Below are 72,089 nucleotides of genomic sequence, written 5' to 3' on the forward strand. Positions count from 1 at the left end.
ACTACTATTTTCATATATTATAGAATTGTAAAATATATGTGTTTTATAAATCCTAACCAACTGTATATTGACAATATGTTTTAGATGTGTTAAGTAGTTTCAATTATGTTGAAGTATCAATGATGTTTATAAGAAATGATGTGTGGCTGAAAATTGTGATTTGAACTGATTTGAAGGATTTGATTGTGAGATGTTGTTGGGATTTAAATTATGGAAATATTGATAGAAGAATTGATGAGTTAAATTGTTTATGGATTTATATTGTAAGCATGTGTTAAAGGCATAATTTAAGAAATGAAATGTATTGTTTTAAGGCATAGGCATATGAACGTTAAATGTGCATCGAAGTGCGGTTTATAGCCCACAGGAAACTATACTTGGGTTAATTCCCATGAGGCTTGGATTAATTTCCATGAGGCTTGGATTAATTTCCATGAGGAACTTGGGTTAATTCCCATGAGGCTTGGATTAATTTCCATGAGGAACTTGGGTTAATTCCCATGAGGCATGGATTAATTTCCATGAGGAAACTTGCATGAGCATGTATAGCATTGTTTTTATGAGTGATGTTTTTATACTATGAGTAGTTTTGCTAGACGTATTAGTATGCATAAGAGTCTCAGTGGAAAAGAGCTTATGTATATTTTTATCGGATAGTTGCATGATTTAAATGCTATTGTTTTTCTAAGTCTTACTGAATCAAATGTATTATAGTAGGTGAGGATGTATGTAGTTGTATCCAATAATGAAACTTCTACGTATAAGTCTCAGCTGCATAGTACACTTTAAATGTTTTATATTAGTCGGTGTTTGCTATATCAGCTATGGGGGTTTTCAAACAAAAGCTTATAAAATTGGTGGCTGTTATAGTGTACGCATGACTAAAAAGGAAAAGTTGGTTGGTTCTTTGCGAAAACTCAGTGAATAGTATACCTCTGAGGTCTTAGTGTAATTATTTATGCTAAGATTGTGGACTCATAATTCCACCTATACGGATGTGGCAAACCCCCACAACCGTATAAAGGATGTCCCTTTGGTTGCAGGTACTCCAGAGTTAGATGACAATCCAGTAGCGTTATATCTGGGATATTACGACTGAGGCACACCGCGAAAGTTGTAATGGGTTGGACTATGGTGTCCACTCTTTTGGTATATTTTGTATATGGCTTGTGATGTGGGTGTCACGTATTCTTTTGTTATATGATGTAATGATGTTAAGCCTTAAACAGATAGACATGTATGGCTCTTTTGTAAAATCAACAGGTTATGTTTTAGTTGTACTTTTCCGCTGAAATTATGATGGTATCATTATGTTTTCCGCTATTAGATATAACTCTAATTATCATGTACATGTTATGGGGCATGTGCCATGTGTTGGCTGAGCGACAAATAGTCGTGCTACTGTGACAACTTGTTTTATGTTTGTATTTAAAAAAAAAAAAAACGGGTCGTCACAATTGCCATCATAAAAAACTAGATCTCCGATGTCGACTTCTTCTATTGTCTCATCTTCAATTAAGAGATTCTTGAATGTTCTATTGGCAGGTTTTCTGCAATCTATCGCTTGATGATCGGGCTCCCTGTATCTGAAATAGCAAAGTTGGAGTTGGAACTCTAGCCTTTCATAGGTTGAGGATTAGGAAGAGGCTACTGAGGATGAATTGTAATTTTTTATTTTTAATGAAATCCTTATGATTGCGATTTTTGATATAAATGTGTGTATAGACTCAATTTTGGATAGTTAAAGATTTTAGATTAGCTTATAAGATATAATATAAATAGACTATTTTATGATTAAAAAAAGATAATATGTGATTTATTACAAATATAAAGTTGATGATGTTAAGTTTTATAAGTTTATAAATAAAATTAATTTAAAAAATTAACATGAATGATAAAATAATAATAATAATAATAATAATAATAATAATAATAATAATAATAATAATAATAATAATAATTAAGTAACTTAATATTAGTCTGGATTTATTAGAAAATATCAACAATTAAGATATTTACTTTACATAAAAAAAAATGGATAAGTTAATTAAACAGTTTGTGAAGAAGGTCGAACTCGTTTGAAAAATAAATGACCTAAGTTCGAACAGATTATCTAGTTTGGTGATAAGTTTGAGCTCGACTTATGTTAAAAAAAATTAAATTAGATAATCTTAAACATTCAATACTCAAGTCAAATCAGTTCAACTAAATGGTAAAATCAAGTGGTCTATTTGTAGATACGGATACCATTATGTTATTGTGAGAATATGGTAAAATCTAACTTGAAAAATATAGATGACTTCTAATTAACCGTGTGTGTGTGCACAAAGTGTAACAAAATATTGTAAATGTGGAATTTAAAGAACACATATATTTTGTTAACGAAGTGGAAACTCAATTAATAGAAAAACCACTCCGAGGCAGCCAAACCCAAGAACTCCACTATTCAGATGACAAATCTAGTACAAAGACAATAACACTCACATACCCACATGCAACGATCGTATCTTGCACTCTAACACGTAATCCAATGTGAACGCCTCCCAACCAAATCACCTACTTTAAGGGGTCTTCAATGGATTCTTTTACCTTAGGGTTCCTCTCTAAGATAGACTTCAACACGAGCACAGTAACAGCACACCGACAACGTCTAGAGAGCTAGTAGATCTTCAAAATCTCCCTAAACACCTCATAAGCTTTAAGGAATTCAATACCGAATTCTATAAAATTACAAGCCTAAGAGCCTCTATTTATAGGCTTACACGTCCTAATTCAATTCTGAAAAGGATTTCCATAGCGCACCTCTGGACGGCTGACAGTCTAATCCAAATACAATGCTGAAATCTAAATCCTTTTTGAACTCTGATTGACGAGCGTCCGGACAGTGTTGCCGAGCGTCCGAACGGTTGCATTGCTGAGCTGTTCAGAAGCTTCTAGGACTGAAGGGCCTCCGGACGCTTCACTGAACCATCCGAACGGCTGCAAGGGAACCGACTTTTGTTGAGTTGGAAATTGCGCAGAATCTTCCTGGAATTGTGAACTTGCCTTCTAGATGCTTGTGACACTGAAACTTGTCATAATTAGGTGCTTTCCTTGTTAGAGAATTGCACTCTGAGAAACTAAAGATTCTGAAATATATGACTTCCCTCTTTAGCAGCATTCTTTCAAGATAGTGATTTTGTCAACAGAATGTAGCCAAAACTAACATAACTGATCAAGTGAGCCCACATTGCTAATTTATAAATTATCAAGTATTGAGAAGGTGGCATTGGACCCAATATTCACAAATTAATGAGAACAAAAAAGTCAATCATACCGTTACTAATTTGATTCTTCATGACATATAGGTTCTTATCCTTTTTCATGATATGAGAAGCTAGGGTAATCAATGTCTAATACTCATAATTCCGTGAATTATCAACTCTAAAGAAAATTGAATCGGATTGTTTTTTTTTTGGGCTAAAAGAAAGGAATATATACCAACCTTTTTTTTTTTTTGTGAGGAAAATGTAATACCAACTTGCTTGTAGTGGGTAAAGTTCTGAACTTCAATGGACGTATATCACTCCGCATGGGGTGACCTGAGTCAAAAAGGTAGGTCTCACTGTCTCAGGCCCTTCACCCATAGTTTAGGATTGGCTGTGGTTTTGGATTTGGGGTCAAAGCATGTATTTGAAGTCGGGACTCTGTGTTGGATTTGGATTCATAATAATTATATGTTTGAATTGCTAAGATTTGGATAAATAATATTGTAAGAGAGTTGATCATATAATATTGTAACCCATTTGCCCGAATAAATTTTAGATTGTTCGGCCACCTTCACGACATGTAGATCTCATATAAGCTCTCTCACATTACCTGATCAAATTGCTAGCAATTAGAACAAATAATTTCCATGAATCCAGAGGTGTTTAACCTTCGGTAACACACCAACTTTTTTCACTAATTTTTTTATTAGTCTCTTGGGAAGGTCACACTTCTTATTGGAATAATATTTTATCAAGCACATTGATAAATTACGTGATCCCCATATTTCATTATGATCCTTAAATATCAATACGATTAGAAATTAAAAAAACTCACCCCACTTCAAAAATGTTAAAAATGATCTTGACAAAATATATATTAATCTAAGAAAAGTTTACTGATTATTGTTATATCACTACAAAAATCCATGGAATTTGCCACGTGCATTTTGACACGTGTACGGACACTGTACACGTGTCAAACAGGTTGCCACGCGTGCGACGCGTGTCAGATGTAGATGTCACTAACTGTGCATTTTGACACGTGTATTGAAATACACGTGTCTGACAGTTAGACACGTGTATTTTGGACACGTGTATTCAAATACTCGTGTCTAACTGGACACGTGTATTAAATACACGTGTCTATTTTATTTTTTTAAAAAAAAAAATTTCAAATTGTATTTTTTAATTTAATTCTTTAATTATATTTTTAATTTAAATTAAAAATACAATTAAATAATTTAATTAAAAATTTAATTAAATTAAAAAATACAATTTGAATTTTTTTTTTTAATTTAGTTTTGATTATTGTCTTTTTAAATTTGTTTGGGTTAATTAATTTTTTTTTCTCTTTTAAACGCAATATTTAAAAAAATATTGCGTTTAAAAATTAAAAAAAAATACAAATTACACAAATCAATAATTAATAACGTATTTGTTAAATATGCAAATCTTTACAAACAAAAAATAATTACACAATAATTACACAAAATAATTACACAAAATATCTACAAATCCGAAGGGCGTCCCTACGAAGCACAAGGTACTGTCCCAAGCGTGTTATCGCCAACCGGCGATTGCTGCGCAAGGGATGGTGTAGCGGGCGAAGGTGTAGCGACAGGGGAGTGCTGGCTCAGCCGTCGTCCAACTGGCGACAACGTACCAACCGTTGTCGAATTACCTGCAAATAATATAGACAATTAAAGTATATAATATTACTTGCAAAATTAAAGGGGTAATGAAAACAAATTGAAATTAATTTTGTCCTATACACAATATAAATCATACCTGCAGATGCACTACTAACAGACGACGTACTACCTACGTGTGCAGGTGAAGACTGAGCACCAAGATATGGTGCTAATACTCCCATGGAGGACATGAAGACCTCGAACTGTCGCATGCGCTGCTCCATAGCGTCGAACTGTTGCATGCACTGCTCCAACGCGTCATTCCTCTCTCGCTTAGCCCGTAACTCCGCTTGGATTTCTTCCATTTTCCGGGCGTGTTCGGCCCAATCTCGAGACGTGCCCTCAGATGGTCCCCCCTGTGAGCGAGGCCTGTATGAGAAACATGTCCCCCGAACAGGTGTAACGTTCGACCCAACCTGCCGAACCCTCCCCGCGTACTCAGGCCTCCCAACCGCCTGTTCGTACGCGTCGTTTCGTGCCCAACGCACCGTGTCTGATGAGACGCTCTGCGTGGCGGCTTGATCACTGGATGAACTCTGCGTCATCCTCTCATGTACGTCGTCAACATGAAAAACTCATATACTGAATAATGACATATCACACATAATTTAAAAATATTAGTAAATTAGATCAGTAGCATACGCATAGGACCCGTGTACGTTCATTCACGTAAGTGCCGTCCTTCCTTGTGTGGGTCTTCACGAACGACGCGGCGCGAGTGGGGGGGCGTGCCGATGTACATGTCTGTCATCATCCAGTTGAAATATATAACAAACAGAGAGCGATAAAATAGTGTAAAGAAAAAGAAATACAATTACCAACAAATATTAAAAACATAAACATATATTTTTACACACCTCCTCGTGATTAAATCTGGCATAACTTTTGGATCTCGTACAATGGGGAAGGTCATTCTGCTCCCGCAGCCTCTTCATCCGTTCAGAGGTCACCTACGCATTGAACGCGGAAATAGAAATGTTTGCATTGACACACTTAAAGTAGTAATAAAATTAAATGAATTGTTATTAAAAAACCACAACATTTTCTTGTCATACAATTAAAAGCCTACATACCCTTTTATGCTCAGTGCACCAATCGCTCAGCAGGAACTCTACATCTGCTGCGTCATACTGCGCAAAAAAATTGTCCGGGACTCTCTCACGGATAATCTCGGGTGTGTCACCGTCTTGGATATGTAGCTTGGTTTTGAACCTCGACTTCCACGAGCGGTGCTTCCGACCTATATCATTCCACGCTTCTTGTTGTGCCTTGCGCTTGTCTATTGATACAGGTAGATAGAACTCCTCCTGCACATTCAATTTCAGCATTATAGGTTTAAATACTTCAAGAAAAACTTAATTTTAAGTTTAATTCAAATAAATAAATAAATTAGATTTTTAAAACATACCATCAGCGCGTCCCACATTGCCTGCTTAATCTACTTATCTACCCTCGCCCATTCGTCCCGCATATGTATGTAGGACCCGCTCCTGATAAGCCTTCCCTCAGCCCGCCTAAAACGGTTGCAGGCTCATCCAACAGGTTGTAGAGCAGCATTGTACTGCAACACAACCTTCTTCCCCCTCGGGAGCCCCCGGTTTCTCTCTGGGTCCCTAATCACCTCATAATATATGGTTCCATCTGGATTGTACCCTAATGAAAAAAATATACAACATTTAATTGGTTAACACATTAAAACATAATTATATCAAGAAATTGTGCATAAAATTTATTTTTCATTCAAACTTAATATTTATTTTTGGTAACATAATATGAGTTGTAAGGATGTCTAAATATGTACTTACCCATCAACCGAATCTGCTCAATCTCTATATGCTGGGTCGCTGGGTCGCCTGCGACCTCCTCGCCAACCCCTCCCGCTGGTGGAGGCTGCTGATCATCATCTGAATGCATATCCTGGGGGCTATCGGGGGCCAACTGATCTGTACCCAACATCTCAACGTCCTCCTCATGGGTACTCTAGCTCCCCCCTAGATCTGGCATCTGACTCTCACCGGAAAGTGGCACCTGGCTCTCACCAGATAAAGGCATCTGGCTCTCACCAGGCCCCGGGACTTGACTCGCTGTCGCTGCTGGCATCTGTCTCAACCCCATAATCTGGCCCTGCATCGCTGCCTGTGCTGGCACATGTCCCAACCCCACAGCCGGCATCTGCATCTCCCCGGTCTATGACAGAGGAAATCTATCATCCTGCATCTCACTATCAGGGTTACATGTCATAGGTCCAGTATATGTAAACGGAAAGTATGGCGCATAACCCTGTGGCCCCATCCCCTCTCGCACCCACCATCGAGCCACGTTACCCAGTGGGGTGAACCCTATCTGAGATAATGTTGGGAGCTCCGACAATGGAGAACTGCAACATCCAGTTGTGCTAGTCTGCCCGTGATCTGACGTGGGCACGGCCATCGTACCCGGCAACAATGGTCTATAAGCGGCACCTGGGTGGTGTGGCCACGCCGCAGTATATAATGTCGTCGAATCTGTGGGCGTTGTCACGGGGGGCACTGGTGGGCGAGGTGCCCGATATGCTTGAGGGGGTCTCTGGTCCATCGATACCTGCGAACAAATGTAGACAAATTAATTAAAATTTGTATTTTATATATTTTTAATGAATATGCAAACTATACAACGAAATTTATGCAAATAAAAAAAATTTGTATTGAGTTCAAGCGAATTGTACGAACAATAAATATATCAGTCATTGTATCACGGGAGCTTCGATCGGATCAATGTCGGGCCGGTCGTACTCGAATTCGTCATTCGTATCAGGTAGGTCATTAGTGGCTAGTACGAGCGGTACGCACTCATGGTAGGTTGTACCTGCCTCATTACTCCCTTCCCCCTGACCAACGTCGTACACGTTGCGTGGTTTGGTCCTAACTGCGCAAACCCAATTTGGGTTCCTTCCATCTTCGACGTAGAATACTTGATCTACCTGAGATGTAAGCACGTACGGCTCGTCCTTCATCAGTTCTCCCATGTGGACGAGGTGATTGAAGTTGACAAACACTAGGCCATACTCGTCTATTGTGAATCCTCTGTCCATCGTGGGGTCTGCCCAATTACACTTAAATAGGACGTACGTAGTCCTGTCATAGTACTCGACCTCAACTATATCGGTTAACTGCCCGTAGTACGTTTCGCCTTCAACGGTTGGAATACATACGCCACTGTTCTGCGTCCTCCTTCCCACATCATGGGCAAGTGTGCGGAACAATTTCCCATTTACCACGTACCTGTTGTACTTGACCGCTGTCTCCTTTAGCCCTCTACAACGCATAACCAAGTTGTGGCCCAATTCCTCTCTACGTTGATCGTCCAGACCATCGACCTATGTTATAATTACAAATATTAAACATCACATTGGTTAATTACATTGAACCCCGCATAAATTTATTATTATCTCAAAATTACCACTATTTCCTTATATATACACGGTACCATTCGCAGAACTGCTCATGATGTAGTGCTTCAATAAGAGCCTCCGTAATGCGAGCCCTAGTGCATGATCGCCTAAGCGTGTCTTTGTGCATCCTATATTTAGCGTATACAATTATGTAATAATTGTTATTAATTATTTTATTCGAATTCTGTTAAATATAAACACTACTTACATCCGCAAATTGTGAAACTCTTCAGAGTTGAACACAATATAACGATGAATCTGGTGCATTGTCAACCGGTTCAGGGTAACTCACGTGCCCGCCCCCTTGGATCCATCAGGATTTCTCTGAAGTCTGTTTTGGAATGTTGGTGCGTTATTCAGATACCTTGAACAGAACGTTACCAGCTCGGTCGCTATGTACCCCTCTGCAATGCATCCCTCTGCAATGCACCCCTCAGGAGCCGCTTTATTGCGCACATTAGACTTGAAACTCCCAAGACTCCTGGTGTACACACATACACGACATTTGGATTGTCGTCAATTAGGGTTACAATTAAATCAAAATATATATGTACATATTACGTCGAATTTTACCTCTCTACCGGGTACATCCACCTATACTGCACGGGTCCACCGAGTCTACACTTGCGCACAAGATGCACGACCAAGTGGACCACGCTAGTAAAAAACCCTGGAGGAAATACCTGTTCTAGCTTGCACAAAGTTATAAAAACATCACCCTGCAGTCGGTCCATATCTTCTTGTGATAGCTTGGTTGAGCATATGCCTTTAAAAAATGCTGAAATCTCCACAAGAGGTCTAACAACTTTATCTGGCAATGACTTACGCAATGCAATTGGGAGAAGCTGTTGCATCAGTATGTGGCTATCATGGCTCTTCAACCCGAAAATTGTGCGGTCCTTGAGCCGAACACATCGTGAAATGTTCGAGGCGTATTCGTCCGGGACCCTCACATTTTGAAGAACCTTCAGAAAATTTTCTTTGTCCTCCCTAAACATCGTGTGACAAGCAGCAGGGAATATACGTCTTGCCATTTGCGGCCGTGAACGGATGCAACTTAGGTCTCAACCCCATTTCCTGCAAGTCCAGCCGAGCTGCCAGGTTGTCCTTCATTTTCCATTTGATATCCAAAATAGTGTCAAGTATATTGTCCATGACATTTTTCTCTATGTGCATAACATCAAGATTGTGCCGAAGCAAATTGTCTTTCCAATACGGCAATCTGAAAAAAATACTTTTCTTTTTCCATATAACATCGGAACTCCCTGCACCCTTCTTCCGCTTCTTCCGTTTCTTCTTCTTACCCGCGATCTCATCCCCAAACGCAACTCCGTCCAACAGTTGGAGGATCTCGTCTCCGTATGGCACAATCTGCGCGCTGTCAAATTCTTCAGTACCGTCAAATGTTCTTCTGTTCAGCCGCCACAGATGTTCAGTTGGCAAGTATCTCTTGTGCCCCATATAACAAAATTTGCATCCGTTCTTTAAGTGTTTAGAACGTGTCGAGTGCATACAGCAAGGACATGCCTTCACACCCCTGTTAGGCCAACCAGATAAATCTGCATACGCTGGCAAGTCGTTTATTGTCCACATCAACTGGGATCGCATATTAAAATTTTCCTTCATTGAAGCATCGAATGTTCGTACACCTACATTCCATAGTTCCAGCAACTCATCAATCAATGACTGAAGGTAAACATCAATATCCATACCTGGTAAGCTCGGTCCAGGGATAACCAGTGACAGGATGAACGACGTCTGTTTCATGCACATCCAAGGTGGCAAATTGTGCGGCACAAGCATTACGGGCCATGTGCTGTGGGATGTGCTCATGTTCCCAAAAGTATTAAATCCATCTGCTGTCAAACCAAGCCGGACGTTCCTACTCTCTGCCATAAAATCTGGATGTAAAAGGTCAAACGATCTCCATGCCTCACCGTCGGCCGGGTGCCTCAATACGTCATCCCTAGTGCGGCCTTTTACATGCCATCTCATATGGGGCGCAATATGCTCAGACATGAATAACCTCTGTAACCGTGGGATGAGTGGAAACCACCTCAAAATCTTCATCGGACGTTTTTTTCTCGCTGATATGACCTCACCATCCTCATCTATATGTGTATCAGCCCTCCACTTAGATTCTCCACATATGGTACATGAATCTAATTCTTTATTGTCTTTCCAGAATAACATACAGTCATTACGATACGCCGGAATCTTCTCATGCCCTAGACCCATGACACTTACGAACTTCTTCGCCTCATACATATTATCTGGCAATGTCTCATCGCAAGGAGGCAACAGCTGATTGATAAACTCGAGAATGTCAGAAAAAATCTTATTACTAATACCTCCAACGCACTTCAAATTGTACATGTGTACAGTAGCACTCAATTTACTATGCTTGGTACCAGGGTGAAGGGGCTTCTCGGCAATCTTTAACAACTCTTGGTACTTCAATGCGTCCCCGCAACAGGTTCCTTCGTCAACTTGTTGCGGATCCGTACTGACGGCTTCAGCAACATCGTGCATACCGAATGCATCACGCAACATGGCGTGCATGTCATCATCCCGTTCCATGGCCACACCCCCCTGTTCTGTGAATTCACCATGTTCAGTGCTACAGGTAGCAGAATCTGTGCCACTGTGATGACTCGAACACTGACCACGAACAGCGGACCCGGTTGTTGTCTCACCGTGCATATACCACAAATTGTATCCTGGATTCATCCCCCTACCTCCTGTCAGGTGGGCAAGAATATAATCTGGAGGGTGATGCTGGTTATTTCGACAATACTTGCATGGACAGTAAATTTTGCCATCGACGGCCGTACAGTTACTAACGGCAAATGCCACAAATGCCCTACACCCGTCGTTATACTGTGTCGTACCCCTACATGCTGACATCCAAGACTTGTCCATATTTCTCTGTATAGGGTTAAGAGACCGAGACAAATCATACTTCTTACAGTATAAACTTTGTAGACAAATCAATTAAAATTTGTAAAAAAATAAAGAACATGGGTAACAATTTTGCGGTTATGATTTTATGGTTTACGGTTTAGGGTTTAGGGTTTTTGTAATTTTTTTTTTTTTTAAGGGTTTAGGGTTTAAGGTTTATGGTTAGGGTTTTTTTTTTTTCTTAAGGGTTTAGGTGTTATTTTTTTACTTATATGTTTTGAAGGATGTAGGGTTTTTTTTTTAAGGGTTTAGGGTTATGGTTTACGTGTTTATTTCTTTGAGGGTTTAGGGTTAGGATTTTCGTTTGTGTTTTAAGGGTTTTTTTTTTACTAAGGGTTTAGGGTTAGGGTTTACGTGTTTCTTTCTTTAAGGGTTTAGGGTTAGGATTTTTATTTTTTTTATTTTTTTTTTGTGTTTTAAGGGTTTAGGTGTTAATTTTTAACTTATATGTTTTGAAGGATGTAGGGTTTTTTTTTTTTTAAGGGTTTAGGGTTATGGTTTACGTGTTTATTTCTTTGAGGGTTTAGGGTTAGGATTTTCGTTTATGTTTTAAGGGTTTTTTTTTATTAAGGGTTTAGGGTTAGGGTTTACGTGTTTCTTTCTTTAAGGGTTTAGGGTTAGAATTTTTATTTTTTTGTGTTTTAATGGTTTAGGTGTTATTTTTTAACTTATATGTTTTGAAGGATGTAGGGTTTTTTTTTTTTTTTTTTTTTTTTTTTTTTTTTTTTTTTTTTTTTTTAAGGGTTTAGGGTTATGGGTTTAGGGTTTGTGTTGGTTTAGAGTTTAGGGTTTATGGTTTTAGTTTTTTTTTAGAAAGTGTTGGATTTTTTTTTTTTAGGGTTTAGGGTTTAGGGTTTGTTAGGGTTTGGAGTTTGTGTTGGTTTAGGGTTTAGGAGTTTTTGGTTTTTTTTTTTTTGGTGTTTAGGGTTTAGGGTTAGGTTGTTTGTTTTTTCCTTATAGGTTTAGGGTTTTTTTTTTTTTTTTTAGGGTTTACGGTTTACGGTTTAAGATTTAGGGTTAGGGTTTTAGTTTTTTTCTTAAGGGTTTAGAGTTTTTGTCTTTTTTTTAGGGTTAAGGTTTTTGTTTTGTTTTAAGGGTTTAAGGTTCTTTTTTAAAAAAACAAAAATAAATATGGATTTAGGTTGTTTTTTTTTTTTTTTAAAAAAGGGTTTATTGTTACGTGTTTAGGGTTTAGGGCTTAGGGTTAGGGTTTTACGGTGGTTATGAATTTAGTGTTTAGGGTTAGGGTGTTAGGGTTTTTTTTAAAAAAAAAGGGTTTAGGGTTAGGGTTAAAGTTTTTGTTTTGTTATATGGTTTGGGCTTTAGGGTTAGGGTTTTGCTTTTTGTAAAGGGTTTAGGATTTAGGGTTTATGGTTAGGGTGTTTGTTTTTTTTAGGGGTTTAGGGTTAAGGTTTTTGTTTTTTTTTTTAAAGGGTTTTTGTTCATAAATTATTTATTTAGGGTCATTTTATGTTTCTCAAATTGTTTTTGTAAGAAAATACCAAAAAGGAATAGTACGATATACTTGTTTCAATTTTATTTTAAACAATTCCATAATTTTATTTTTAAAAAGTGATTTTGTATATGAGGACCATTTTGTTGAGTCATTTTACCATATTTCGGTTTTTTAGAATTCCCAAAAACCAAAATATGATAATTGCCGAAAATGATAATAACAACACAAATTTGTAAATGGTAAAATATATCACCAAAAAACATACAACTGTACGCATGTATATTTCTCATGCATAATAACCAACCACAGAAAAACCAAAAAAATGACAACAATATATAGTAATACTGGAATGATAAACAATTAAGAAAAATATATAAACAAATACAGTGAAATATATCAAATTTATTATAGCCAAAAAATGAAGGAAAGAAATTTTGAAAATTACTTACAATCCTGTACTCTGTGCTGTAATATATATGATTTTTGTATTTTTTGTACCTGCATTTGTTGGGAGGAACAAATTAATACTATCAGCAAAAATAAAAAACACAAAATTACAAAAAACAAATGTTACATTATTACACAGAGAGAGAGAGAGAGAGAGACGTAGAGATACAGAGAGAGAGGGAGGCAGAGAGAGATAGGGAGAGATACACAGAGAGAGAAAGAGAGAGAGAGAGAGAGGTAGAGAGAGAGATAGAGAGATAAAGGTAGAGAGAGAGGGAGAGATGGAGCGAGATATTAGAGAGAGAGAGAATGAGAACCGAGCAGAGAGAGGTGGAGAGAGGGCGTCTCACTGGCGGGAAGGGCGGATGCGCGGTGGTCGGGAGCTGGCCGGTGCGGCTGTGACGGAGAGTGAGAGAGAGAGAGAGAGAGAGAGAGAGTATACTGATCAAAAATGGGTAGCTACCCATTTCCGATATATATATATATATATATATTTAATCTAATATTATATTATTATATTATTTGAATTTTAAAAATTATATATATATATATATATATATATATAAGCCAGCATTTGGTCAGGTGGCGCGCGGGAGAACTCTCGCGCAGCTGTCCTGGCCAAACAATTGGGCACGTGTACCGAGTACACGTGTTCAATCCGGGACGTGTATTTAAATACACGTCCCCAATGGGCGACGTGTATTTAAAATACACGTCGCCCATTGTAGAAATTGTATTTAATTAAAAAAAAATTATATATATATTTATATAATTTAACCACATAAAAAAAAAATACAAACCCATGCAGCCCTAAATGTATGTACCGTACATATAGCTAAACCCTAAGCGCTAAAACTAAACCGTAAACTATAAATTAAAACTAAACCCTAACCCTAAAATTAAACTCTAACACTAAGTATATATACTATATTAAACCCTAAATAAAAAATAAAAACTAAAACCTAACCATAAAATTAAACTCTAACCATAGACTATATATAGCTATAAACTATAATCCTAAGGGTACGTACTATATATAGTCATAAACCCTAACCCTAATCCTCTGTCCAAAAGTATATACTATATACTATATATATATATATATATAGCTATAAACCATAACCCTAAGTATATGTACTATATATATAGCTATAAATCATAATCCTAAGTATATGTACTATATATATCGGAACAATCTAATTTTGAACTGCTCATGATTTAATATATATATTTAAAAGTGTACAATAATGACATGTGAAAAATATATTGACATTATTATTCATAAAATGTAAAATCAATTAAATTATAACCCATAGCTCTAAGTGTATATATTATATATACCTATAAACCCTAAAACCCTAACCCTAAGTGTATATACTATATATAGCGATAAACCCTAACCCTAAGTGTATATATTATATATATCGATAAACCATAACCCTAAGTGTATATACTATATATATATCGATAAACCATAACCCTAAGTATATATACTATATATATAGCTATAAATCATAATCCTAAGTATATGTACTATATATATCGGAACAATCTAATTTTGAACTGCTCATGATTTAATATATATATTTAAAAGTGTACAATAATAACACGTGAAAAATATATTGACATTATTATTCATAAAATGTAAAATCAATTAAATTATAACTCATAGCCCTAAGTGTATATATTATATATACCTATAAACCCTAAAACCCTAACCCTAAGTGTATATACTATATATAGCGATAAACCCTAACCCTAAGTATATATACAATATATAGCTATAAACCCTAACCCTAAGTGTATATACTATATATATCGATAAACCCTAACCCTAAGTATATATACTATATATAGTTATAAATCCTAAGTTTAAGTGTATATACTATATATAGCCATAAACCCTAATCCTAAGTGTAAGAGAATGAAATTAAACATTTCTCTTTAAACATTTAGCTTTTTCATTTTTCATTTTTCATTTTTTAATTGTTTAATTGTTTGAGGAGATTCTCTCTTTAACTTGATTGAATAAAATTCGACTTAAACGCCGTAAAAAAACTATAAGATATACGCTATAGTTTTATTCATTTTTCCAACTGTTTAGATTTAATATCACAATCTTACTCATACAAAATTAGAGTAAATATACTGTAGTGTTTGTACACTATATATATCGATAAACCCTAACCCTAAGTATATATACTATATATAGTTATAAATCCTAACCCTAAGTGTATATACTATATATAGCCATAAACCCTGACCCTAAGTGTATGTACTATATATATAGCTATAAACCTAATTAAGTGTATATACTATATATAGCTATAAATCCTAAGTGTAAATATTATATATAGTTCCTAAACCGTTTACATGCATGCATATCTATATATATAGTATTAATTATAGGTTTTTTAACTTTGTTATGTTTAAATTTTTTTTTTTTTTTTTGTTTCTAAACGTAGATGGTGTACAAAACTAAATCCTAATTTGAACTATTTGGTTTAATTATATATATATATAGCACCAAATTTGGTTTAATTATGCATATGGTACAATATGTAAATTAGGTTAGGGTTTACGTACTTATCAGTATACCATATATATATATAAATAAGGAACTTAAAAAACATAAACTTTAAGTATAGAATTTACATATAGCATATAGCTTTAAAACCTAACCTTATGTGTATATGCTATGTACACCATAATTTCACAATTTTATATAGTTAATAAGATAGGGAGTTTTTTTTATTTTTTATTATTTTTTATTTTTATTTTTTATTTTTATAAATAAAAAAAAAATGAACAAAAAACAAATTTTGTTTTTTTAATATATATTTGGAAAAAAAATAAAAGTTGGACACGTGTATTTAATACACGTATCCAACTGGACGCGTGTATTAAATACATGTGTCTATCTGGACACGTGTATTAAATACCCGTGTCTATCTGGACACGTGTATTAATACTCGTGTCCAATTTGGACACGTGTATTATATACATGGATCTGGCTACTCTGCGGTACTAAAATGTACCGCACAATCTACAGTAGTTTTGGAAACGGCTGGGATTAAGCCGTTCAAAAAAAATTGCCAAACAAGAAACGTATAGCCAGCCTGTTTTTTTTGTGGGAAACATACAGCCATTTTGAGGTTTTTTTGTCTTTTGCTTTAACTCCGTGACCTCACCTCCGTTAGCCAGCTTATTTTAGGTTTTTTTTTTCTTTTTCTTTTTTTTTTCTCTCTCTCTCTCTCTTTCATTCAGCTACCACGGGAAACCAAACGAAAATTGCCAAACAAACATCTCTTTGCTTATGCTACACCGCCTACACGGGAAACCAGAAGTGCTGAAATGTCTCAATTTTACACCGCAATTCTGGTCACCCCCCACTTGCTTGTGTTCTGAAGAGTCTTTTGCTTGTGTTCAGATATACAACCGTGCAAAAGGTGAACACAATCTTTCAGGATTTCGATTTTTTTTTTTTCGGTTTCACTTGATTTTATTTTAAGAAATTATATATAATTATTGATCAATGGATATGTTATTTTCCCCTCTGCTTTTCCTGCATGTTCTAAGAAATCACACTCTGGGTTACATCATAAATCACTTACAAACACATAATTTTACACAAAAAATATATATATATATATATATATCAAAAAGCTGCAACGAAAATACCCTTTCTTTTTTCAGAATGTTCCAAGGTCCCAAATAGAACTTTTCACAGAGTGGAGGACAAAGTTGCAGCTTGACCATGGAGTTAAAACTTGCGAGCGTGATATTGATGAATTTTTTTTCAATTTTCACTTGCATAAAGTGTTTGAAATTATATAGCAGAATGAGCAAAACAAGACAAGCAAAATTGAATTGGAGAATAAGGGGAGGACCAAAAGAGAAACATATATAACAACAAGAATCAGCTACAACATGATCTTTCTCAGCAATTGATTATACAATGTAGCAACAACAAAAGACAAAGAGACGACCGCGGAGGTCCATTTCCATTCCATACCCTAATTTTTTTTTCCCTCTCTTTACACAAAATATATGGTGATAAGTACAAAGAACCCCCAATTTATTCTTTGGCACTGCACTCACCTCAATTACACATTCTTCTCAATCGAATCATAGCCATCTTCTTGTTCCTCATCATCAGATTCTCCAATAGATTTGGAATCAGTACCATTACTCAGGATTGTTGTACCTTCCACCCAAAGAATCAAACCCCCTCCATTCGGCTTCGCACGATCCTATGGAATACGTCTCTCAATTGCCGCTCCAGCGGGTCCAATCCCTCCTTAAGAGAGAAGACAGTCGCTTCATGATTGCCACCGAGAAGCTGCTGCTCCTCTCGCAGATGAACTCCCCGATGCCTGGCATCTCCACGGACAACGACTGCTAACGCTAGGAACGAGACCTTGCCGTTTGAAGAAGAATCGCCTAGGGGCGCCTCCTACCGCGGTAGCTGTGAATGAAAAAGAGAAAGAAGAAGACAAAGTTTCTATTTAACGGAGGTCACAGTGTTAAAAAAAAAACAAAAAAACAAAACAAAACTAAAGAAGGCCGACTCTTTCGAACGGCTGTATCCCAGCCGTTCTCAAAACTACCGCAGATTGTGCAGTACTTTTTAGTACCGCACAATAACCAGATCCTATATACATACGTCTACTTGGACGCGTGTATTTAATACACGTGTCTCAGTTGGGTTTGACTACAATTAGCCACGATGTCAATAAGACACGTGGCTAATTGAACGCGTGTCTACAGTAACCGGTACTGTAGACACGCGTCCAATTGTAAGGTTTTTTGTAGTATATTATAGAGAATTATATAAAATCTGACTTGAACCCAACTCCATACTGTTATATATTATGCATTGTATAACATTTTTAAAAGTAAAGGAAAAGCAAGATAGGGGCATAAATTTGTTCTTACTTTGAGGATTTGGTTTTGTTTCGTTTTTATACAAGTATGTTGAAGGAGATCCTAAATTTATTTCCAAAATTCTGGTTCATCCTACATTTTTGTCTTTTTAGAGTCTTCCGGTTGTTCTTAAAATTGCTCGAATTAGTCTGTCCATAGGCTCAACTCATTTCCAGCCCAAGTTATGTCAGTTGAGCCTAATTAGGTTCCTATCCAACAATGTCTTAAAACTGTACAAATCCGACCACTAACTCCAATTTGGAAAAAAATTCAGATTATATTTTGAAAGGATAAATGCAACATCATTCTTTGTGCTTGACGTAAATTACAAATCCCTTTATGCGGTATAAAAAATAATTCAGAGGTCCTCAAAGTAGACCAAAATAACAATTTAGTCTATGCAGGCAAATTCCGTCAAAACACTTGACGGATGCCGTTAATGAGGCACATTAGCAGCAATAGAATGATTACACGCACTACAAAAAATAAGATCATTAGCGACGACATAATGTCGCCGCTAATGAGTACATTGTCACCACTATTGATCAATAGCGGCAACATGTGGCCACTAATGGGGTGGTCATTAAAAGCCACTAATATTAGATCAATAGCGGCGATAAATGTCGCTGCTAAAAGTATTTATGTAGATGCTAAAAAAAATTAAAACTTGACCCGTATGTTGCCGCTAATGCTCTATTATTAGCGGCGACATATGGGTCGCCACTAATGATAATAAAAATATATATATATTAGCGGTGACACCAAAGTGGCTGTTAATGCTCTATCATTAGCAGAACATACGGGTCGCCGATAGTGTTATTATATATATATATATATATATATATATATATGAAAAACTAATTATCAATAATTCATTTAATAAACACCGAAAATAAACCAAAGCTTTTTTATGGTTGAAACAGCATAAGTAACACCTCTAGAGGCATTCTAGGGAATGAATGAGTTGTCAAACATGCCATGCTAAATGACTATGCAGCGGAAAAAAAAAAAAATCACACATGAGAAAAGAGACAAGGGGAGCAGTGGCTTAGATCATTTGTCATCAACACAGAGCAAGCATTTTGGCTAGAAGCACTAAATTTCTTTTAAGATTTATTCAAGATTTTCTCAGAGCAAGTTTTATTCAAGATTTTCTCAGGCATTTAGATCAAATTTATTTCTTGTTTTCCTTTCTCTTTTGTTTTTTCATGTATACTTTTTTCTCAGGCAACTTGACAAGAGCAAGAAGATGAAGAAGACAGCAAGTGCTCTTGGAGCTTTAACCATCACTCATCTCCATCAGAAGCACCTTAAGAACATTTAGTAGGATCTGTATCATATTTTAGTTTAATATACAAAGGGATTTGAGTATTCATCCAAGAGAAAGGAAACAATGGCAAACCTCTAGATGGATAAAAGTCAAGCCTGGGCATCCCTGTGAGATGATCTGTTGAGAATCTGTGATAAAGACCAATAGGAAACTTTAGAAAAACATATTAATTACCGCCCCAACACTTGCAAAGAGTATGGCCGTTCTTTCAAATCTGCTATAAACAGACACTAAGCCATGGATAGAACGTAGCAGAAAGGGATTATCTGACATGCAGAAAATACAAATCACCAATTAATGTTGGCTTCTTGTTAACATTTGCACTATAATGAGAATTCAGATCATGAAACGTGAATAAGAGGATCCAAGTAATACAACCAATTTATGCAGTAGAGTATAACTTATGTACTTTACAAATAATAACTCCTTACCTGAATTGAGAAGCTTACATCCTAGCAGTGAAAGCTCAACCAAGTACGCACAATTCTGAGTGGTTTCTAAACTAGGTGCCAACCACTGAAACTTCTGAATTTACTTTGATATCATAGGGATCGATTTTTTAATTAGGTCAACCACAAGGACTGATGGTGCATTTTTTCTTTTTTTAAAATGCACTTGGATCGGATGTTTGTATTATGATTGACCATTCTAATTTTTTTTTTTTTTTTTAAAAAATGTTTATTTAAAATTAAAAATATTACTTTTTCATGAAAAATTAATAAATTTTGTGTTTTATAAATATATTATCATACAAAAAATAAATTAAATTGATCGGACTAATGCACTTGGATCGATAGTGCACAAGAATCATTCGGATGGTCTTATCACAATCGATTGGACTAATGTAAAAGGATCAATCGGATTGTGTCAAACTATATAATACATGATATAATTTTTATATATGTTATATTATAACAAACTATATAATACATACTTGATGAGGTTCATCAACCAAACCAATAGTCATTGAGGTTCGACACCCTTGCATAGACCCTACTCTACAAAGATTCGTTTTATTGTGAGTGGTTTATTTTATTATTGATGTGCTCACGACCACATCAATACTTAATATACTAATGCACTAGGATTGATCACTTGATCTTATTACAATCGATTCGACTAATGCAAAACGATCGATCAGATGTTTGTATTATGATTGACAGTTCTAATGTACAAGGATCGATCTTATGCACAATGATCGTTCAGATGGTCTTATCACAATCGATCGGTCTTATAATAAAAAATGCAAGATCATTAGCGGATACATTGATGAAGGAACATCCGATCGGACTAATGCACTAAGATCGATTGGATGTTTGATTCACAGAGAAATAACATAAACAAAAATCCTATTATAACATAAATGAGAATTGGTGGCCTGTGGCCAGCCATCCATTAATTTAGATTGACTTTTGTTTTTTAATGTTTCGAATTTGTAATATTTTTTAATTCCTAATAGAGGACACTGGTTTTATATTGATTTTGGATTTATAATGTTGTTTGTTTGTTTGATTTTCTTTGCAATAGTTTTATTTAATCTATGGACTTGATTGTGAGCTCATTGAGATGAATGAATGGTGAGTGATAAATGAAATTATGCACGTCCAGTAGTATTTACTATTTAGCATTGAATATTAAATGGTTGGATATTGGATTTTTTTTTTTCAAAATAAAAAAATAACAATGTATGAAAAGCGGTTATCCAGTTAGTAATCAGAAAACTGGTGGTTAGTAATAACTGCAACCGATTTACTAGTTACGATTGTGTTTATTTAAATGAGAATAACTTAATACCCCGTTTGTGGTTATGAAGAAATAACCGCAACCACAACCGAACCTGTTGTAGAGCCCTATATGATCTTATCATGATCGATTGGACTAATGCAATTCGATCGATCGATCATTTGATTGTATCACAATTGATCGAGCCGATGCACTAGGATCAATTATTCAATCAAACTTTCAATTGTGTCAAGTTTGACAAATCATTTGATCGCATCACGATCAATTTGATTAATATGTAATATGGTCGATCGATTAATCTTATAATGATTTATCAAAATAATTGACAAGGATAGATAATACAAAATCCATAGAGTTCAACCGGTCATTTGATCGTATCACAATCGGGTTTTTTTTTTTTTAGTTTTTTTAATATTTCCTATTTTTCCTCATTTTATGTTTTTTTTTTTATTATTATTATTATGTAGGGTCAGTAGTGGCGACCCATGTCGCTGATAATATCTTCCCACAAAAGCCAATAATACTTTTATTATTAATTTTTTTTTTCCTGTCAACTATTAGCTAATAGTAGATTATTAGCAGTGACTTTTCTCAGTTGCTACTAAAGAGACATAATTAGCCGAGACCAATGTCGTCGCTAATATCTTGACTTTTATTATTATTATTTTTTTTTCGTCTCAACTATTAGCAGCGATAACAATGTCGCTAATGAGACATTATTAGCGGCAAGGAAAGGCTCAAATTCTGTAGTTTGTGTGTTCCTTGTGGGTTGCGGGTGTTGTGCTCTAGGGCTTAGGTTCCTATGGGTTTATTTGGTAGGTTTCTTGTGTGCTCCTTATGGGTTGGTTTGGGGGTTTGTGCTTTTAGGCTTTGGTTCATGTGGGTTTCTTTGGTGGGTTTCTTTCTTTCTTTTTTTGGGCTGTTTTTTTTCGCTTTCTAGCTTGGTGCTTTCTCTTGTATATTGGCGATGTACTAAGGGGCGCCTTACGCTTTTAATGAAACCAATTTATTACTTATCAAAAAAAAAAAAATTATTAGCAGCGACCAGTGTCGCCGCTAATATCTTCCCACAATAGCTCGTGAATGGTAAAAAATTACCGCCAAGTTATTAGCGGCGACACAAATGTTGCCGCTAATAACCCATTATTAGCAGCCACTTTGATGTTGCCGCTAAAAAGTTGGACGCTAATGAAGCAAATTTTTGTATTGACGTGTCACTCATAATTAAAAAAATATATATATTAATATATTAAAAATATAAAATCTACAAATTAAAAACTTAAAAATTTATTTATTTATTTATTTTTTAAAAAAAAAGGTAAAAAAGAAAAGGGACTGGCCTGCGAGCCACCCCTGCCATGGGTTCTTATAAATAAATAATAAAAAAAATTAGTTGTAACAATTCATAGTGAAGTCTTCATAGTAACTTCTATTTCTTGTGCGTTCTTATCAATTCAAAGAATAGCAAACCTTACACTTTGCTTGTAATTTTTCAAGACTTTGTAATGATCGAGTTCCAAAGTTCGTATCACATTTTCATTTGGTGTTTCATGTCTGTATCATTAGGTAAGATTCTGGTTAGTTTTAAGTGCATCCGAATTTGTGTAGGGCTTTCCTCTTAGTTTTAATTTATTATATAATTATGATTTAGTATGGGTTCATACTTATATCGAAGTATGTAACAAATTACCAGGGCTCACGGCATTGTAAATTCATGATGAAGGCTATCACGGCAAATATTATAACATAGTTTAGGCAATCAAATTTAGTTGTCTTTAACAATTATGAGCATTGACAAGCTAATAATTGATACAGTTCATGAAGATTCTCGGTTATTATCCAACATTAAGAGTTCTCTTCAAAGAAAAGATCCATTTTTAGATTCTTTCAAGTAAAGATGCATTTTAATACATTAAAGAATCATATGTGATGACTCCATTGTAGTTGAATGATCTGCTAGTGATCTTGGTGGGGAACAAAAGAAAGGCTTGGGTGGGATTTGTAAGGAATCGAGGCTTCCTTTCAACATATCCACAACTATACTCATTGATGGTCGGTTTGAGGGGTTCGTCTGTATGCACCATAAACTCACTATTATCATCTTCTTTGCACTTTCTTTATCTTCTTCATTCATAAGGCCATGCAATCCTAGTTCTTCATCTTGTTCAAGACGCTTGTAAATCCAATGTGGAAAAAATAATTCACTAGTATGATCAACCCCGATATCAATATTCTTTCTCCCCCCAACCATTTCTGAAACCATCATTCCGTAGCTATAAACATCTGACTTGTGAGAGACTCTTCCAAAATTTCTAGAAATTAGTTCTGGAGCTACATATCTTGCAGTTCCTCTTGCACCTAAGATGGATATGATACTCTCTTCTTTAGAGCATATTTTTGCAAGGCCAAAATCAGAAATTTTTGGGCAGAAGTTCTCATCCAAAAGAATGTTGTGAGGTTTTATATCAAAATGCAAGATTCGTGTGTTGCAGCCTCTATGTAAGTACTCTAGTCCACGAGCAATGCCAAGTGCAATCTTGTGTATAGTCTCCCATTCCAATCGACAATCAGCCTTGGAGGGATTTTCTTTGTATATGAACTTCTCGAGAGATCCATTAGGCATAAACTCATAGATGAGAGCTCTTTTAGAACCCTCAAAGCAAAAGCCCATAAGAGTGACAATGTTGACATGAGAGGTCCTACTAATGCTTGCAACTTCATTGATGAATTCCTCTCCATTACCTCTTGATTCTTTCAGAACCTTCACTGCCACAAGACAACCATCTTGTAACTTCCCCTTGTAGACACCACCAAAGCCCCCTTCACCTAATTTATCTCTGAATAAGTTGGTCATTTTCTTGATATCTGAGTAACTGTATCTTCTAATGGCAAGAGGTCCATTGTTCCTTAGAAAGGCCTCAACATTCTTACGGGTTTGACTTTCCTTTTTGCAAATAATTTTACTAGATAAGAGCTTTCCCTTGAAGCAGCATGTCATCAGAACTCCAACAGATAAAGTAGTGACTGTAATCAAAGAATATAAATTCTGAAATTATGTAGTGAATAAACCAGATTAATTGAAACTAGCTATAGTTGGTGTTCTAAACCTTGAAAAAATCTCATTTTCTTGTCGTGGAACCAAACTAAAAATGAAGAAGCAAATTACAAGGAAGGCCTAGCATCCAGTACCTTAAGCAAAATAAAAGAGTTAACTGTCAATTGATACACATGCAGACTGGGAGCCTCGGACAAAGATAAAGTTATATATATGTGTGTGTGTGTGTGTGTGTGTGTGTGTGTATTCCAAGTCATAGGGACCCAAAAAAAAAAAAAAAGGATAAAAAAAGTCATAGGATGGCTCAATAAAAGTTGAGAGCCAAGGAAAAAAGTTAAAATAAGAGGGTTTCATGTTAATATAGCAATATAATAATTTTTTTCATGACATAATACTCAAAGATTACCAATACTCCAAGTTGGAGCGATTACCAAAACTGATAGCAAAACCTTATATCATTGCATGAAATAATACTCCAAGGACTTGATAATTAGCCACACCCCACGGAAAGGGTGGAAAGGGAGTTGCTATTTATATGTGTTGAAGAAACGATCGATAGATCACTTCCAGATGAAATTAATAATTCATATATGTAAGGTGTTCAAGCAAGCATCTTAACGTTAATATCAACTAGAAATTCAATTGAAGAAGTATCTTACCCAATGCTATTATTACTTTTAATTTGTAAGGTGTTCAAGCAAGCATCTTAACGTTAATATCAACTAGAAATTCGATTGAAGAAGTATCTTACCCAATGCTATTACTACTTTTAATCTGATATTGCCGGATCCCCCTGCATGTAAAGTTGTAAAGAATATTAGTTTTAGTTGAAATAATAAAACACTTAAGTGAAAGACTAACAGAGCTAAATTGACGTGCATGCTTTGAAATCTCAACAGTATTTAACGAAGATAATTCCACATATATATCTTACAATAAGAAAGTTAATTCTATTACAAATAACCCAGAGGGAGTTGAATCTTAATTACCTAAAGCTAGTGCTGTAGAAAGAGTGGATTGTGGATTGCGGCATGAAAAGATATAGCAGCAAGTCATACACGCATGCATTACGAATACTAATTAGGTTTATATGCATTCTTTTTGGATTACATGTGTGATACAAGCCTAAAGTAGAACTTACCTTCAAAAACAACTTGCAAGAGGAGGGTGCCTAAGAACTTAAATACACATGGTTAAGATTGCATTTAAGTAATGTGGGACACTTACGATCGTAACAATGTGTGTATATGTGAGTGTGTTACAAGCCTTTGTGAAGGATCTCGTAATTGGTCTTTGGACAGGAAAATCAGCAGGATTTCTCCTACGTGCTCTCCCTATGACGAACTTTAAAGTCGTTAGAGGGACGTTAAACCTCACAACACAAGTGTTGATTTGTCTAAATAATTCTCTGTCACTTTATTGCAAAACTTATGCTTAAATAGAACTACAACCAACTTAGAATTAGGTTTGGACTTGTAAACCTATTCTCTCTTGGACTAGGAGACGTGAGGTCCCATATAAGGAAGCCTCTTACCACTCCAATTAGGTCTAGGACTCTTACTTAGGAAATAAAAGATACTACCTTACATGGAAAGAAATAAACTTGCATGGAAAGAAATAACATGGAAATAACATATATAGATACTTCTCTCAATATTTTGAGAGAGTTGAGCAGAAAATACTAATAAACCTAGGGTCCTAACAGAGTGAGTATTGTGTATGGCTTTGCATGTCTTCTGACATTTACCTGCTCTACTTTTGCAATTGAATCAATCAACAGAAGCAAGGTCGACGGAGCTAAGGGACGGCTGGGAGCCGCGCCGCCATGGCCCCCTCCTCCCACCAAAAAATGGTCAAAAAATTCTTTTAGCATATTTAGGGTATTTTTTTAAAACCTTATGATGATGGTCCCCTTCAAAAAAATTCAATGTAGTCCAATTCCTTTAGAGTTAAGTTCATAATTCCATCCCTGCAGGTACAGTATTTTTTGGCGTCAAAAATCAGCATCCCAGTTTATTCAATATTTTTTGGTTTCATAAGAAATATTAAAAACCAAAATTGACTTCTGTGAAAAGTCCATGGGCCCACTGACACTCCAAAAACGCATTGAGAGAGGAGGGGACACCATGGCTTATAAAGTGCCCAGGTAAAGGAAATCTTAGCGATGTGGGACACTTAAACACGTCCCCTTACGTGTGGCAACTAATGACCAAACACGTGGACAACAACGGGAGGGAAAGACCTATCATCACAAGAAACCTGTGGCTCTGATACCATAACTAGAATATGAATAATAAGGGAAAAACAGAGAACAAAAATAATTCTTGTTGTATTATGCTTTGTGCATTGAGTGAATATATATAGACTATACAAAGGAATATTTGCAAAACAGAAAAGGCAACAAACAAAAGAATATTGTACAAGAGGTCGTTCTAACCGACTAGAGAATAAATACAGCTCATCAAAAAACGGTTGATGAGGTCTTTCTAGAAGATATTGTTGTATAGGGAGAATATACTCGAGCTCTATGCCTAGTGCTCGAGTTTCATGAACGCTTGATCTTTATTTGCGCTCGAGCTAGTGTGTTGAGCGCTCGATCGCTTGATGTGAGCTTGATACTCCCCCTCAAGAGGAATATATATATTTAATATATTCATCTTGGAAAGTAAGGTTTTGAAAGAGACCCGTCCAAGGGGTTTGGTGAAGGTATTCGCAAGCTGATGCTGAGAAGTGACGTGCATTGGACGAAGAAGGCCTTGTTGAATGTTATCACGAACTAGATGACAATCGATTTCAATGTGCTTAGTTCGTTCGTGTAAAACTGGATTGGCAGAAATATGTAGGGCAGCTTTGCTATCACAAAAAAGGAGAGCTGGCTGCGGATGAAGAATAGTAAAGTCACGAAGTAATGCACGTAACCAAGTGTACTCGCAAGAACAAGAAGCCATGGAGCGATACTCAGCTTCGCCAGAGGATCGAGAAACAGTATTCTGTTTCTTTGATTTCTAGGAAATGAGGGATGCACCAAGAAAGACACAGAAACCAGTAGTGGAGCGTCTACTATCAAAGCACCCAGCCCAATCACTGTCACAAAAGGATTTGAGCTTGAAGTTAGAGGTAGTCGGATAAAAAAGTCCCTAACCTGGAGCAGTCTTAAGGTAGCGAAGAACCCGAAGAGCAGGATCCATATGAGGTTGGCGGGGACTGGCCATATATTGACAAAGAACCTGAATAGGATAAGCAATGTCAGAACGAGTAATTGTTAAATAGATTAAGCGACCAATCAACCGTCTGTACGGAGTAGGATCGGTGAGAAGAGTTCCAGTGTCTCGTGAAAGCTTTAAGTTGGCTTCCATAGGAAAGGCAACGAGTTTGGTAGCAAGAAGACCACTGTCCGCAAGAATTTCAAGAGTGTACTTGCGTTGGCTAACAGAGATTCTTGTGTGATTGCGAGCAATTTCCAAACCCAAGAAATATTTTGCTGGACCCAAATCTTTAAGCCGAAATTAAGAGTTGAGAAACTGAGTAAGAAGAGATACAGCTGCATGATCGTTACTAGCAATGATGATATCGTCAACATAAACCAATAAGGCAATAAAAGAGTTTCCTTGTAAACGAGTGAACAGTGAATAATCAAATTTTGATTGTACAAAATCATGATGCAAAAGAGTTGTAGGAAAGTGAGAAAACCATTGGCGGGAGGCCTGTTCCAAACCATATAAGGATTTGGTAAGTTTGCAAACCTTGGACTCCCCCTTATTAGTGAATCCCGGCGGGAGCTGCACGTATACCTCCTCGTCTAAGGTATCATGTAAGAAAGTGTTGTTGACATCAAGTTGATGCAACGACCAATGGGTGGCAGCTGCAATGGGCAAGTAAGAGGCGGACTGTAGTACGTTTAGCCACAGGAGAAAAAGTCTCATGGTGTTCTAAACCTTTGCATTGTGTGAATCCCTTTGCAACTAACCAAGCTTCAAAACGTTCAATCTATCGATCAGATTTGTACTTGACTTTGTAGACCCATCGACAACCGATTGATTTCTTGTTGGGAGGCAAATCAACAAGGATCCAAGAGTTATTCTCCTTAAGGGCAACAATCTCAGCTTGCATAGCTTGTCTCCAATGATGGTATTTAATAGCTTGATGATAGAATTGTGGTTTAAAAAAAGGAGGAAACAGATAAACTAAAATGCAAGTGAGCAGTAGAGAGCTTAGAATAATTAAGAACAGAAGAGAGAGGATATTTGATACCTGAAGGAGTTGTAGAAACAGCCAGTGGGAGACCTTGATGTGGGCGTTGAGAGGTGGCTACCTGGCAATGAAAATCACGTAGGTAAGCAGGGGGAAGATGGGGTTGTGTAGAACGACGTGGTGGAAGGCTAGAGGGCTGGGATGTAGCAGGTGAGACAGGGGGTGAGGAAGAAGTTGACTGGAATGGGGACTGGGAATCAGCAAATGGGGCTGAAGGAGTGTGGGAAATATCAACAAAAGGGAGGGGAAAAACTGGAGGCATAAGGGAAGATGGTTTCGTGAAAGATAACATCCCTAGAAATGAAGATTGATTTAGTGTAAAGATCAAATAGAGTATAACCTTTAAAACCATAAGGATATTCTAAAAATAAGCACGGTTTAGCTCGAGGATCAAACTTTGATCGAGAGCGAGTTAATGTGGAAGCGTAACACAAACAACCAAATACCCGTAGATGAGAATAAGTGGGAGCTTTATGAAACAAAAGTTCAAAAGGGGACTTATTTTACAGTGAGGGTGTGGGGATTCTATTGATAAGACGCGCGGCGGTAAGGATACACTCTCCCCAAAAGGAGAGAGGAAGGAAGGCTTGAAATCTCAGAGATCGAGCTACATTTAGTAAATGTTGGTGTTTATGCTCAACGATTGTGTTTTGTTGTGGAGATTCAACACAACTACGCTGATGAAAAGTGTCTTTAGATGCAAAAAACTCAGACATGAGAAATTCAAGACCATTATCTATGCGTAAACATTGTATTTTATGATGAAATTGGGTCTCAACAAGATTAAAAAATGATTGGCAGAAAAATCTGGTTTGAGATTTGTGTTTATTAAAAAAACCAAAGTAAAACGACTATGATCATCAACCACGGTTAAAAAATAGTAGGAACCATTATTTGATTTAACGGACAAAGGACCCCATATATCACAATGAATTAATTGAAAGTCTTTTCTGTTTAGCAAGGGGGCAAATGGTGCAAACATGTTTAGAATTAATTGAAATATCCGGAACATAATCATGTATCAAATTAAGCCTAAAAGATGATAAATGACCTAGGTGATAATGCCAAAGGTCGGCAGATACATTTTTGATTGAAGAAATTGAAAAAACAAAAGAAGCAAATTTCGGTTGCACCAAGTAAAACAAGCCATTCCTCTCTTCACCCACTCCAATCGTCTCCCAACTGGTCAAATTCTGCACAAAATAAAACGTGTGAATAAAAATGAGGCAACAAGGAAGGGATTTAAGGATTCGAATCCTCTCCAGAGTTGTGGTTGAAATAGCCAACGGAGGCAGAGGCTTCACGTTGACGTTCTTCTTGAAGAACTAAGGCAAAAACCTTATTGATAGGTGTTAAAGTATTGATTAAGTGATTAAATTTACCCCTTCCTATCAGCTTAAGCTTTTGGGACAAGTGATAATTTAACAATGGGAGGCAAAGGATCGATAAACAATATCTGGCCTCGAATATGGGAGAATGAATCATTCAAGCCCATTAGAAATTGAAAAACATATTCATGGTGAAAATACTCATGAATAGTTTTCATGAACCACAAAAACAGTAAGGAATGGGCCGATAGTTACTTAGCTCATCCCATAGTGCTTTGATTTTTGTGAAATAAGCACCGACAGAAAGAGCATCTTGCGAGAGAGAGGAGATGGACTTCTGGATCTGGTTATTCGTTGTCCATTCTTCAGTGAGAAACTCTCCTTGAGATCGGTCCAGACATCTGCAGCATTGTCTATGTAAATAACACTCGCAGCAATGTCTTTAGAGACAGAATTCAGGATCCATGAGGTAACCATGGTATTGCAGCGAATCCAGGCATGACATTAAGCTCCAGATTTGTCAGATGGCTTACTCAGTGAACCATTCAGGAAGCTAAGCTTGTTCTTAGCAGTGAGCGCCATCACCATAGAGCAACTCAATGTGTGATAATTGTCTCCATTGAGTAACTGGGAAACAAGAACTATCCCGGGGCTATCACCATTGTAAAGGTGGTAGGGAGAAGACTCTTCGATGGAAAAACAAGAAGAAGACATAGTAAAAAAAAAATATTCTGAGGATAGTACTCAGAATTGCTCCGATACCATGTGAAAAGTCAATGGGCCCATTGACACTCTCAAAAGGCGCATTGAGAGAGGATTGGACATCATGGCTTATAAAGTGCCCAGGTGAATGAAATCTTAACGATGTCGGAGACTTTAACAACTTTTATCCAATATGGAACAATCCCAAATCCCAATCGATATATAATAGAGGTATGAATATTCCAAGTGATTTCCTCTCTTTTAACTGTGGACAAGTTATGGTGTTGACTTGGAACCCACCTAGCTATGTAAGGCTGTAAGAGATGAGAAGAGCATTCTTACTAAATAATGACTACAAGTCATACCGAGTCCCCCTCTACGCGTTGAAGCCCCGCTAAGAGCATAGCCAGAGGGTCCATGAGCACTAGAGCCAGTAGGTTCAGAGGCAGACCCAGTAGGGCTGACAGCCTCTTGGTCAACCAACTGCAGGTTTGCTTTTGCCTGAAGATTCTCAGGCTGAAATGTGTGTATCATCGGAAAGCCTTGTGGGCTCAATCCCGGACCCACCTGCCAGACCAGATTCACCTTCTCCGTGCCCGGCGGCAGCTTCCATTTGCCGAAGATCTTGAAGGTCCCGTTGGAGACGTCGGCGCTCAGGTCCCACACCTCGTAAGCCAGCTTCAGTCCAGACTGGCTGAAATTGTAGGAGCGGATGTCGTAGGTCTGGATGGTGACAGAGCCGTTGGATTTGAAGGCCAACAGGGCCTGTGACCCGGCCATGCCGGTCCCATTGGGGTTGATGGCCCACGACACCCAGCCCTCTGGCTTGGGCGGGGGGGCCACGAAGGCTACCAACAGCGAGGAATTGGAAGCGTTGAAGCTCCAGTGCAAGTTGGCGCCCAGATGTGGGAGATCGGTGCAGTTGAAGTACACCTGCTTGTTTGTGAACTTCTGTACAACACAGATGAGAGACTCAGCCAGTGCGACCAGTAGAGCCATGACAACTAAGACTCCCAGCACCGCTCCGCATGTAAAACAAGGCCTACCCATTGTGTTGAAGGCGAACACAGATCGATCTAGCGAGATCGGATTCTAGGAATTATTTAGGAGTTGGGAGAAGTTGCAGAGGGATCCTCAAGGCTCGGAGGAGTAGCCTTTCTTTATATATTAAATTGACTGGGGACCCCAAGCACGACTCCAGTCAATTTTAACTTTGGTGTTTATAGGGATGTAAATAAACCAGTCTGTTCGACAACTCGCTCGATACCCGCTCAGTTTAGCCCGATCCGAACTCGAGCTCGATACTGTAGAAACTCGATCATTACTGTAGAAACCCGCTCGATTAGTAAGTAATACATACTCGACTCGCTCGACAAAACTCAATAGGGGCTCGCGAGCTCAGCTCGTTTAAAGCTCGACCGGATCGCTCGCTCGACTCGTTACCTCATTCATATCTTACATATATAATAGTAAATATAGTATAACATATATAGTATTACATATTAATATAATACTTTGATAACAATATTTAGTATGTTAAATTAACATATTAAGTTATTAATAGTTAGTATATAAGAATATAACAATATTAAATAGGTAGCATATATATATATATATATAAACACATATATCACATCATACATGATTAACAATAGTTATATATTATACTTATATTATTATTACTTAGTTATATAGAATATATTAGACTTACTATTTGTTCACATTATACATATACCATAGTTTATACTCTCTAGTTATATATAATAACATATTGTTAATTTATTACTTATAAACTATAGTTATATACTATATTTTATAATATGCCTTATATAATTACATATTATATATTTATGTTATTGATAAATGCATAGAGGTTATTCATAAATTTGAGCTTGAATTCTGCTTTGATCACTCATTGAAAAATTTAATAGTCTACCTCGAGCTTTAGTTGAGCCGAGCTTGTCAAGTAACCCGACTCGGCTTGAATGTCATTTTCAAAGAACTCGAGCTTTAGCTCGTGCTCGCCCGAGTTTTAAACGAGCCGAGCTTGAACATGCAATTTATAGCTCGGTTCGAATTTGAGCTTGACTATTTAGGCTCGACTCATAAACGAGCCAGTCTTGAAATCTTCAAACTCGACTCGGCTCGACTCGATTACATCCCTAGGTGTTTAGTAGTCTGATTAGTGTTTATAGAGTTTGCCAAGTTTAACCGGTCAAATGAACTTGCAACTTTTATTTTTTTTTTCTAACCAATATCAATCAAAGAAGTTGAGTAAGGAAAGAAATGTTATATTTGGATTAACCTAAAGTTAAGGATTTGATGAGAGTTGTATTGCTTTTAATAAAGATTAGATTACCTTAAATTTAGGGATTTGATGATATTGAATAACCCAAAATTAAGGGATTTGATTACGATTATATTTCACCTATAAGCTCTATAAATAGAGTCTTTTGTATTGTACACTCATCAAGAGAAATAAGAGTTCAATAATGTAGCCCTTTGGGTTTTATCTTGTGGACGTAGGTCATAGACTGAACCACATAAAAACTTTTTTTATTTTATTATTCCTCTTCAATTTTTTTTATATTATATTTTCTTTCAAGAAATGGCATTGAAGCTCACAAATAAAGGTAACTTATTCAGGCAATTGTTGACTGAAAAAGAACATGCAGGGCTTATAAACTTATTAATGTCCTCCTTTTTAAGTAGCCCTAGTGTTATTGTGAGTCCGGCTTATAAACCGTTCTCTCTTATTCAGCTCTAGTGTACTTAATTCCCTTTTCCTTAATTTGTATTGTGTAGAATTTTATTTTATTTTATTTTTTTTGTGAAAAAAAAAAATGAACTTGCAACTTGCAAGTGAACTTTTGAAACTTAGTTCGGAGGTTTTTTAGAAAATTGGTTGTAATTAACAAGTTGTGGATTTTGACATTAACCTAAAAGTTGGTTTGGGAAACAGGGCTTATATATGCAATTTTTTTATGGGCTTTTCTTATTTATTGAGAAAGATTATTAGAAATTTCATATCTTTCAAATTTTACAGATTTGGTATGGGGAATTATGTTTTTGTATCGTCTTTTATCTATCCTGCGAGCGATCGATCAATACATGTTTGCTCAATAGGGATGATTAACTTGGTAGAATGATAGTAAATTAGTGGTTCTCATTAATTAATCGGAAATTAGTTGAAAACAGCAAACACATAAACTGAAAAGTGAAAAAAGTGGGCTATAATCAGATTGCAGCTAGCTGTCACAGAAAGTGAGAAAAAGATGAATCATTTCCTTGGCCTACCAAATTGAATGAACAACAAGTATGGTTCAGCCTAAGCCATCCAATTAAGAAAGTGAGAAGAGAAGAGAGCATGCATACCGGGCTTATTATTGCTCAGATACCATGCGAAAAGTTCCTGGACTCATTGACACTCTCAAAATACGCATTGAGAGAGGATGGGACACCACGACTTATAAAGTGAGCAGGTGAAGAAAATCTTAACGATATAGGACACTTTACCAACTTCTATCCAATATGGAACAATCCCAAATTCCAATCGATATATAATAGAGGTATGAACATTCCTAGCGATTTCCTCTCTTTTGACTGTGGACAAGTTATGGTGTTGACTTGGAACCAACCTAGCTATGTAAGGCTGTAAGAGATGAGAAGAGCATTCTTACTAAATAATGACTACAAATCATACCGAGTCCCCCTCTACGCGTTGAAGCCCCGCTAAGAGCAGAGCCAGAGGGTCCATGAGCAGTAGAGCCAGTAGGTTCAGAGGCAGACCCAGTAGGGCTGACAGCCTCTTGGTCGACCAACTGCAGGTTCTCTTTTGCCTGAAGATTCCCGGGAAAAAATTCGTGTATCATCGGATTGCCTTGTGAGTTCAATCCCGGACCCACCTGCCAGACCAGATTCACCTTCTCCGTGCCCGGCGACAGCTTCCATTTGCCGAAGATCTTGAAGGTCCCGTTGGAGACGTCGGCGCTCAGGTCCCACACCTCGTAAGCCAGCTTCAGTCCAGACTGGCTGAAATTGTAGGAGCGGATGTCGTAGGTCTGGATGGTGACAGAGCCGTTGGATTTGAAGGCCAACAGGGCCTGTGACCCGGCCATGCCGGTCCCATTGGGGTTGATGGCCCACGACACCCAGCCCTCTGGCTTGGGCGGGGGGGCCACGAAGGCTACCGACAGCGAGGAATTGGAGGCGTCGAAGCTCCAGTGCAAGTAGGCGCTCAGATGTGGGAGATCAGTGCAGTTGGAGTACACCTGCTTGATTGTGAACTTCTGTGTGATAAAGTCCATTAAGCCTTACTCTTCCACAAAAGGCACCTTAAGGGAAGAGGTTTGCTCAAGGCTTATAAAGCCCACAACCCAGGCATACCTTGGCAATGTGGGACTCTTAACACGCCCCCTCACGTGTGGCATCTTTTGGCCAAACACGTGTTCAACATCGGGAGGGAAGGCCCAACATTGTCCAAGGGCTTGTGACTCTGATACCATGATAAAGTCCATTAAGCCTTACTCTTCCACAAAAGGCTTAATGGACTTTATCATGGTATCAACACTTAACTTCCTCTCCCCATTTGAAAAACTACATCAAAAACCTCCTGAATATCAGAACCTCAGGGTCTTTGGTTGCCTCTGCTATCCCCTACTTCGTCCCTACAGCACTCACAAGCTTGACTTTAGATCCAAACCCTGCATTTTCTTAGGCTATCAATTTGCAGGCTACAAGTGCTTGGACCCGGTGACTAACAAAGTGTATCATTCTCGGCATGTTGTCTTTGATGAATCCTCATTCCCTGCCAAGGATCCGGCTACCTCACTGCTTCCTTCTCAGCTCCCATCCACAGGTATTTCTGCACCTCACTATTTTTATCATCCCTGCTCACCTCCTGTTGACACTACTTCTCTCATTCTAGATTCTGTACCCGTGCCAACCTCTCAGTCCCCTTCAGACATCCCTCACTCACCCTCATTACCAGTTTCTGCATCTGCGTCCCTACCAGTTCCTGCATCTTCATCACCAGTTCCTGCACCTGCGTCTCCTTCAGCCCTTCCTCCCTCATTCCCAAATTCTGCACCTGTATCCCTACCAGCTTCTGCACTTGAGTTCCCGCCCGTCCCTGGTTCCCCTACACCTACTCCTCTCTCTCTTGACTTTAACCCAGACTCTGTTACCTCCTCTGCCTCTCTGCCCTCCACATATCCACTGCTCCCCGCATCTGATCCTTCCCCTGCTCCATTGTTACCTTCCTCTCCTCCCCCTAGCCCTTCTCAGTCTCTTCATCCCATGACTACCCGGTCTCGCACTGGATCCCTCAAACCCTCTCAATTTCCTGGCTTCAAACTTTATCGATCCAAATATCCCCTTCTTGGCTATCACTCCTCTCTCCTAGAAGCTGAACCCTCCTGCTATCGCAAGGCTGCCTCTGACCCTCGCTGGCACGCCGCCATGGCTGCTGAATATGCAGCTCTCATCACCAATGGTACTTGGACCCTTTGTCCCCGACCTGAGAATCAACATGTTATTCATAACAAATGGGTGTACAAAATTAAGAGGACAGCTGATGGATCCGTGGAGAGGTTCAAGGCCAGACTTGTGGCCAAAGGCTTCGAGCAACAGGCTGGTATTGATTACACAGAGACCTTTAGTCCTGTCATCAAACCAGCTATGATTCGACTGCTTCTCACATTGGCTGTCTCCTATGATTGGGACATCCGGCAGCTTGACATTTCTAATGCGTTTCTTCATGGTCATTTGACAGAGGAGGTATACATGGAGCAGCCTGCTGGTTTTGTGGACCAAACTCAGCCCACTCATGTCTGTAAACTTCACAAGGCCATCTATGGCCTTAAGCAAGCTCCCCGAGCTTGGTACACTCGGCTTTCTAATTTTTTGTTGGACCTTGGCTTTACTGCTTCTCTGGTAGACACTTCTTTGTTTATCCATATCTCTGGCAGCCTTAAATTATTTCTACTCATTTATGTTGATGACATTATTGTCACAGGTACTGATCCGCAAGTCATCCAAACTCTCATCACCCGCATGCAACATGAGTTCCCGGTTAAAGACTTGGGCCCCTTGAGCTACTTCCTTGGCATTCAGGTCAGCCGCACCCCTGATGGCCTTCATCTGTGCCAAGCCAAATATGTTGCTGACATCCTCCATCGCACTCACATGGCTGATGCCAAACCAGCCTTGTCCCCGTGTGCCTCTGGCTCCAAGCTCTCCCGCTTTGATGGTGCCCCCTTGCAGCATGTCTCTGAGTACCGTAGCCTTGTTGGGGCTCTTCAATACTGCACCTTAACTCGCCCGGACATCGCCTACTCTGTCAATCAGCTCTGCCAACACCTCCACAGTCCTACAACAGCTCATTGGACTGCAGCCAAGCGAGTCCTCCGCTTCCTCAAACATACCAGCGATCATGGCATCACCTTCACCAAGACGTCGTTGCAACTTAACGCCTACTGTGATTCTGATTGGGCTGGCAGCCCAGATGATCGGCGCTCCACCTCTGGCTTTGTTGTGTTCTTGGGTGATTGTCTCATCTCTTGGAGTGCCAAGAAACAACCGGTCGTGTCTCGCTCTAGCACTGAAGCCGAATACCGGTCCTTGGCCATTGTCACTGCCGAACTCTATTGGATTCGGATGCTGTTTTCAGAATTGCTCATCCCTCTTCGAGTCGCTCCCATCATTTGGTGTGACAATGTTGGAGCTCTTGCTCTTGCCACCAACCCGGTCTACCATGCTCGCACCAAGCACATAGAGGTCGACTATCACTTTGTGCGGGAAAAAGTCTTGAACAAAGATGTCTCCCTTGCCTTCATCTCTACTGATGACCAAGTTGCCGATGTTTTCACCAAGGGTCTGCCATCTGCCCGCTTCTGCTCTCTCAAATCCAAGCTGACGGTGACTCCCTCCCCTGTCAGCTTGCGGGGGGATGTAAACCATATCACTGCTCGCACCATCACAGCATCCTCTACTGATGCAGCTGCACACGTAGCCATTCTCCATAAGGCAACTAAAGATGCATATCAGTCCAGTGACGAGCCACATCCTGGAGATATTGCAGCCATCAACGCTGCAATATCAAATATTCGGGAGATACCCAAATCAGCTGCTACCGAGAATAAAGCCACCAATCATGATATAATCCAAGCCACCAAAGGAAAGACTCGTGGAACTCAAGACAACCTAACATGGAAACAAATGACACACTGCATGCCTATAGAAAGTAGCCGTTGCACTCAACAAGGAAAGGAAGACAACCAACGATACTGTTTATGTAATTAGAATAATTCTCAGTTATTACCTTCCCTCTTTAGTTCTGTACAGACTTATATATAAGAATGTAATCAAACATAAGATGAATTAAGCAATAAGAATATATTTGCTCTCTCCTTCTTTCACTGTGCAGTACAGTTGAGAGACTCAGCCGGTGCGACCAGCTGAGCCACGACGGCTAAGACCCCCAGCACCGCTCCGCATGTAAAACAAGGCCTGCCCATTGTGTTGAAGGCGAACACAGATCGATCTAGCGAGATGGGATTCTAGGAATTGTTTAGGAGTTGGGAGAAGTTGCAGAGGGATGCTCAAGACTCGGAGGAGTAGCCTTTATTTATATATTAAATTGACTGGAGACCCCGAGCACGACCCCAGTCAATTTCCTTAATTTGTATTGTGTAGAATTTTATTTTATTTTATTTTTTTTTGTGAAAAAAAAAAAAAGAACTTCCAACTTGCAAGTGAACTTTTGAAACTATTAGTTCGGAGATTTTTTTAGAAAATTGGTTGTAATTAACAAGTTGTGGACTTTGACATTAACCTAACAGTTGGTTTGGGAAACAGGGCTTATATATACAATTTTTTTATGGGCTTTTCTTATTTATTGAGAAAGATTATTAGAAATTTCATATCTTTCAAATTTTACAGATTTGGGATGGGGAATTATGTTTTTGTATCGTCTTTTATCTATCCTGCGTGCGATCGATCAGTACATGTTTGCTCAATATATAGGGATGATTAACTTGGTAGAATGATAGTAAATTAGTGGTTCTCATAATTAATTCATCGGAAATTAGTTGAAAACAGCGAACACATAAACTGAAAAGTGGAAAAAAGTGGGCCATAATCAGATTGCAGCTAGCTGTCACAGAAAGTGAGAAAAAGATGAATCATTTCCTTGGCCTACCAAATTGAATGAACAACAAGTATGGTTCAGCCTAAGCCATCCAATTAAGAAAGTGAGAAGAGAAGAGAAGAGAGCATGCATACCGGGCTTTGGACATGTATAAGATTGCACTTGGTCACTGCAATAGCAGACAAACGGCTGCGTGGCATTAGAACCGCATACCCCACCTGATTCCTCACACGACCTACACAAACTCGCCAATAAATCGCTGTATTCTACCTCAAAACCTTGATCCATTGCTTCTTGCAGTACTACCTCCGGAGCTCCACCCTTAGGTTCTTCAAGAAGAGCTCTAGTACTCCGGAGAATCGGAACCTTGATACTGTGGTTGCATTCCTGTGAAAGTTGTGGAAGATACTGGATGCCCAAGGGGGATTCGTCTACGATGTAAGCATTACTTTTCCCATCACTAACTTCAAACTGGTTGCAATTAAATCTATTTCGCGCTGGAGGTACCAAATATCCAAACTTATTTCTTTTTCTTTTGCCTTGAGACTTGAACTCACAAGTCACAATCACATGCTGCACGTCTGCAAGGATCATGGCAAAGTATGGCTCATGATGTCACAAGTCTGCACGTCTGCTTGACCGTTCTCTCTCTATTCTTTTCTCCCCTACTGTCACAAGCCTCAACCCTGCACGTCTGCAACTCAGCAACTGCAAGACTGCAAGGACCATGGCAAAGTATGGCTCAGTTCAGGCACTTAATTGACAAACATTCTTGTTTGAATAATCCTCTCTTTCTCTCGTCATGTAATTGAAAGCAATAACATTTTTTCATGCCCATTTTTTTTTTAGTTTTTTTGGTGATTTAGTAATCACTACAAAAATCGCTACAATTGGACGTGTCTACAGTACCTGTAGACACGCGTCCAATTAGACACGTGTCTTCTGAAAAACGTGTCTAATTGTACCATCTTCACAATTGGACGCGTGTATTTAATACACGTGTCCAATTGGACACGCGTATTAAATACACGTGTCAAACTGTTATTTTTTTTTAAATATAATTTTTTTTTATTAAATAGAATTTCAACAATTGGACACGCGTATTTAATACGCGTGTCCAATTGGACGCGTGTATTTAATGCGCGTGTCCAATTGGACACGTGTATTAAATACACGTATCAAACTGTTATTTTTTTTCCAAATATAATTTTTTTTTAATTAAATAGAATTTCAACAATTGGACACGCGTATTTAATACGCGTGTCCAATTGGACGCGTGTATTTAATACGCGTGTCCAATTGGACACGTGTATTAAATACACGTGTCAAACTGTTATTTTTTCCCAAATATAATTTATTTTAATTAAATAGAATTTCAACAATTGGACACGCGTATTAAATACGCGTGTCAAACTGTTATTTTTTCCTAAATATGCTTTTTTTTTAATTAAATAGAATTTCAACAATTGGGGACGTGTATTTAAATACACGTCCCGGATTGGCCAGAATTGGTGTAGGTAGGCGCGCGGGAATTATCCCGCGCCCACCTGATGACCATTCTTAATTTAAGTTTCAAAAAGAAAAAAAAAAAAATTTATATACTCTCGCTCGCTCTCTCTCTCTGCGCGCTCTCACTGTTCTTTCTCTCTCTCTCTCACTGTATCGCTCTCTCTCACTCTCTCTGTATCGCTCTCTCTCACTCTCTCTGTACCACCGGCCAGCTTCCCGACCACCGCGTGGTCGGCCTTCCCGACGTCTCTTGCTCTCTCTCTCTCTCTCTCTCTCTCTCTCTCTCTCTCTCTCTCTCTCTCTCTCTCTCTCTCTCTCTCTCTCTCTCCGTCAATACTGGACCACGGCCAGCTTCCCGACCACCGCGTGGTCGGCCTTCCCGACGTCTCTTGCTCGCTCTCTCTCTCTCTCGCTCTCTCTGTCTCTGTCTCTCGCTCTCTCTGTCTCTGTATCTCGCTCTCTCTCTCTCTCTCTCTCTCTCTCTCCGTCAATACTGGACCACCGCGTGGTCGGCCTTCCCTCCGGCCTTCCCGACGTCTCTTGCTCGCTCTCTCTCTCTCTCTCTCTCTCTCTCGCTCTCTCTGTCTCTGTCTCTCGCTCTCTCTCTCTCTCTCTCTCTCTCTCTCTCTCTCTCTCTCTCCGTCAACACTGGACCACCGGCCAGCTTCCCGACCACCGCATGGTCGGCCTTCCTGACGTCTCTTGCTCGCTCTCTCTCTCTCTCTTTCTCTGTCTCTCTCTCTCTCTCTCTCTCTCTCTCTCTCTCTCTCCGCTCTCTCTCTCTCTCTCGCTCTCTCTCACTCTCTCTCTCTCTCTCTCTCTCTCTCTCTCTCTCTCTCCGTCAATACTGGACCACCGGCCAGTTCTAAGTGGACGACGAGTTGGTTCTGCATGTGTTTCGTATAGGTATATCATATACGTATTAGGAAGGAAAAAAACAAAAAAAAAAAAAAAAAAAAAAAAAAAAAAAAAAGAGAAGAAAAGAACAGATCTGTTCTTTTCTTCTTTTTTTTAAAGCAATATTTTTTATTTTGGCAACGTGTATTCTTAACACATATCAAGAAAAATATATAATTTTTCATTTTTTTTTTATTAAAATATATATATATATATATATATATATATATATATATATACACACATTTAGCCACGTGTATGTATACACGTGGCTAACAATTTGGAATTTTTTTTTAAAAAAAAATCGGTTTGACACCTGTATTGAGATACACGTGTCAAACCGTTTGACACGTGTATTGAGATACACGTGTCAAAATGTGCAGTTAAGGACTTCCACATCTGACACGCGTCTCACGCGTGTCAAAATGCACGTGTCAAACTGTTTGACACGTGTACGACACTGTACACGTGTCAAACTGCACGTGGCAATTTGAAGTGATTTTTGTAGTGAATGTTACTGATGTATATATAATATGTTGGTTTCTATTTATAAATTCTTTCCATGGTTTTCATTTTTGGTAGTTTGATAATAGCTTGTCATATTGATTAGAAATCTTTTATTAGTAGTCTTGATGTCTAGGATTCAATCTTTTATTTCTGATTTTAAGGTTTTAAGATTCCAAGTGCAGTGATAGAGAAATCTCTTATCTCTTATAGCAATTCCGAATCTTTTATTATTATGGTACTCTTAATTTGGCATTTTGACAAGAACAAATTTTTATATTTCGTCCCACTTATCAAAAATTCTGGCTCCGCCCTGAATCCCTGAGTCCAACCTTGCAATTGTGAAGGTTCGAGTAGCTATGTTGATATTTAGAGCATTCGTAATAAGCTCGTCAAAGTAGCTTTTTCGCCAAATTCTGCTAAATTTCCGCAAAATCACATCTGCAGCAAGCTTCTCAGTGCTACAGTGAATTTGGTGATTGTCAGATCTGCTCGTCTGGTCTGCGAAGCCAAGCTTCTCTCGTCTCTTCATATTTTCTATTTATTTATTCAGCCTTCCCGTGTTTTCGATCTTCTGAAGCCAAGAAAAGGTTGAGCTCCTTCCCTCTTGCAAGCTTCTGTGAATCCCAGGTTTGATTTGGTTTATGATTTTGGTTTGATTTGTTTTATGGGTTTTGATTCTGATCTCAGATTTTGATTTTGGTTTGTGATAGGTCTCACAGGATCTGTTCAGAGCTAATTGAAGAGGCTTGCGTAGCCTGGTTTCTTAGCAGGCTCTCGTTCCAGCTTCTCCACGAGAACCATCTCTTTGGCCTTTCTTCTTCTACGTGAGTTCTCTACTGTACCCAATTCTCAAGTTTAGTTCTTTTGCTTTTGTTTTAATGTGCAAGATTGGTTCTTTTGATTTTGTTTTGATGTGGGTTGTATTTGATATGTTGGTTGGTTACATTTGGCTTGTGGGTTCTGGGTGATGCGTACGCCTTATTTGGTGGGATGAGAAAGAGAAACCCAGCTAGTAATAGTGTAATGGTTGGTAGGTTTGCTAAAGTCGGTGATTATATGACCTGTTTTGGGACATTTAGGGAGATTATTCGGTGTGGGGTGTGGCTGGATAATTATATAATGCATTTTGTGATAAGGGCTTGTAGGGATATAACGGACTTCCAAATGGGTAGACTAATTCATGTAATTGCTTTGAAATATAATTTGGACTTGGATCATTTTGTGGAGTTGAAATATAATGATAATGAAAATAGTCTTCCAAGGATCTGTTGTTTTTCCTGGGGGATGTAGAGTTGAGGGCTTCATATGATTCAATCTTGTTGCTTCCTATAATTTCTCAAGTTGTGGCCTTACTCCTTTCGTATTGATTTTTTTATCTTTGGCTTTGGGTATCTGTTTTTACTTCTTTGGGTGTCCAATCTCTTGGCTTGCTGTTTAGTACATCACATTGTTTATGGAGATATCATTGCCAACTTTTAGCTTTTCTACAATTTTCGGCCTTGACTTTATTTTGAATCTAGTAAACTTGTGAGTGATTTATTTTGTTCAAGGCTGATGGTGGATGTTTATCAATATCTATTGCAATTTTGGAAGTTTACATTTTTTTAGAAGAGAAGTGAATGATTTAGAGACAGGAGAAAAATGATATGAGATTTTTTCATCTCTTATAGACTACGTAATCAGTGTTGTCCACTTGCAGGTTTACTCATCTAGTTTGGTTGATCTAGATAGGGATTTTTGTGCTTCTTGTTGATTTCCTCTTTTCCCTACTGCCTATATTGTTGATGATGTGCTTGGAGTTGTACTCATTAATTTTCCTGATTATGTTCATTAATTTTTTTTAAGATGATGTTCATTATTCCTTAGCTTTCATTGTCACACATTTCTGTTTTAGTTGTCATAAGTTGAATGGTTACTTTATGAGACCAGAAAATCTGTTTGTGATCCATTAATGTTTGATTTTAGGGATGGATTCAAACCAAGTCCCGTACTTCACCAATCTTCTTAGTGTTGATAGTGTTGAAGACATTTTCATAGAAACTACAAGCACAATGTTTGAACACGAAGAGCCTCCACCCCAGATGGAGGAGGAGGTTGAAGTCATTGTTAAAAAACCATTACGGGGTGGCAACTTCAACATGGACGAAGACAATATGCTAATATCTTCATGGATTGAAATTATCATGGATGCGGTTTAAGGAAATGAACAAAAGCATAAGAAATATTGGGGTAGAATTTGGGAGTACTTTCATGGGCACAAGACCTTTAATTCGAACCGTAATCCGAACTCTTTAATGAATAGGTGGTCTGTGATTCAACAAGCGGTCAATAAGTTTTGTGGTTACTTAGCCCAAGTGGAATTAAGGCCTCAAAGTGGTATGAATGAGCAAAATAAGGTATGTTCTAATTATGACTACTTATCAATATTTTTGGAATATGTTCTATTTATTCCAAAAGATTCTAATTAGGTTAAATTTTTTAATTTTTTCAGATTGGGAAGGCAAAACCCATGTATCATGAGCTTCAAGGGACAACATTTCACTTTGAACATTGTTGGTTATTGTTGAGGTTTCATCCAAAATGGCTGGCTCATAAAGAAACTACTACAAAACCAAAGAAAAAATCTGTTGTGAAATCTCGTACTAATACTCAAGATTTAATAAATCTAGAGGAAGACGATGCCTCACCCGAAGCTTTTATAAACTTGGAGCGACCAATAGGCCGAAAAGAACAAACGAAAGAGTACCGAAAAAATGAATCCAGGCGTTGTTGTGATATTAAATGACATAAATGGAGATAATAAGAAGAAAACAAGACTATTTGAGAAAGTACGTGAGCTGGACAAAGATGTGTTTCTTCTTAAGAAAGAGGAAGTGCGCCTTAAGCAAAAGGAAGCCTCTTTAAGCAAGATGAAGTCCGCCTTAGAGATGGGGATTTGCGCTTGAGAGAAAAAGCACTTCAGTTGAAAGAAGAGAGAGAGGAAAAAGAGTTTATGTTCATGGATACAAGTCATTTAGATGGAGATGGGCAAGAATATGTTCGTCGATGCAAAAAGGCAATTCTTGAAGGTCAAATTGGCAACCTTTGAAGGCCAAAATATCACTCTTTTTTTGTTAGTTCTTTTTTGTTGTGAATATCTAGTCGTTTGTGTATCTTGCAGCCCTTGTAACTAACTTGGTGTTCTCTTATGCTGAAGGCCAAAAAAACATATTGTCTTTTTGATAATGAAAATATTATCTTCCAAGGATTTGTTGTTTTTTGTTTGCAACCTGTTGTGCTTGGATTTCACTTTTAGTAATCATAACAGATTGACCACTTGCAGGTTTACTCATCCAATTTGGTTGATGTAGAGGGGAAAACCTGTTTGCTCATTAAACTATGCTTGTGTTGAGAAACTATTTAATTCTTGTACATCAGCCCATCAGCCCATTGGGGGAAGTTCTGGTCTGAACCCATGTGGAAGGAGAGGTTGGGTGGGAGTACTTCGGGTCAAGAAATTGAATGTTCGTATCAACTAGTGCACATCAAGTAGAAAATTGCTAATTAGAGGAATAATATTTCAGAAATTATTGATCAGGGAAGTATAAATTTTATTCAATTTGGAAAGTTTGAAAATAGAGCATAGGAATCTGATTGGGTGCTTAGAGTTCAAACAAGTGCTTGAAAAGAATATACGTCTGCTTGTTTGACTATCTGATGATTGTTAGCTGCCCATTACATCTGCATGCACATTTCTTGGATGTGCCTTCACCATTAAACTGTGCTTGTGACAGGAAACTATATACTTGCAAATTGAAAAGCATACCATTATTAATTAGTTTTACATATGATATTGAAATTTAGAGAGGAAAACCTCTTTGCTCATGCAAACTAGTACATATTCATTAATATAAACCAAAAGTGATTATGAAAAGTTCCTAAATAACAAAAGTTTGTCTAAAGAACCAATAATAATGATCATAACAAGTTCTTATGCCTCACTATATAGTTACCATAAGTGCTCGACAAGGTCCAACTGGAGTTGAGAGTGAGTTTCCGTATCTCTAATACAATGATGGCTTTGAATGAACTCCCTAAAGTCATTTGTAGGCCCAGAGGTCACTGGTTCAAGTGGTTGGTTGAATTGTTCATACTCGAAGTCTTCTTCTCCATTGTTATCCCGCTCATCTTCAACAGTCATATTATGTAAAATTACGCATGTTATCATAATGTCTTTGAGCGTTTCAGGGTAAAAAAATCGTACAGGCCCACACACTATTGCAAATCATGCTTGAAGTACTCCGAAGGCACGCTCCACATCCTTTCTTGCCGACTCTTGGGCTATAGCAAAGTGTTTTCTCCTATTTCCTTAGGGAGATGAAATTGTTTTTACAAATGTTGCCCATTGTGGATATATGCCATCAGCGAAGTAGTATCCCATTATATAGTTATGATCATTAATTGTGTAGTTGACAGCAGGAGCACGTCCTTGAGCAAGGATAGAAAATAAAAAATATCTATCTAGCACGTTTATATCATTATGAGACCCAGGTAACCCAAAAAAAGCATGTCATATCCAAAGATCATATGAAGTCACTGCTTCCAAAATAATAGTTGGTTCGTTGATATGACCAGAATACATACCTTGCCACGAAGTTGGACAATTCTCCCATTTCCAGTTCATGCAATCAATGCTCCCCCAACATGCCTGAAAAGCCACGCTTTTTACCTTCCGCTAACAATATAGAGATGTCTTGATTGCTGGGTGACCTTAAGTATTCTTCTGAAAAAATTGAAATCACCACTTTAACAATTTTTTTTAAACTCTCTAATACAGTGGGTTCTCCAATCTTCAAGTATTCGTCCATAAAGTCAGCAGTAACACCATATGCAAGCATCCTAAGTGCCGCAGTAATCTTTTGAATGGAAAAAAAAAAAAAAAAAAAAAAAAAAAAAAAAAAAACGAGTCTTTTGGAACCATCTCTTCGTTGGACAAAATAAAGATCGTGAACTTCATTCGAAAAATATTTGTGAGGATATAATGGCCGTTCAGCAAAATAGTTGCGAAAAAGATATTTTTCGGCTTGCAAGCGATCACGCACGATGAATGTGCGACGTTGTTTAGAAGGACTAAGTAATGTTGATCTTTTTTCTTCCATAGCAAGTTTTGCAATTATCTCTAGCTCTTCATCAGAGTCAGATTCAATAAGAAGCATTTTTTGAAAAAGAGAGCGATCCATAGAGAGAAAACAAAGATTGAAAGAGAAAAATATATAATTTATGAGTATGTTAGTGAACAAAAGGTTGCACACTATAAATAAGCAAGATGGGCGTTGGATTTCCATGTGAACAAACATTGGAAACTGTACTTCCAACCACTTCAATTAATTCTTATGGGCGTTGGTATTGAAGCATACAGGGACTTCCATTACTTCTTAGCATGTATGGGCTTTGGCTTTTCATTTTTGTACTCATTAATTCTAGTTCTTCAAATCTGAGAACTGGGTATAAATTGTTGTGGCAGCTGAGATTGTACACATGCTGACCGCAACATTGAGGTCGACTGTCTCCCCAGAAAGGGGTACAGAATGTTAAGGCTTCCACAGTTATAGGGACTATTGCACACCACAAAAGGTTGTTCATCTCTGACGCAGTAAGATTGTGGTAGTATTGTTAAGAAGAAGGAGAGGATGATCATGGAAGAAAGAGAGAGATGGACATGATCCATTGTTTAAAATAACTTGGAGAAAAGAATGAGGTAAGAGATGGGTTTGGGGATGATATTCATTGTAGAGGACGCAGCATATATTACGTTGACTGTTGAGTGGAGACTCGAATGTGATATAGATTAGGTGTTTACATGCGAAAGCCGATGAGATGCCAATATTTGTAATATTTGTAGTTGCATCCATAAAATTGCGGATATCACCTTTAGATATTCGTATCTGCATTTATGTTATGTTTTTGTTAATCACATTCGCGTGTTTACTGCAGTTATTAAATGTGATTATTATCTGCTATCCACATATTAAGTAATTAGACTTTTGAGCCTATTTTAACCTTTTGGATCTCTACTTGGGCCTATTTTAAATGATTTTAAAAATAATTTAAGCCGATTTTTAGTGTTTTGTACTTGTTTAATTTTTTAAGCCCTAATCTTTTGAAAATATGTTAATTTCATATTATTTCACCTTTTTGCCCAAGTGTTATACAAGAAAGTAAGACAGCCAACCAAACAAATGTAAACATAACATATACTTAATCCAAAACGATGACATTTTGGTATTAAACACCAAAACAACATCGTTTTGATGAATTTATTAAATATAACATATAAAAAATATAAAAAATATATATTATATATAAAAGATATGCGGATGTGGTTAATAACCGCATCCATATACCCTAAAACCGTTATCCACACCCACTTATGCGGATAGCAAATGCGAGCAGTTAATATCCGCCTGCATGTACACCCTTATTATAGATGAGCTTGTTTTGTTACACTAACAATTAGCTTGTTTGAACTTTGCTGCGTCAAAAAAAGTGCAAACGCAAGTGCAGGTATTCTAGGCCGGCTTGTGGAGGCCATCTTTGAATGCAGAGAAGCTATTCAAATCGAGCCTTCATATCATACAGCTCATCATCGTCTTGCTTAACTGTATCTCAGGTATTCAATTAATGGAGGGGGGACATAAAACATTGAATGTGTTATAAATCCTATAACTTTACCTTAAAACATAATGTAAATTGTGTGTCATGTGAGTCCAGAATCACCCTCCTGTCGAAACAAGGTAAAGATTTGATGGAGAAGGAGTCTCCAAAGCTACAAAACGAAGCCCAAGTCTTCATGAAATTATTGAATGTTCTTCCATCATCATCCTCGATCTCTTTCTTCTTAACAATAATAGTGTTTTCGTGTGGGGGCTATATGTAATAGTGATACATAATGCTTGGGATATGCTTACTTTTCGTTACTCTTCTTTTTATGGTTCTCAAGAGTATTAGGTTACTCTTGATTTTTATCGTCTGAAGCAAGAACCAGACCGGACTTTCAATGATTTTTTTGCTCACATGCAATTCTTATAGGATCAACTGACTCTTTTTTATCCTGCTTGGAAGGATCCTATCGATGCTCAGATTTATGCTGAACGCAGCTATCAACATTGTCTTTAATTATCAATTTCTGATGACTCTATGTACATGATGATTTTTAGCCTGTTCGTGGGCAACTTTTACATCGCACTCATCTTCTTACTTTGGACAAGGTTGTCTATGATCTTGTCCGAGAGGAGACTAGATTGCATACTTTGCGCTCTCAGCACACTCAACCTACTCATCTAGTATTAGCTACTCACTTCTTTGGTGCTTCATCTTCTCCACTTGAGTGCTCTACCAAGTCAGGTCGTGGACCTCCTTTCAAGAATCGTGACAACAATTATTGTCGCTACTGTTGACACCGTGGGCATACTATTGACAAATGTTGGAGCAAGGCCAAATCTAATACATGTGCTGCAACTGTTAGCACTATTGCGAGTACTCCTTCTCCGGCTGCTACCTCTGCCGAATTTTTAGGATATACTTTCATTTTATCTCTAACTAACTTTGAGGCAATTGTTAACCAAGTTCTCTCTCGTTCTGGTAATGCATCTTTTTCTGTTCCCTCAGTTTTGCCAAGTAAATATTTCTCTTGACTTTTTGATTCTGTCTGCTAGAATCACATGACGTCTTATGCCTCCTCGTTTACCACATCTGCCCCTCCACTACATGCCTCCTTAATTCACACAGTTTTTTTTTTTTTTTTTTTTTTTTTTTAGGGAAAGTTAGAACTTTCATTACTGGGAATAACATTACAACAGAACACACCATAAAGGCAAACATAATCAACCACCCCAAGGGTGTACAACCAACATGAGCCAAAACTCATGTAACTATAGATAGTTGCTACTAAACAAATCTAGCCAACAGAATGGTGCCTATATGTTGACATAAACCTTTACTTGAACAAGGAATCGGTCACACATTCTGAGCTACAACCAATGACTAGATTAATACAAGCATAGAGCAACCTGTCACAAGAAACACACAACAACCCAACAACAAAAGATCAACACGGAAAACCGGCGTCGAAAAACGCCGTCACCGGTGGCGGCGCGTGGAACACACGCGCCCCACCAGGGACCTCCCTCTTCGACTGATGACCGCCGGAGACACCCGAACCACCGAACACCACCAACCGCACCCTCTAAGTCATGTTGTAGCCCTCACGCGCCGGAACAGGGAGTGACCTCACTGGCACTTGCTGGCCACACGCTGAGCAGGAATGCACGTCACGGCCGAGGCTGGAGGCTGCTGAACCAGAAGAGGCCGGCGACTACCGTGGAGAGGTGCGTGTCTTGAGAAACCCGGCCAAAGTGAGTAGATCTGACTCCAAAGAAAACACCAAGGTAGCACTGTCAGATGCATCGCCGGAGACACACCAAGAAGCCGCTCCCCAACACCCAAACTCCTGTGAAATCTTCTGTCAAGGGACTACAACGACCACCGGAAAACCGGGGGGACAAAAACCCCACAGCCCTAATGGCTGGGAAACACCTCACATTCACAATAACAAAACAAAAAAACTCCCTAGCCCAAGAAAAGCTAAGAGAGAACCACCACTAGAAGGGGGAAGGCGTGGAAGCCCCCCCCACCCCCCCAAAAAAAAAAAAAAACCTCCTCAAAAACGCTCTCACACAGTTAATGGGTCCTTATTAAATTTGAGCTTAAATAGATATTAATACAATGAATTGTGCTTTAGTAGGAATTAAAAGAATTTAAAAAAAAAAAAAAAAAAAAAAAAGGGAGAGAAATATAAAAGAAAATGAAAAGACAAAGCTCGGCAAAAGGAGGGAACCAATACGTCGGATCAAATGTCATCCAACTTTTCAAGCCTCTTGGATTCTTTGACTACGTCAACTTTTGTGAAACTAAATAAAAGATTATTCTCTGATTGGTTTTGTGGTTTTAAAAAATTTGATTTAAAATAACGATTTTAAAATGTACAATTTAAAAAAATTAATTTTTAAAAATATAGTTAAATATTTGGTAAAATCACAGTTTAATCTCTAAAATCGCAAATTAGACTTTAAAATTCTACGTTTTCAAAAGGCAGATTTTATACGTTTTTAAATCGCATTTTTAAAAATGCAATTTCTAAACGATTTATATTCTACGATTTAGTTTAAAATAGTACTTATTGTCTACGAAATCGCAATTCTAAATGTACCCTAAATAAATAATGGTGCAAGCCTTTTATTAAAGCCGAAGAGATTGAAAGAAGCAAAAATGTGAAACCAAACCGTGGGACTCATAATGTCTCATAATTCTACTAGCTAGGCTGCTGGCAAGAAACAAAAATGTGAAACCAAACCGTGGGATCCATAATTTCTCATAATTTAAAAAAAATATGTGTTTCTCACATGTTTAATAGATATATATCAATTTTTTATATGGGTTGTATAAAATTTCCTACAAATTAATTTGTAAAAAATTTATGCCTATAAATTAAAGCAGAAGAAAAATTAATCTTTGTCGCAGCCTCCAATCCATAGAATAGTCGTGCAATGCTACTTGTGAGAAAGCGTCTTCAAAAATAATCAGAAGTTCTCCCTCTCTGTTGCCGTGTTGCTTCCTTCTATAATCAATCCCTTTTCTTTGGGACTGTAGCCACTAGCCAGCAGCCTAGAAGAATTATGAGACATTATGGGTCCCACGGTTTGGTTTCACATTTTTGTTTCTTGCCAGCAGCCTAGTAGAATTATTAGACATTATTGGTCCCACGGTTTGGTTTCACATTTTTACTTCTTTCAATCACTTCGGCTTTAACAAAAGGCTTGCAACATCTTTTATTTCGTTTCTCAAAAGTTGACATAGTCAAAAAGGGCTTGAAAAGTTGGATGACACATCTCTCCTTTTGTCCAGCTTTGTCTTTTCATTTTTTTTTTCTTTCAATTCTTACTAAAACACAATTTTTTGTATTAATATCCATTTAAGCTCCAATTTAATAATTAAATAATATTTTACAATTAAATATGAAATACAAGAATTAAATCATAATAAAGTATAATAATGTTTACTTTAATAGATAAAATAAGCACATTTAAGTTATTATCAAACTTTGACAAAGAAAGGTGAATTTGACCATAAGTTTGATGGAAATTTGGGGCTGGTAATAGACGCAATAAAATGGCCAAAGGACCTTATGCCTTTAATCGAGCGAAGCTGACTTGAGCTCTACTTGTTTAATTTTATTTTAAATACAAGGTAAGTTCGAACTTATTATCGAACTAAAGAATTTGTTAAAGTTTGACTCTTTTTTTTTTTCAACAAATTTGAGTTTATTCACAACAAATTCGAGTTTTTTTTTTCATTCCTTATATAAAATAAATATCATGAATTGTTTTTTCCTAGAAATCCATACTAATTGTTAGCTAACTAATTATTGTTAATGTTGAGAATAAAGTTGTATATTGAATTACACATAATATTGTGCATGAGGGGCCTATATATATAGACTAGTAACACAAATATACACACCAATAACCCATGTGGGACAAGGTACATACATACACATAAATATAATCTAACAGCACCCTCCCCCCCCCAAAAAAAAAAAAACTCAAGGTGGAGTGCGAGAGAGCATCTTCAGGTTGGACACAAGATCGCAAAACCGCCATGGAGGATGAGACTTTATGAAGAGGTCCGCAAGTTGATCATGATACGTAACAAAATGAACTTGTAGAGAGCCCTGAAAGAAATGATGACGGACAAAGTGACAATCAATCTCAATATGTTTGGTTCGTTCATGAAAAACATCATTATGGGCAATCTGAGTAACACTTATGTTGTCATAGTAGACATGAGTAGCTGAGGAGAGAAAGACACTCATATCTTGTAGAAGCCATCGCAACCAAAGGAGCCCCGAGCTGGTGTTTGCTAAAGCACTATATTTTACCACGGTACTAGATTAAGCAACAACATACTGTTTCTTACTTCGCCAAGAAATATCCAAGTAGGAAAGAAGAACCTGTGGTGGAGCGACGATCTGTAGAATCACTAGCCCAATCCGCATTAGTATAAGCATGTAACTGAATAGGGGACTGAAATGAGAAGTGGAGCCCATGAAATAATTTCCCCTTGAAGTAGTGAAGGATGCAAAGGATGGCAAAAAAGTGAGTGGAGTGGGGACTAGCCATGATTTGACTTAACTGATGGACAACATATGAGATATTAGGCCTACTAACAATAAGATAGACAAGGCTGCCAACCAAATGCCAATATAGGAGCAATAAGAGCAAAGGTCTCCTCATAATCCTTACCATACTCTTGAGTAAAACCTCCGGCCACAAGTTGAGTCTTGTATCTATCAACAGTATCATTAGAACAAGTCTTAATTTTGTAGATCCATTTACACCTAACAACAGACTTTCCTGCAGGTAAGTCAACTAGATCCCATGTATGATTCTTGTGTAAAGCATCAAGTTCCTCTTTCATCACGTTCTGTCAAAGAGGGTTAGTGGAAGCCTCACGATAAGAGTGAGGTTCATGTAAAGCGGCTAAGGCATGAAAGCAATGAAAGTCTAGGAGATGGGATGTAAGAGATTTTACCCGAGTGGATTGGCGAAGTTCAAGTGGGAAAGTATGAACGGGAGCCTTGGATTGAACAGAATCTGGGGACTCGAGCAAAGCGACTTCGTGAGCATTAGATGATGCGGCTTAAGCGAGAAAGACTGGAAAAATATCACTAGTGTTAGGAGGAGAGAGAGGCGTCTCTAGAAGTTTGGTAAAGAGTGGGAAAGATGGCATACAAAATTTTTCTACTTCGTGAAATAACTTATGCTCCGAGAAGACTATATGACAAGAGATGCGAAGACGGTGTGACACAGGATCATAACACCAATAACCTTTTTGTTCCACCTCATACCCAAGAAAGCAACACAACTAAGAACGAGGCTCGAGTTTGGTGCGTTCATATGGTTGAAATAAAACAAAATAGGCAAAATCAAAGACACGAAGTTGATGGTAAATGGGAGAAGTGCCAAACAATCACTCGTGGGGGTTGCAACTGGCAAGAATAGGTGTAGGCAACCTTTTGATAATGTAGATAGTTGTGAGAGTGGCTTCACGCCCCAAAAAAGAGTAGGAACCAAAGAGGGAAGTAGAAGAGCACGACTAGTGTCTATAATGTGCCTAAGTTTACATTCAGCTCTCCCGTTTTGCTGAGAGGTGCCCGGACAAGACAAGTGAGGAGCAGTGCTATAGTGTTTTAAGATGTTTTGAAAAACATGTCAAGTATATTCTAAGGCATTATCAGAACAAAATGCTTTAATGTGTTTTGAAAACTCGGACTCAACCATTTTAGCAAAATTACGATAAATATCTAATAATTCAAAACGTGATTTCATTCCATGTGTAACATGAATAATCATCAACAAAAATCACAAAATAATGTGAGCCACTCATACTAGGAACAGGGGAAGGCCTCCAAACATCAGAATAAATCAAATCAAAATAAGCAGATGCAACAGACCCACTATTATTAAAAGGCAAAGCTGGTTGTTTCCCAAGTTGACAAGAAATACAATCAAAAGAATCATTGGACACTAAACCTAATAAACCCTTAGACGCTAAAACTTGTACCCGAGACACAAATGCATGACCAAGATGTGAATGCCAAAGAGCAAGAGATGGTGGTGACGAAGAGGCAGAGGCAGAGACCCCAGAGATGGAATGGTATAAGGATGAAAACTTAAATAGTTTCCCAACTCTATGCCTTGTCCCAAGTGTCTGGCCCGTCCGAGGATCCTACGCATACACACAAAAAGAGTCAAAAACAAGTCTATAACCCAATTCACACAGTTGCCTAACAAATTGAAGGTTAAACGGCGATTTAGGCACATGAAAAACATCAGAAACAGAAAGGGAAGGGGTATGGACAGTGCCTATTATTTGAACAGTCATAGTAGATACATCAGCTGTGTGAATTAAGGAGATATGTAGTGGAGGGGCAGAGGTGGTAAACGAGGAGGCATAGGGCGTCATGTGATTGCAGCAGGCAGAATCAAAAAGCCAAGAGGAAGATTTACTTGGCTAAACGGAGAGGACAGAGGAAGATGCATTACCAGAACGAGAGAGGACCTGCAGTAGTGGTAACAACTGCAGCAGATGGATTAAATTTGGCCTTCTACAAACATTTGTCAATAGTATGTCCACGACGTCGACAATAGCGACAATAATTGTTGTCACGATTCCTGGAAGGAGGTCCACGACCTAACTTGTCAGAGCGCTCAGGCGGAGAAGATGAAGAACCAAAGAAGTGAGCAGCTAATACTGGATGAGTAGGTTGAGTGTCCTGAGAGTGCAAAGTATGAAATCTTGTCTCCTCTCGGACAAGATCCCATACAGCCGTGTCCAAAGTGGGAAGATGAGTGCGATGCAAAAGTTGTCCATGAATAGGCTCAAAATCATCACACGAAGCCATCAGAAACTGATAAAGACGATGTTGATCCCTGCATTCAACATACAACTAAGCATCAATAGGATCCTTCCAAGCAGGATCAGAAAGAGCCAACTATTCCCCATAAGGATTGTTTGTGAGCAAAAAAATCATCGATAGTCTGGTCTGTTTCTTGCTTCAGACGATAGAGATCAAGAATAAGCTGGTACTCTCGAGAACCATCAACGGAAGAGCTGCGAGAAGTAAGCATTTCCTAAGCACTTTGAGCATCATCAAAACTGCCAAATAGTGCCGCAATAGAAGGAATGATGGTGTTACAAAACCCTGTATGTAGTGCCCCATATTTTAAGACATAAAATATAACGCCTTAAATTAGAATTTAAGACCTAATAAAATAATATAAGGATTAAGTGAATATTTATAGGAATAAATATTCATTGGTAATTGATATGAATATTTATAAGATTAAATATTCACTAATATTTGAAGTTATAAACTTCGTTTACGATATGTTTAGAGATATATTTTATGCGTGAAAAACACGTTGTTAAAACTTAGAATTATTTGAGGCTCGTTTATGATTAAAAATTGATTTAAAAAGTTTAACGAACCTTAAACTTTAGAATAATAAAAATAGAATCAAGCGAAACATTCACATACTACATGAACTCTAGACTGGTGAGAGTGCGCTCAATTCCCAGTACCTTGCGCTCGATCTCAGTGGCGATCAATCCCCAAAAATCTAGTGCTCGATCGTAGTTGCACTCGATCCCCAAGAATGTTGCTTTCGATCCACAGAATTTGGCGCTCAAGCGCCATAGAATTGCAAAGAACATAACAGCCGTTAAAACTCATAGTTTTCTGATATTTTTCACATGTAATCATTACCCGTTTAATATTTCTTCCCCATGCATGAACCTAGTTCGTTAGCTTCCAACTCCTAACTATTATGAAAATAAAACAAACTAAACTAAACAAGAATCTTATATGTCATTAGTTAGAAGACTAATTTCCTAAGTTAGAAACAAACTTCCGGTTGCTTAAAGATAAGAGATATTGTCAAGCTTAATGATTGCTGCACAGCTTAACACCCATCTGCAACATCCCCAGCTGTGGATAAGTTTTGATCCAAATGGATCCTGGCCCTCTGTGCGTGTATAAAAGGAACCCTCTTCTACGTTCATTTTCAGCAACAAGGAAGAAACTCTCTTCCTCTCTCCTTCTCTCTTTTAGTTACAGCATCAATTTCAGTAAGAAACTGCAAAAGCTCTCTCCCTTTCTTTGTTTTTCTTCTCTCAGCTGGCAGCTGTGGGTTCTCCTTAAAACAGCAGCCCATCTCCTTCTCTATTTCATCTTTCCTTTGGAAGCAAAGTAGTAGCAACTCATCTTCCTCTTAAACCAAATTCAAAACAAGAGAAATCTCTCAAGCACTCTCTCCTGCTCAGTCTCTCGGTTCAGCGTGAGAAAACAGGAAAGAAAATCCACTCTGTTTTTCTCCCACTCGACCTACAGCAGCAAAACAAAAAGAAAAGTAAACTCTCACACTCTAACTCTCTTGGCCAACCTTGCTTCAGTGCTTGGAGTCTTCTTAAAAATATCCCAATGTAATTTGGAGATATCTTGGGTAAGTTTCTAAACCTTAGTTTTAGGTATTGTGATTTTAAAGTTATTTAATTATTTAAATATTTAATATATGCTTTAAAATATATTTTCAAAGTAAAGTATTTATTTACAAAATACGTCGTTAAAATGCCCAAATAAAATATGATATTTTATAAATGCACCGTTACGCTGCTCAAAATTCTAAAAATGTTTTTAAGCATTAGTTACACTAATGCCATTGTTTTGTCAAATTTTATAAAAGAATAAAATAGAAATTATCTATATTTATGCCGTTATGCCACTCATATGTTGTTAAAATATTATACCCATTATTTATACTAATGAGATTGTTATTACTATTTTTATACAAAAAAAAAAATATTACATTTTTAGGATACTAATGCTATTATAATGTTTGTTTTACTTTATAGATATTTAAGGTATTAATTAATAAATGCAGTAATAATGCCCACATGAAAATATGTGATCATACAACCGACCTGATTTTATATACCATTATAATGTTCAAACAACATTAAGAAACTGTGTTAGGTTGTTTAGAAGTCAGATGTGACAAAAGTATTAAAATAGCATTTTAGCAAATTGTACTAATTCACTATAACATGTACAAAACTGTATTGCGCTGAACACTTGTGTGAATATTTTCTGAAGTAAGAAAGGACTATAAGTATAAATTACTTACTGAGAGTGATGTTAATTTCTATAATATCATGTTTATAGGTTTATTTAATTATATGCGTATGAATGGAACTTTGCATATTTTATTGTTAAGGCTAAATTGATTAATAACAAAGCTGGTGCCTTAGGCCACCAGTGGAACCTTAGGCTTCCGTGAAAGTTTTAATATTAACAAGACTGTGACCTTAGGATTTTAGTCGGCTTGTGACCACCCAATTTTATTTTATTTATTTATTTTTTTTTATACAATTCATTTGCATAAACATTAATCTCTTAAAAATACAAATGAATCCTCATAGTGGCACGACGATATGTCGTAAAGCCAACATATGGTACATACCCCATAATATATACCTGATAAATTAGAGTAACGTCTATCTAACTATGGTGCGGAAACATAAACCTGAATAGCAGAAATCACATCATAAACCTCTATTACAAATTAATTACAACAAAGAGCCACATAACATCTATCTGTTTAAGGCTTATCAACATATAATTACATAGCATGAATGTCTTTACAAAGAATAAGTGATACAAGTATCACAAGCCATATATAAGCCTACAAAATAATGGACAACTTGTGGTCCAACAATTACGACCGTCGCGGGGAGCTTCAGTCGTAATATCCTGAGTACACTGTTATGGGATCATTGATTACAACTGGAGTACCTGCAGCCAAAGCATCAATGTATGAACAGTTGTAGGGTTAACCACATCGGCACAGGTGAAATTATGAGTTCACCATCTCAATATAAAACATACAGAGACCTCAGTTGTATACTAATCACTGAGTTTTCGCAAGGAACTGACTTTTCTTTTGTCTTACATTTACAATAACAGTTGCTCATTTTTATAAACTTCTTTCTTTGAAAACACATGTAGTTGGTAGCGTAAACACCGACTATTATGAAAACATTTAAAGCATATTATGTAGCTGTAAACATATATAGAAGTTCTAGTCATCCCACCTTGAAAGCTTTTACATATAGACCCATCTACAATATATTACTTTTGATCAGTAGCTCAGACATATGTGCACGCGATCACTCCACTACAGAATTCATGCCTACACATAAGTCTTAAGCAAGAAAACAATGGGATCTTACTCTTCAATACTAAGATATCATCATTCTCCAAAATACAAGCAACACCATATCTAATCGCATTACAACTTCGTGCCTTGAACGTCAGTTAATCATGCGAGCACTAGAGTGGAACTCTAATATGCAAGCACGTCTTTACTGAAGAACAATGACAGTCAACTTACTTACTCATAGACATACCATTACTCATATCTAGGTAACATGAACATCCTTGTACATTCAAGTTCAATGCTTTTTAAACACATGCAACCAGGCGATAGAAATTTTACATATACTCCTTATTAAGACTCATATGCATACTAATACGTCTAGCAAAACTACTCATAGCATAAAAACATCACACTCATGAAAACAATGCTATACATGCTCATGCAATGCACATGCTCATTGTTTTTCCTCATGGGAATTACCCCAAGTAGATAACCTCATGGGAATTACCCCAGGCAGAGAACCCTGTGGGAATTACCCCAGGCAGAGAACCTCGTGGGAATTACCCCAGGCAGGGAACCTCATGGAAATTACCTTTCAAATTCACAATTCAAATCACACTTTTCATTCATACATCATTGACATATTTCAACATAATTGAAATTACTCAACACATTCAAAACATATTGTCAACATATTGTCGGTTCAATAATAAAATCAATAAGTTTGCAATTCTATAAAATACGTAAAAGTAATAGTTTTCTCAGTGAGTAGAATACTCACTTTGGCTACATAGGAACCATGACTCGAATACTTCCCCCATGTTCTAGTTACTTTGGACCCTACATTGGGGAATGATGTGAATTTTAATTGTACTCGTAAGTGCACGAATTGTTCTCAATATAGGGTTTTGCAAGGGTGAGGTCGATACTACAAAGAATTGCATTCTTGAAAACAATTTTATATCTAAATCAATTAAATCCTAACCTAGTTCCGAAAAAGGCTTAAATTTTGGTTTTTAATTTATTGCAAATAAAATAAAACATAAATAAAATAAAATAAAACAAAAGAAAAACACTAAGGTTTAGCAATCCACACTCACTGAATCATAACAACGTACTCCATGTTCATTAATATTAATCCTAAGTTCTCACAATTAAAATCTTAGGTATGTTTTACTATGCTTCAAGCAGTTAATCAAAACCATCCTATGTATCCATTCTTTACACAAATCACAAAAGAAATCTAATTTAAATCAAATCATCAAGTGTATCCGTAAATCACAGCAAGATATCTGATTTAAATCAAAACATCAATTGTATCCGTAAAATAAATCACAAGGGATATCCAATTATTTTATAAATAAAAACCAACCAATCAATAATGTGGGATTATCTTAAATCATTAAATGTATCCTTGAATCACAAAAGATATCCAATAATCATTCCACACATTGAAAATAAGTAAAACATTGAAAAAATTAAACCAAATAAAATCGGATAATAAAGACTTACATGGAAGTATTGTTTCTCTTCAATGGTGAGGCTTCATCCTCAACCTTAGTTGAGAATTTAGTTAAACATAGTTATGGAAAATAAAACCTAAACCTAAAGAGAAACTAAACTAAAAAGGGAGAAAATATATGGAATTTGGTTTCTGGTCTCCCCCCTCCTTTTTTTGAGGTTTACCAGTCTATTTATAGGAAGAAAACAAACCCTAGAAGCCCTATAGATCCCAGAAAAAACGTACATCAATCTCCTAGTCAAATTAGGAAGCAATCCTAGTACAAATCGAAATAGGATTCGTCCAAATTTGCGTTCTTATATTGAGTGACACTTTTGGCATAGCAGACATCCGAATTAAGAAAATCCTATTCCACAATGATTTGTATTATTTTGAGTTAGCTTTCTAACAATGCTAGTTTCATCTTAATCCGATACTTGAGTGGAAAGTTATGACTAATATACTATGACATGTGCAGAATATGAAATTTAATCCAATCCGATTTTGACTCCAATTAGAGAAATTTCGATTTAATCCTTTCATTGATTTGGTTAAACATAACCAAATCATCCAAACTTTGCATTTTTCACCTTAAAGCTAACGTTTTCTATTAGCAACCTACAAAACACTAAAAACACAAATCTAACATAAAACATTAGATTAAAACACAGCTAAAGAATTAATTAATGTAAATTAAGGGGTTTAAATATTCAATATTTTGCACTCATCATAGAAAAAGTTGAATACTCAAATCTCACACTACATGCCTGCAAACATTAGTGGTGTCAGACTATGCTATTGAACCCCACACTCTATGACACATAAACTACCCACGTGCTCAAACGTCGCATTACCCGCTTCTAAAGCTAGCTAGGTACCTTTAACTACTATTTGGTTAAACCTTGATTTTAGGTTTGTATTTTATATCGCTTATTACTACTAAGACACGTTTACTATTTTATTTGCCTACTTATTGATAAGTGCTGAATGTTATACATTCAAGCCCCTTAATTTACATATGTTATGCTCTTAGTTTTGTTATAATTTGATGTTTTGTGTTGTTTTTGTGTTTTCTTATATTTTACAGGTTTTAGAAGAAAAACCGATCAAATTCCAAGATTATAATGAAGTCAGCAAACTCTCTTTTGGATAGATTCAAACTCCAAATCAATTTTGAATTTAAGGAAAGAGAAGTTGGCAAAAATTCGTTATCTTCGGAAAGAATCCAGAATGAGCATGTCTCAGTAATTTAATCATAACTTTCGGCTCAAGTATCATATTGCAACAAAATTGATGGCGTTGGAAATCTAATAATAAATGCAACAAATATGTCAGAAATAGGTTTTTCCTAATTCGGACGTTTTCCATGCCAAAATCGCCCCGTAATAAAAGACCGCAAATCTGTACGAATTTTGGAATCCTTTTCCTACTTGGATAGAAATTTCAGAAAAATGAGAAGACTTGTAATTATTCTTTTTGGACTAGAAAACCTACTTAGAATTGTAATAGGAATTCTAGAGCTTCTAAAGCTTCTCTAATCCCTATAAATAGGCCTCTAGCCTTTGAAGAAAGACACACAAACTTGGAGGAAGAATCAAAGGCTACATCAAGAAGGAGGTTTTTTTATAGTTTTTATTTTCTTTCTTTTCCTTTATTAATTTCTTATGAGGATGATTTCCATCCAAATTATGTGTAACTAATACTTTAGTTAGGGCTCGATTGAAGCCCTAATCATGTCTTTTTAAGTTTTTCAATTTGCCTTGCTACAATTTATATATTGATGCTTAACTTGATTAATTCTAGTTTCTTGAATTCCTCGCATGTTTATGTTTAGCTAGCATATTCTTGTAGTATGGATTTGTTATTTATGTCAATTTGGATGACCGAGTCCTGGGCATAATAGAGTAACGGAAGAACCCCGACATAGGTTCTTGGATTAATCAACATAAAGACAACTGGAATAGATACCATATTCCAATCTGAGTGTGTTTACCGATTTCCATAAATTTATGCTTTCTTGAAGAACAACTTAGTAAATACCATGCTAAATCTTTCAAGGAAGAAAAGAGTTAGAGTAGATACCATGCCTAACTCGTTGTTTAGGGAAATCAATAGCTTTAGGAAAAGATACCATTCCCTTGTGGCTGGTAAGCATTAAGCATCATGTTATGATTGTAGTATTGTGCATATTGCGAATCTTATTTGAGTATGATTAGCGGTGGATATCGAAGCCCTACCTTTTCTTCATAGTATTTTTAATTCAATCTTTTATCCTGTCATATTCAACATATCGCTTTTAGGAATTTCTCTTTAAATACAATTTATACCAATCCTCGTGGGAATGATCTCGTATTTGCCTGCTATACTATTATTTTGATCTTGTGCACTTGCGAGTAAAACGTACAAGTATTTGCCTATTTATTTAGGTAGATATTTGCACAACAAGTTTTTGGCGCCGTTGCCGGGGATTGTGTTAATTGTGTTTTAAAAGTCTTTCCTTTTATTTTCGTATTTTTGTTTCTGTTCATTAAAAAATTAAAAAAAAATTAAAATTAAAAATTAAAAAAATTCTCATCCGTTTCTGAGTTCTTTTCTGCAGAATTTCGAATTTGGTATTGTGGACGAGCGCACAAGCCATATACACTCGAGCACAGTTCTTCCAAACAGCAGTACTGAAGCTGCTATCCACGGTTACAGAATTTTCTGTCTATGCAAGGTCGTCGATCTCAGAATTCAGACGTTATTCCATACGATCCAGAGATCGAACGCACTATTCGACAGCCAAGAGACACCTCAAAATCAGAAAATATATTCAAAGTTGAGGAAGAGATGGCAGAAGAACTTGTAGAGAATCCACCGGAGCGGAAGCCCATGAAGAGTTCTTTCATACCACATAATCTAGATCAGCCCTCTTGCATTGCTTTCCAGCCGAATGTCCAAAGCAATTTCAATTTATCCCCCCACCTGCTCAGCATGGTTCCACATTACAGAGGCACACCTACAGAGGATCCTTATCTTCATATTCGAGACTTCTTTGATCTTTGCAAGACACAAAACATCCATGGCTTAAACGCGGAAGGAATCAGGTTAATTCTTTTTCCGTTTTCCTTGAAAGATAATGCTAAGTTATGGTTAAACTCTTTGGCTGCAGGGTCTATTCATAATTGGGAGGAGTTGGCCACAAAGTTCTTGAAAAAGTTCTTTCCAGCCCAAAGGACTAGGCAATTGAGGAGGGAGATCCAAACCTTCCAACAAAAAGATGGAGACCTATTCTTTGAGGCGTGGGAGCACTTCAATGAGCTACTTCTAAAATGCCCACATCATAATCTATCTCAAGACGATCAGGTACAAGCTTTTTATGAAGGTTTAAATGATTCTAACAAAAGTCTTGTAGATTCAGCTTGTGGAGGCATGCTAATGGAGAAAAATAGCGAAGAGGCCATCGAACTCTGTGAGACTCTAAGCGAAAACTCTCAACAGTTTTCATCCCGAGAAAGACAAGGACTCAAAGGAAAGGGCGTCTATGAAGTAAATGTCAATAATGGCGTTCAAACTCAGATGGCTACCATGGAGAGGAAACTGGACATGCTAGTAAAAGCCATGACTACTCATCACATCTCTCCCATTCAACAGATTGCTCAAATTGAGGTATGTGCCATATGTTCTCACTCTGACCACACCACTGAGACTTGCCCCATGTCTTCTTTTACAGATCAAGAGCAAGGAAACTATGTGGGACAGAATAACTATCCTCCAAAGAACAATCCATACTCCAACACTTACAATGCAGGGTGGCGAAACCACCCCAATTTTTCATGGAGTTACAATCAGAATGTGCAGAATCCACAAGGGCAGCAAAGAAATTTCCAGCAAGGAAATAACTATCAAGCTCCACCACAAGTAGTCCAACCGAATCCAGAACCAAAGAAGAATGACCTCGACAGTGTTCTATGCCAATTTATAACTTCACAACAGCAAACCAATACTCAGACCAATCAAGCTATTCAAAGGTTGGAAACACAAGTGGGGCAATTGGCCAAAGAGCTGAGCGAGAGAAAGAGGGGTGAATTTCCATCCCAAACACTACCCAATCCAGGAGGTCATGAGCAACTCAAGGCTGTATCAACCCTCAGAAGTGGGAAGACCATTGATAACAAGGTGGGAACTGAGGAGACAATACCAGCGTCTCCAACTGCAGCCACAACCTCCAAGGTAAGTGAAAAAGAGAAGGTGAGTGCACCACCCTTCCCTCAGAGGTTAGTAAAACCAAAGAAAGAAAAGCAACTCCTAGATATTTTTGAGACTTTGAGAAAAGTTGAAATCAATATTCCTTTACTAGATGCAATTAAGCAAATTCCCTCTTATGCTAAATTTTTAAAGGATTGCTGCACTAATAAAAGGAAGTTTCAGGCTCATGAAAAAGTTGCTTTAACAGAAGAGGTCAGTGCAGTGCTATTGAGAAAGTTGCCACCAAAATTGAAAGATCCAGGTAGTTTCACTATTCCTTGCAGGATTGGTGACCAACTTTTTGATCGTGCATTACTGGATTTGGGAGCAAGTATCAATCTATTGCCATACACTATATATGAGAAATTGGGTCTAGGGGAGCTCCAACCAACCTCAATTACCTTACAATTGGCAGACAGAAGCATTAAAAGGCCGAGAGGTATTTTGGAAGATGTCCTCGTAAAGGTAGATCAATTTATTTTACCTGCTGATTTTATTGTGCTTGATATGGAAGAATCTCCTATGCCATTGCCTTTACCTATTATTTTGGGAAGACCCTTTATGAGAACTGCAGATACAAAAATTTGTGTGAAAAAGGGCATTGTAAGTATGAAAGTAAATGGGGTGAAAATAGAGTTCAAAGTTTTTGATGCATTAAAATTACCCCAAGATCATCTTGATTGTTTTAATGTTTGTGAAGTTCAAATTGTTGTGGAGAAAGCTTTTCAGGTCCATCATATTGATCCATTGGAGGCCATTCTCACTCACAGTTTCAAGATACAAGACATTGAGCCCGATTCTGAGGATTTTTCTAATGACATCATTGAAGCCGTGCAATTCCTTGATGCATCTCCACCATATTCAAGTAAGTATGCACCTCCCTTTGAAATGCTTGAGCCAACTAATACTACTCTTGTTCCATCTATTGTCCAGGCCCCAGTTTTAGAGTTGAAGCAGCTTCCGACCCATTTGAAATATGCCTATCTGGGAGACAATGAGACACTACCAATAATAATTGCTGCAGAGTTAAGTTTCGGGGAAGAGGAGAAGCTTTTAAGGGTTCTTAGAGATCATCAAACTGCAATAGGATGGACTATTGCCGACATTAAAGGCATAAGCCCCTCCAAATGCATGCACAAAATTCTCCTTGAGGATGAAGCAAGGCCAACCAGGGACGCACAAAGACGACTTAACCTATACATGAAGCAGGTGGTTAGAGATGAAGTTCTCAAATTGCTAGATGTTGGCATTATCTATCCCATCTCAGATAGCAAATGGGTAAGTCCAGTTCAAGTAGTGCCGAAAAAGAGTGGAATTACAGTGGTGAAGAATGAAGAAGATGAGCTGGTACCTACAAGAATTACCACCGGATGGAGGGTATGTATTGACTATCGAAGGCTAAACAAGGAGACCCGAAAAGATCACTTTCCTCTACCTTTCATTGATCAAATGTTAGAAAGGTTAGCTGGTCACAACTACTATTGTTTCTTGGATGGGTACAGTGGGTACAATCAGATTGCCATAGCCCCGGAGGATCAAGAAAAAACCACATTCACATGTCCTTTTGGCACATTTGCCTACCGGAGGATGCCATTTGGATTATGCAATGCACCCGCTACATTCCAAAGATGCATGATGAGCATTTTTTCAGACATGGTGGAAAAATTCATTGAGGTATTTATGGATGATTTTAGTGTTTTTGGCTCTAACTTTGATGAATGCCTCCATCATCTACAGATTGTTCTCAAAAGGTGTGAAGACTGCAATCTAGTGCTTAATTGGGAAAAGTGTCATTTCATGGTACAAAAAGGCATCGTGCTGGGTCATGGTATTTCTAGCAAAGGTATTGAGGTTGATAAGGCAAAGATTGACATCATCTCCAAACTCCCTCCGCCTATGACGGTAAAGGGTATAAGAAGTTTTCTGGGGCATGCCGGATTTTATAGAAGATTCATCAAGGATTTCTCCAAGATTTCAAGACCCCTCTGCGCACTGTTGGCCAAAGATGCAAAGTTTGTATGGACTGACGAGTGCATGGATGCTTTCAATTTATTGAAAAAACTACTTACATCTACACCAATCATGATGGCACCAGATTGGAACCTCCCGTTCGAACTTATGTGTGATGCCAGCGATTTTGCCTTGGGAGCTGTTTTAGGCCAGCGAGTTGATAAGGTACCTCATGCTATTTATTATGCTTCTAGAACCTTAAATGATGCTCAGCTAAATTATTCCACCACTGAAAAAGAGCTGTTAGCAGTCATCTTTGCATTGGAAAAGTTTAGATCATATCTGATTGGATCTAAAGTCATCATCTTCACTGATCATGCTGCTCTCAGATACTTGTTTGCAAAGAAGGATGCAAAACCTAGATTGATTCGATGGGTCTTACTACTGCAAGAATTTGATCTAGAAATAAGAGATAAAAAAGGAAGTGAAAATTTGGTTGCAGATCATTTGTCCAGGTTGCTTCATGAAGAAGAAGGGAGTGAGCTCCCCTTAGGCGAACAATTTCCGGACGAGCAATTATTTACCATCAATGTCCACCCTCCTTGGTATGCAGACATTGTGAACTACATCACTACAAAGGTTTTTCCCCCAAGTATGTCTAGTCAAGCAAGGAAGAGATTAATATCTATATCTAGACAATACCATTGGGATGAACCTTATCTATTCAAATTCTGTCCTGATCAAATCATTCGGAGATGTGTACCCGAGGAAGAGCATACCAGCATTTTACAGCATTGCCATCAGCTTGCTTGTGGAGGACACTTCGGAGCAAAGAAGACAGCACTGAAGGTATTACAAGCAGGTTTCTTTTGGCCTATTATATTTAAAGATGCTTTTGGGTTTTGCAGTGCTTGTGATAGATGCCAAAGAACAGGGAACATCTCTTCCCGAAATCAAATGCCATTACAGAATATTCAAGAGGTCGAACTCTTTGACGTATGGGGTATTGATTTCATGGGCCCTTTCCCTAACTCCTGTGGATTTTTATATATTCTAATGGGGGTTGATTATGTGTCTAAATGGGTCGAGGCTGTCCCCTCTAAAACTAATGATCATCGAGTTGTTGTGAAGTTCTTGCAGGATTATATTTTCACTCGATTTGGGACCCCAAGAGCGATCATTAGTGATGGAGGAAGCCATTTTAACAATCACCATTTTGCTTCTTTGCTAAAGAAGTACGGGATCACACATAAGGTAGGTACTCCATATCATCCCCAGACCAGTGGACAGGTGGAGATTAGCAATAGAGAAATCAAGAGCATCCTAGAGAAGACGGTGAACACAAACAGAAAGGATTGGTCTTTGCGCTTAAATGATGCACTATGGGCTTATCGAACTGCTTACAAGACTCCAATTGGTATGTCACCATATCGGTTAGTCTTTGGGAAGGCCTGCCATTTACCTGTGGAGTTGGAGCATCGAGCATACTAGGCCATAAAGCAACTCAATTTCAATATGAAGCAAGCAGGTGAAAAAAGAAAATTGCAACTGGTTGAGCTTGAAGAATTGAGACATGATGCCTATGAAAATGCAAGGATCTACAAGGAACGAACTAAGGCATATCATGACAAGAAACTTGTTCGAAAAGAGTTTCATGTAGGCCAAAAGGTATTGCTATACAATTCTAGATTACGACTTTTTCCAGGTAAGCTTAAATCTTGATGGTATGGCCCTTACACTGTTACTAAGGTTTTCTCTCCTGGAGCACTAGAAGTTCATAACAAAGAAAAAAATCACACTTTCATGGTGAATGGGCATAGAGTGAAACCTTACTTTGAGACCGACTTTCAGCCTCAAGAAGAAGATCTGGAATTACATCCAGTTCTGAACACTGCCTATCCTGCTCTCGAGCGAAATTCAGACTAGGCTCGAGCGCATCTACCTCGATCAGTGATACTAAGGCCACATCATGCACTGACACTGCCATATCCTTTAAACTTTTTGTTTGTTTTGATTTTGTTTATTCTTTTTGGTTTTCCTTTGTCTGGCTGAAGACGTTAAACTTAGCTCTCATGGGAGGCAACCCATCTTGTCATAATTTTTTTTTTTTTTTTTTTTTTTTTTTTTTTTTTTTTTTCCCTTCCTAGTTTTGTTTTTCAGGAAAAGTGTTTCTGCATTCAAGTTTGGGGGTGTGCTACGAGCCATACCTAGTCCAACCAATTTTCTCATCTCCCGAGTATGATCTTTCCATTCTATCTACACATTGAGGACAATGTGTAATTTAAGTTTGGGGGTATGGGACACACACACACTTTTAATTTTAAAAAAAATAAATAAATAAATAAAAATGAAATTGCATGTTCATGTTATTTTTAAGACTTTGGTTGATCTAAAAATTGTGATTTAAATTTCATTGGTGAGCTTAGAATGTTGAACACATGATCATTTGAAATTGATGCTAAAGTCCTACTACTTACTTTTGGCATCTAAGGATTCATTTGTTTCAATCTAAACTATCACAAGCACATTAGCATATAATTTTTGAGGTATGATATATGAACCTGATTGTGTATTTTTCAATGTCTTAAGTGAAGCTGGGTGACTTGTTAAATGGATACCTTGGCATATTTATAATAATAATAATAATAAAAACCATTTTTGAAGCTTTCACCGAGTAACTGGACTTCTTGCCTCATTAAGCAGTGAATGTTCACGTCAAAAAGTGAGAAATTCAGATTGGTTAAAGTCATGACTAGTTTAGTTCTGTAGCCTTTTTGACTCGAGTTAGTAAGCTCTTAGGGGTGTTTCAACACTTAATGCCTTAAAACCATCTGGTTTGGGAGCAGTAGCCTAACACTCGTTACATGGGTCAATTAGAAAGCTTAAGAGAACTAAGCGTTGCACAGTCTGAAAAAATAAAAATAAAAAATAAAAATAAATAAAAATAAAAATAAAAATAAAGCTCTTGCTATTATGCCTTGGTTATTCAATTTGATGGGGATCCCAGTGAATTTTGAGATATTGAATCATTGCACATTGGAATTAATTTGAAGCCTCATGATTATGTGTTAGTTCACCTTACACTGAATTGAACTTATGATGCCTGAGCTTGTCGTTTGTAAGTGGTTAGACTTTGGAATTCTATTTTATATTGAAGAAGGAGTTTATCTTTCTAAGCTTGCTAATGAATGAGAATCATAATTTTGGTGACACTTAACTCTTTGGAATAAACATGAATTTTGGCATAATGTTTGTGGGTATCATTCATGGCAAACCCTCACGAGACTTCACTCGTCCACTAGGGAGTCCTAGGGGTTTAAAAGGCTTATTTCATACGCTAAATGCAATCGTGTTTTCCGCGACAGAGGAGGTAGAGTAGTTATTATTTTAATTTTCATTTTTTTTCAATTCTGCATTGCTAAGGGACTAGCAACATGTAAGTTTGGGGGTGTGATAAGTGCTGAATGTTACACATTCAAGCCCCTTAATTTACATATGTAAGTTTGGGGGTGTGATAATTGCTGAGGATGATTTCCATCCAAATTATGTGTAACTAATACTTTAGTTAGGGCTCGATTGAAGCCCTAATCATGTCTTTTTAAGTTTTTCAATTTGCCTTGCTACAATTTATATATTGATGCTTAACTTGATTAATTCTAGTTTCTTGAATTCCTCGCATGTTTATGTTTAGCTAGCATATTCTTGTGGTATGGATTTGTTATTATGTCAATTTGGATGACCGAGTCTTGGGCATAATAGAGTAACGGAAGAACCCCGACACAGGTTCTTGGATTAATCAACATAAAGACAACTGGAATAGATACCATATTCCAATCTGAGTGTGTTTACCGATTTCCATAGATTTATGCTTTCTTGAAGAACAACTTAGTAGATACCATGCTAAATCCTTCAAGGAAGAAAAGAGTTAGAGTAGATACCATGCCTAACTCGTTGTTTAGGGAAATCAATAGCTTTAGGAGAAGATACCATTCCCTTGTGGCTGGTAAGCATTAAGCATCATGTTATGATTGTAGTATTGTGCATATTGCGAATCTTATTTGAGTATGATTAGCGGTGGATATCGAAGCCCTACCTTTTCTTCATAGTATTTTTAATTCAATCTTTTATCCTGTCTTATTCAACATATCGCTTTTAGGAATTTCTCTTTAAATACAATTTATACCAATCCTTGTGGGAATGATCTCGTATTTGTCTGCTATACTATTGTTTTGATCTTGTGCACTTGCGAGTAAAACGTACAAGTATTTGCCTATTTATTTAGGTAGATATTTGCACAACACTTATTATTATTACATCACATTATCATTGTTAATTCTATAATGGCTTGTTGTTTATTTACTAAGTTAACAATGTATATTTAACTTATAAACATGTATATGTATATATACTTATGTACATATACACATACAACGCTTAAACCTAATCCGATGATACACTAGAATACTGTGTACATGGATAAGTGAATTAATTACTAAGTTACATTTTTATCAATATTAGCTATTAGGGCTTATAGTTTGTTTATCCACTTAAGCTAACTAAGTGTATTCGTTCCATATACATATATGTATAGAATGCTTATTAAGTAAAAAATGATGATCTTTTGGTGAAATTGCAAATAAATGGGAAAACAAGCAAAAGAAGACCAGCAGCTCTTTACGTGAAGACATGTCATGCGTTCAAGCACTGAAACATAAAAGAAGAGCCTGATATTACGTGTGTGAGGCGCCATGCATGTTGAGAATCCTTCTTTAGACCTGGAGGACCAACATTTCATAGAGAAGACAAAGGGTGGGGACGCATGTTGAAGAGAAGATGAACACCTAGCACCACACAAAAGACAAGAATTTAATAGAAAAAAAGGCAGCAAGTCTGAAATCACGTGAAGAGGCTAGGAGGTGCGCAAAACCCAGCTAATTTTTCTTCATAATCTTAAGCAATCAGCTAGAATGACCTGGCATGGGTAATGAACCAAAGAAGATCTACCAGAAATTTGGCCAGTAGCAGCAACATTTATGTCGTTGCTAAAGATCACTTAACAGCAGTGACTTTTCAATGCCGTTGCTAATAAGCGATGTGTAGCAACGACTTATATGTCGTTGCTAAAAATTGTTGCTAATGTCAAAAAAAATTTATATTAGCGACGATAAACGTGGCGTCGCTAATAAGTCGTCACAAATACCTTCGTGGTAATTCTCTTCTCGCGCGCGTTGTGTGGCGGGAAAGTATCAACGACGATAACATACCATTTGCAACGACAACAATTGTTGCTAATAGTAAATTAACATTGGCAACGACAAATATCGTCGCTGATAAGTAAATCACCAGCGACGATATAAATGTCGTTGCTAATAATTGATTATCAACAACAACTACAAAGTTGTTGCTATTGCTCTTCTAATTATTAAAACTAATAAAAATAAAAGCACATTAGCAAGTGGTAGCCAACTCGACTATGTGGATTTTAAATTTATAAGTTTTACCACTCGCAATAGTACAAATCAATTGTACTATAGTAAGGATTATCGAACCACAGAGATTAGGGGGTTGTTTTGCGTAAAAGGGATATTCAAATAGCGTATTTAACTTAACTTAAAAATAAAAACAAAAGTAAAGTTGAGAATTAAAGCTACAACGAATTAAGTGATAAAAACAAGAAAATGAAAGCAAACTTAAAAGAAAACTTAGGGTAATGATCTTATCAAATCATCAACCAATGGAATGCTTAAAGTCTAAATGGATCTTCCTAACATGCATGATATGAGTGTGTAATGGGCGTCAACCATTACGACAACCTCGACATGAAAATACTTTAGTTAAAACATAATGATAAAGCACCTAGTTTCACATCAAACACTTACCACATAAAGATTTAAACTACAATAAAAAAGCAATTACACTACCAAAGGTGTGGGGGATTGATGCCCCTTAGCTTACTACTCTATAAAA

The 72,089-nt window shown here is 37.4% G+C and overlaps 2 protein-coding genes and 1 non-coding gene across 4 annotated transcripts; all 3 read right to left on the bottom strand.

The window, feature by feature from the left end:
• Positions 1-22,943: 22,943 nt before the first annotated feature.
• Positions 22,944-34,416, bottom strand: LOC133865465 (PR5-like receptor kinase). 2 transcript variants are annotated; one of them, XM_062301878.1, is made up of 3 exons: positions 34,272-34,416; positions 25,039-25,080; positions 22,944-24,256 (listed from the first exon to the last, which is right to left on the bottom strand). In XM_062301878.1, exon 3 carries the CDS (start codon positions 24,228-24,230, stop codon positions 23,145-23,147), a length of 1,086 nt encoding a protein of 361 aa, XP_062157862.1. In that variant the 5' UTR covers positions 24,231-24,256; positions 25,039-25,080; positions 34,272-34,416; the 3' UTR covers positions 22,944-23,144. The 2 variants fall into 2 exon arrangements, with proteins under 2 accessions (XP_062157862.1, XP_062157861.1); XM_062301877.1 differs by lacking the exon at positions 34,272-34,416 and adding an exon at positions 30,934-31,037.
• LOC133866228 (auxin-induced in root cultures protein 12-like) lies at positions 33,753-34,875 on the bottom strand. Its single transcript, XM_062302766.1, has 2 exons — positions 34,272-34,875; positions 33,753-33,778 (listed from the first exon to the last, which is right to left on the bottom strand). Exons 1-2 carry the CDS (start codon positions 34,873-34,875, stop codon positions 33,753-33,755), a joined length of 630 nt encoding a protein of 209 aa, XP_062158750.1.
• A 28,292-nt stretch (positions 34,876-63,167) lies between these two features.
• On the bottom strand, positions 63,168-63,274 carry LOC133867523 (small nucleolar RNA R71). The gene has a single exon (XR_009900082.1). It is a non-coding gene; the product is annotated as a small nucleolar RNA R71 (small nucleolar RNA).
• Between the last annotated feature and the right edge of the window lie 8,815 nt (positions 63,275-72,089).

Source organism: Alnus glutinosa, chromosome 4 (assembly GCF_958979055.1).
Source record: "Alnus glutinosa chromosome 4, dhAlnGlut1.1, whole genome shotgun sequence".
Classification (NCBI taxonomy): Eukaryota; Viridiplantae; Streptophyta; class Magnoliopsida; order Fagales; family Betulaceae; genus Alnus; species Alnus glutinosa.

What these genes read in the sequence shown, in the direction of transcription:
- LOC133865465 (XM_062301878.1), bottom strand. Translation starts at nt 24,230, where the DNA reads ATGACATGCTGCTTCAAGGGAAAGCTCTTATCTAGTAAAATTATTTGC.
- LOC133866228 (XM_062302766.1), bottom strand. Translation starts at nt 34,875, where the DNA reads ATGGACTTTATCACACAGAAGTTCACAATCAAGCAGGTGTACTCCAAC. An exon ending in AACGCGTAGAGGGGGACTCG is followed by an intron (nt 33,779 to 34,271) that starts GTATGATTTGTA and finishes TTCACTTTTCAG; the next exon opens with TTTATGTGTTTGCTGTTTTC.